The sequence below is a fragment of the Chenopodium album genome, chromosome 13 (genome assembly GCF_948465745.1).
Source record: "Chenopodium album chromosome 13, dcCheAlbu1.1, whole genome shotgun sequence".
NCBI classification, from domain to species: Eukaryota; Viridiplantae; Streptophyta; class Magnoliopsida; order Caryophyllales; family Amaranthaceae; genus Chenopodium; species Chenopodium album.
The window spans coordinates 14,543,432-14,615,520 of record NC_137846.1 but is presented as its reverse complement, the minus strand read 5'-3'; the positions used below and the strand labels follow the sequence as shown (position 1 = coordinate 14,615,520).

Genomic DNA, 72,089 nt, shown 5'->3' with positions numbered 1-72,089 from the left:
TGTAGAAGGCCAGAAAAAGAGCCTAGTCCCCACCCGCTCTCCCGAAAAAAAAAAAAAAAAAAAAAAAAAAAAAAAGGAGAGTAAAGGGCCGAAATAGAAGTGTTGCACTCGTCAAAAAAAAAAAAAAAAAAAAAAAAAATAGAAGTGTTGCAAACTTGCAACTAAATACAGACGAAGGAAATAACTTCGTCTCATATAAATAAACTTAGTGCCAAGGATTTCTAATTAGGCACCGTGAAAGTAGTTCAACAACAAATATCGAGTTGCTACAGAATCATATTTGTCAATTTCCACAATCATGCATCATGAAGATTCTCAAATCTGTAGTTTCATGGTGCTTATGCACCAACCAAATCAGACTACCATGTTCCAGAAACCCAGCAACAGATACAGAGAATAAAAAGGGTTATGCACCAATCGCCAGACAAGGTCTATCAAGGACTCTCCTCTCCGGCAGTTTAGACGGATAAAGCAGAAAAACGAACACTGAAATGAATTTGAAACAACAGTTGTGGCACCTGCAGATTCCATCAAATTGAATCAAAGTCAGTCAAAGAGCTGAGGCAAAGGACAAAGGCAGGCAAGATTAAACATAACTGTCAAAGGAACAATTAATCCTGTTAATTTCAATGGCAGAATAAAAATTGCATATTGATTCTCAAAATTTTCCTACGAGTCACTCCATGAAAAAGGACATCAAATTGTTTTTACACTTCTATATGTTTCAGAATCTTGAAAAGGTATTCAGGTATTTATAAGTTTCTTAATTTTCATAGGAAGCATTGACTTACTGATAGCAATTTACGAATGCGTATTCAAAGGAATTAAGCCATGCATATGTTCCCTCTTTGGGACATTATTTGAGAATTAAAAGCTGAGATTGAGAACTTGAAATAAGTATACTCAAAAGTTCTAATTATCTGGATGCTGCTTCTAAGCATTAAGGATTTGCAGCAATCTTCGCCAATTAAAAGCCTAAACTATGCTTGAGGAAAGATTACATGTGTCATGCAGAGCAAGCAATTCAAAGGCTTGACCTATATAACCTATGCTAGGTAATAGTGTCAGACAGGATAACATGTCCAACCCTCAGGTTTGGCTACTTTATATTATATAAGGAAAAGAAAAAAAAAAAGAGAGAAAATCATGTTTTTGGTCACGGTTACTTGAGGTGAAATGAAGGATTTGAGTAAAGTAGCCTACAAAATTATGAAAACTATAACTTCTCTTGCAACTTGCAAGTCATCCAAGTCTAAGATTTTTGAAGATATAAACTCAGAAGTTCAGCTATATTTCTGAAGTTCAATCCATTCACTATAAGATATAAGACAAACTAGTTAACAGATCAGCCAAGTCATTCAAGTTTCGAAAGCAAAGTATCACAAGATCAGTAAATTCGACAGTAATATACTCAATATGCCTATGCCCATTATCTAAATGCCAGCTTCTGAATGAGAAAATCCCTGATATGAATCGCCAACAATCATCACCTCAAGATCAATAAATTCGAGTGCATTCACTATTAGCATGATTCATGAAGCATCACAAGGAAACTAAAAGTTTTGACACAGGCAAACCAGATACAACTTTTCAGATGTGCTTGATTCCATTTTGGGGGGTCACTATTTGTAGCCACCAAGTGAAACTACATGCAAAAAGTAACAAATACTTCGTATGTTTCAAAAAGAGACGGAACAAATCCAGCACTGCAGAAGTAATGCCTGCTTGCTTCAGGGAAGATAAAGAAAAATTTATCAACAAGAGAAAAGACACAAGTACACTGCCGTAATGCCTGTACACTGATACGGTGATACCTAGGCTCAGATATGGCATAAGGGTATCCAGCTCAGGAATCGATTCAAGAGTCTAACAGGTTAGAAAAATGAACACCTTTAAGAAGTAGTCAGAATTTCAGACAAGGGATCTGGACAAGTGGGAATGAAATTTAAAAGGGAAAAGGTACATTTCAGAAATCTTTTTAACTTATTGATTAGTATTTCTTTTTTTTTTTTTAACTCAAAATGGTGAAAAAAAAAAAAGGTTCAACCCAAAATGGTTTAAAAAAAAAAAAAACAAGCGAACAAAGGTTTTCATGGTGTAATTCGAACATGAAAACTCAAACTCCAGATTTAAAGTTTTCATGGTTGAATCTCACAATATAAACCTAGAGTTGATGAAATATCAAAGGTGTGTTGTTTTTTGTTTTATTCATATTTTTTATGACTTTCGAGTTTTTTTACCCTTTAGTTGGTTTAATTGGTTGTTTTATGGTGACAAATCAATTTTTTTTTGTTAGTATATAGGGTGGTTTTAGTGGTTTTTCTAGGGGTTTATTATTTCATTTTTTGCATTGGGTGGATGACAGTGGTGGGATACGTGCTTTTAGGGTTTTTATCTTTTTTTTTTTGGTGGTGGTGGACGATGGTGGTAGGTTAGGGGGCGTTAGTGAGGCAGATGACGGTTTGGGGTGTGACTGTGTGAGGGTTGGGGTAGTGGGTGGGGGTCAGTTTTTTTTTTTTTTTTTTTGGGGGGGGGGGGGGGGGTGGGGGTGGGTATACCAACGGACAAAGATCGTTGGTGGGTGGTTTTATATTGACGGTTTCTGTAGACGGTTAAAATTCTCCAACGACTTATAGCCGTCAGTGAGGGGTTTATCGTTTGGCACTAGTTGTGGCTATCGATGTTTTCCAAAGGCTTGTGGCGGTAAAAAACCGTCGAAAATTAGACACCAATAACCGAACTGTTATAACAGGCGAAATTGCCGACAATTTGTGCACCGATAGCGGGTGACCGCCATGTTCTAACCACTAGCCCTATTGCTCTCTCGCTCTCTTCCTCATTTCTAAAACCTTTTTTTTTTTTTATTATTTTCACCGACAATTTCACGTTTTCTTTGGCTGTTTTCTTGTTGGGTTTTTTTATTCCTCTTTTGCCCTCTCGCTATCTTACTCATTCTCTCTCCTCCTGGCACCCTGCCCAACACCCACTATAGCCCCACACAAACCCGCGACACCACACTCTCTCTCTTTTTGCACTATACAATACTTCCTCCGTTTTTTTTTTTAGTTGACACGTTTCTTTAAGCACGATTGTCAATACACTTATTCAATCATTAACATCTATAATTATCGATAAGAAAAAATTATGAAAAGTTGATATTTTGAAAGTATATAACGTGACGAATTTAACAAGATCCCACATGACTACATTTTTCATTACGTATAAAGCACAAAAAATGGTCAAAGGAAGGTATGTGAATAGTGCTTAAAGTCAAAACGTGTCAACTAAAAAAAACGGAGGTAGTATATTTTAAAATTAAACTTGGTTTAAATATCAAAATTTGATTTTATGCATGATGTTGAGGAGGATGGTAAAGGAATAGTAGTGGAATGGTTGTGCAATGGTGGAGATGGTGGTCAAGAAGCTAGGTTGCTCAAACTCGACTACGGGTGTTGGAGTCAATGTAGATCCAAGTGTCACACTCGGAAAATAATAAAATCAAGAATCCGTGGATACATTTTTAAAGAGTCCAAACTTTGGACTCAGGGACATGACAATTTTAAAATTTTTTAAAAAAAAAAAAAAAAAAAAAAAAAAAAAAAGAAGTTTAAGGTATGTAGGAAAAGTCAATAAAAAAAAATATTCATTGTTCAGATTTTAAATAAAGATTAAAAAAATAGTAAAGAAAATCATGTGAGTCCACAAACTTACCCCACCCACATATCGACTATTTACCCTACCTACCCCCAACCCACGTTAAATAAAAAAAAAAAATTAAAAAAAAAAAAAAAAAAAAAAAATTGAACAGCTGAAAATGCCGAAGAAGTTGTTTGATAAGAAAATCGGCAACTTCTTAGTATCGGTCTGCTCACCATTGTCTTCTGATCAAAAACCCCTAAGGTTTTGGTGAATCCGCCCTTCTATTTTAGAACTAGAATTCATGACTGACGAGTCCACTTTCTCTTTCCCAAGGGTCCGACCCCTGTATCTGTACCCAGGTCACGTCGTATTGTACAGAGGGGTGGTGGGCCGAGTCCAAGCGTCACAGTTGGGAAGGACCAAGGGAGAAAATCAAGGCCTTTGATTAAGCACAATAGTCAATGCCGAAAAGTGACATTGAACGGCTGGAATCAGCTAGACTAAGGTTATGGGCAACAAAAAAGGGTTTACTATCTTGAAGTGCCACATTTTTTTTCAGAAAAAAAAGAGCCTTTCTTCTTTCTGACAAATTTTCCATACAAATTGAAAAAGAATAAAACATAGGAAAATTTGTTATTATTAATTCTAACTTTGGGCCATTTACTTTCATTAATCCCAACTATCGATTATTTTTGAATAATCCCAACTTTGGGGAGTATTTTCTTTTATCAGGACATTGACCGGTGACCTGTTTAAAAGGTAACTTTTTTATTTTTCTTTCTTACACGCCACATGTCGCAATTTCATTAGTTAATTTTTTTTAAAAGAAAAAAAAAAACCAAAAAAAATTAAAAAACCAAACCCATCCACCTTCATCCCACCACAGCCCCACCACCTCCTTCCCTAGCACCACCGAAAACCACCATCTCTCTCCCCAACCCCACTAAAAACCACCGCAACCTCACTCCCTTCCCCCCAAAACCACTAGCAGCCCCCCCCCCCCGGTCGCTGAAAACAACCCCCAAAGCCACCATTTTCACCCCTCGTCACCGAAAACGACCCCCAAAGCACCGCAACTCCATTTCCCCTTCCTCACTCACGAAAACACCGATCTCCCTCCCCCACTCACCAAAACCACCAATCTCCCTCCCCCACTCACGAAAACCATCGAAAACCCTAACGGCATGGTGGGGAAGGGGCGTTTGGTGGTTTTCGTGAGTGGGGGAGGGAGTCGGGGTGGTTTTTCGCAACGCAAGGATTGGCTCCTAGGGCTGGGTGGAGGGGGCGATGCTAGAGGTGGGGGTGGGACGGTGGGCCAACGAGGGAGGGGATGAGACTATGAGACTGGGCGGTGAGGGTGGTGGGTTAGGGTGGCCCGGTGAACGTGAGGAGAGGATGAAGTTTTTGTTTTTTTTTAAATTTTTTCAATTTTTTCAATTTTTGTAATTTTTAAATTTTTTTTATTTTTTGGACCAATCAGGGCTTTGACACGTGTCAAGTTACCTCTAACAACAAGTCATTGACTTTTATTGACCGGTCATGACCTGATAGAAGTAAATGCCCCCCAAAGTTGGAATTATTCAATAATAATGGAAAGTTAGGATTAATGAAAGTAAATGACCCAAAGTTGGGATTAATGATAACAAATTTTCCTAAAACATAATACTAAGCCCTAATTTTTTTACTTTAGTCCCACACAATAAATTTTACATTTTAAAATATTGTCATTCTTCACATTTCTAGCACCTTCTACTTCTTTATATTTCTTCGTCAAAAAGCTCAATCTAAATATAGCCCCTCTATGATCGAAGGCGGGCTACAAGAATATAAACCAATGTTGCCTCAATGCAAGGATCAAAAGCCTTGAAGCCTCACACTTTGCTAGGGATTAGTGGCTCCCTTACGGGGCCTAAGTTATAAGACGTAAATTTTAGATAGAAAAGGGAACTTTTATGACTTAATCTACCAGAAGATCTATATTATCCACTTACAGGTACATAGATTAGGAGGTGCTAGTTGCACTTTTCATATTCACATGACTATAATGGGCCAAGTCAGGTCGAAATGAGTAGGGGCAAGACAAAGTGGAGAGCTCATGCATCATACCCTATTTAAGAGGATACCGGCCTGGCAAGGTAAAGGTATAGGCCTTGGGGAGAAGTGGAGTACACAGATCTCAGAGAGAAAGGACGCAGAAAGGCTAATTTTAGTTGGCCTTTAATCCAAAGCAGATGAGTGCAAATTGACAACAAGAGAGAATGTGCTTTAATCCAACCACATTTGAGAATCAGTAATACACCTACCAAATACAGAAAACTTCTTGATAAGCAATGAACACCACAAAAAGATGTATATCTACAAGAAAAACATATTTGCAAAATGTAACATCCTAATTTTTGAACACTTATCCACATTAAAATGACCCACTCTGCCGTCACAATCTCATACATACACAAAGGAGGCAGACGTAAATGACTCAAATTTATAAGTATATCATAAATGCCAATAATTTTGGCATTATCAACAAATATCCTAACCTGACAGCCTGGGGCCTAATATACGCTTCTATAGTTCTATACTATGCAGAATGCATTATCAAAGGATTACAAACTCAATATCCAATCATTAACAAAGAATAAAATGGAGATGTCCACTGGCAAACAAGCAGGCAAAAAAATAAAGCAAAAGGATCAACAGATACATCACATATATGTCTAAGGAGACCAAGAGAAAGAAAGAAAGGGAGGGAAAAAAAAAAAACTCCTAACCTGAAAGTTCACAATTACTTGATGGAAAGGATGTAGCCTAACAATCAAAGTGGAAGGCATGAACACCGCAGGTTCCACGATAAAGTGCCACCTGTCCATAGAGTCTTAATTGTATAAGTTACAAACAAAGAACTACAACGGAATGGCAAAAAATGGGAAGGAAATAGCAAAAAAGATTAAGATAGCCTACCTAACACTTTTGCGGGATTTAAGTGCCAATCTGAATCATTTAGAATGATAAATGCACTTTCGAAGACACAGCTATAAGATATGATAAAAGAAAAGTGCGCCGTCAAGGCGTCAATACATTTTTGTTCCCTTATGGTTTCAACATGTTTTGCATCACAGTCAACCACCTTCATCGCTTAATAGATCATAAGTAAAATTTGCCACTAGAATGCCACAACAATATACACAAGCTTATTTCAATCCACTTATCAACATGTTGACCAGTTACTCTGAACTAAAAAAAACCCCGTCGTAACCTTTGCAACATGTAGGGCACATGCAGAATAAAATTAACATGTGAAACCAATTTCTTCCCAAATTCAAAAGGCACATGGATGACCCGCATCAAAGCACAGGCACAGATTCTCTTATCCAAGGTGCAAACTAAACTCAAGGCTGCTAAAAGCCTTTAACCAAAAGCAGGAGCCAGGAATTTCTTTTTAGTCACTGGATCCTCATGCAAAAGCACAACATCTGTCAGCTTCTCGAACAATTCCTCCAGCTCATTTACCCCAAACTTTCGGCAGTCTAAAGGCTTCTTGTACCTTTGCTGGTATATATTTTCAAAATAACTCAAAAATATCCCGCATGAATAACTCACTAATATCTCCTCCAGCTCATGCTTAAACTGTAACAAGTTCTGGTCTTCTAGTGCAAATAGCGCTGCTGAACTCAAAGTTGAATTGTCTGCAGCACATGTTCGCTCTTGGTCTTCTACAACCACTCTTTCATCGTCAGAGAACTCATCAGATGAGCCACAAATAGCATTAGCTTCCATATTCTCTTCCTGAACTTCTTTCCCTTTCTTATTACTCTTTGGTGCAAGTGAAGGAGCACAAAGGCCTGCCCTCGCACTCTGAAGGTACACAAACTTCTTCTGACCCTTCCCCTCTACAGTAATCACATCTGACATTTTCTTGAGGAGATTCACAAGCTTGCAAGCTCCATACTCTGCAATGTAAAGAGGCCGACCAAACACCTTTTGGTATTCTGCAGGAATACGAACCAGGGGTATACATCCACCAGAAAATTCAAGCAGTTTTACTAATTGTGCCTTCAAAGTGTTTACATCGCCAGGTTGTACTTGTACCCAACGATTTGAACTATTTTGGTCAATTACAGCAATAGAACCTGTTGTAGGGCCTGAAACATCATTCAAACCAGAAGACAGAGAATTGGCTCTTAGTGACGTGGTAAAGGCAGGCAAACCAGCTGAAGTGCAAGTGTTATACTCAGATAAAGACTGAGAAACTATTGTAAAATCCCTTGAGTTGTAATAGCTTTGTGAAAGTCCTCGATAGACAATTGCTTCCTCGTCATTTCCATCAATATTCTCACTAATATGGAAACCTGTCAAAAACCCAGCATTATCATATCCCCCACGAGGGTCCAAATTCGGAGGCACATAACCCTCTCCACGTGCAACACTAGGCCAATCCCAGACAAACCTACCAGCATTACACAAGGCAGATGAAACACCCACTCCTGAAGGAATAACAAGGATCACAGTATAACCACGCTGACCAAGAATGTGCAGAGCAGGAGCAAAGTCCACATCCCCCGAGATCAGCATGATGGAAGAAGGTGGGGAATTGTCAAGGGCAAAAAGAAACATGTCAACCAAAATAGCCTTATCAGCGGCATCTTTTCTCCCATTCGGAACATCCACAAGTTTAACTCCTGTCCTCTGGCACCCTTCTCTAACTCTCCTGGGAAATGCATTAAAGTCCCCATACGCAGAAAACAATGTAACAGCACCTTGAATTACAGGATGGACCCGTAATGCCATTCTGATGTTCCCAGCAACATCTTCAGGACGGACATCACTAGGGACAGGGCAGTTCTCTATATCCCACAAAATAGCGACGGGACCTGGGGAGGAAATTCGGCTTGGGGGGCTGCCAGATGGTTGTGCCACATTACTATTAGAGTTGGGCACATTTGCAGCACTTCTCTCCAAGCTATCTGAAGATACTCCCCATGATGTCATGTTTGAACTGGCAAGCATGGTTCCTATGAGAGGAAATCTGCAATAAACTAGAAAATTTATCTTATAACAACGTCAAAAATAGATGGAAAACACTCTATGTGCAAGATTTAAAGAGAAGTTCATGAAAAGAAAACTAAAAAGCTTTAGACTTTTCCAGCAAATTTGAACCATGTGATTGAGAATGAATGCAGGTACGTTACTCCTTTCGTCTGTAAAAGTTGTCCTGTCTAGACGGTGATTGCCTCACATACTAAAAAATAAAGTCTAAACGAAAAGAACTTTTAAAAACAGAGAGTATTAGATAAAAGAAGAAACAATGTCTATAGATTTAAACACCCCTCCCTTGAAAACCTTGAATATTCATGTTTAAAAAAGTGGAGGGGGGTGCCAAGATTTATGGCTTATGAGTAAGAGTAAAACCCAACAATCCATAGCAAGGTTCAAGAACAAACATGAACTCGCTAGAATTAAAAACGCACAACAAATCACATCCTTGGCAACTCTATTTGGTCACACAACTTCACTCAAAGTCCCATTTCTATAAATTCACTAGTTATTTCCTTAACAGGGGTAAACTGCCTACAGCAAGGCGGCTACAAATATCGGCAATTAACGGAATATTCAACAGCATACAAGGCTTTAATATTCTTCAAATGTCATTTTACTAGCTACAGCAATCTAGGGAAGCCTCAACCCAATCAAATTCAAAAAACACAAAACTACTACTCCTTAATTTTCACTATAAACTACTTGTAGCTTTAATTCCAGCATCATCAACTTACGAGTATTCGATATCAATCCAAATCAATACGCATTAAGATCATAATACAATCAATACAGATATACAATACTCCGTATAAATTACTATTAACTAGTACATAATTAGAAATAATAAAGTAAATATCTTCAAATAATTTGCTACAAAAGTTACCTACACAATCAAACACTACTCATGAATTAAGCAATCAAAGTCGAAAAAATCATGATAAAATTATACAAGTAGAATCAAACCAATAACCAAACAAAATAAAGGAATCAAAGAAAAATAAAATAATACGATCTACCCAATTGAATAAAAAAAATCCCAATTCAAAAATAATAACAAGATCCATTTGATAAAACAGAAAACAAAAGTTTGTAAACACAATTAAATCAGTCAAGAATTGAGTACAAAATCAGAAGTAAAATTAATTAATAAGAATAAAAGTTGGAAGAAAAAAGAAAAAAAAAAAAAAAAAAAAAAAAGGAGCTGAGAAGAAAAGAGAGAGGTACCAGGAGGAGGAGAGAGAAAGAAGTGACTTGTGGAAGAAGGAAGTATTTCTTCAGAGCGACGGCGAGAAAGAAAGAAAAGATAGTGGTGGGAAGTTTGGAGAGAGAGAGAGAGAGGGGGTGATGATGATGACCAAGACGAAGACGACTAATAAGTTACAAGGATCACACCGTATAACAGTAACTCGCTACCGACCCGTTAGTATTATACGGTGTGACCAGCCACCATCGGGTTACTTCGTTAGTGTTATAATTTATAAATGTTTTTTTTAGGTCCTGGATTAGATTATTTTCAGTTCAGTTTTATTCAGATCTAATAAGTCCAGTTTAGTTCAGCTTTTAATTTCATTCTCTCATAAAATATTCATTTCATTTCAGTTCAGTTTAGCTCCCATAAGTTCAGTTCAATTCAGCTCAGTTCAGTCAATGAGAACAGGCCCTTAATGTTAGCATGGTTTTTTTTTTAGTGTAGCAGGGGTTATTTAGTGGTTTAGAGGTTACTGAGTCAGTATTACAGAGTTTACTTTGTTCTTTTATAAGCGACTGCATGGAGTGACCAATTGTACACAAAATGCGCTGAAAATTCGGGTCCGTTCGACCTTAACAACATATATCGTGCCTAAATTCGCAAAAAGTAATGGGATTGTCAAGCTAAAGCTAGCTTTTTGGGCTTTCTTCGTGTCGGATTAGGATTTATAACTAAACAATTGTGTTTTAGTATTGCTCAAACTCGCCTATTTTCGAGTGCAGGTTGTAGTTGATCACCTCTACATGAAACTACTCTCTCCTAGTATCCATTAAAGTGGTTATCAATTTTTTGGTTTTTAAATTTTAGAGCTGATCTAAGATAGTTTAGCCCGTCCCGATCCTAATTTGGGCAAGTTTTGGGTAGCACTTTTTGGCTAGCCCGTCCCACACCGAATTTGGGCAAGTTTTGGGCAACATTTTAAGGTCGGGCCCGACCTGATTTTTAAAAAGTTTTATTGGGTGGGCTTGGGAGTGCATGTTTATGCTATTTTAGTTCATTTTATTGGTTCGGCTCAAACTTGACCCGAAAAGCCCGCACGGCCCCTCCATTTTGAGCGGGTTTAGGCATGAAATTTTTTGCCCGGAGCCAAGCTCGACTCGAGAAATGAGTAGAATTTTTATGCCTCGGCCCAACCCGCCCATTGATTAGGTTTATTTGATTTAAAAGCCATACATCTTTCGCGTTATCTTAAGTGTTACACTTTAATCGCTGAATAGCTTTAGGCAATTTGGTTGACTTAAATAAAATAAGTGATAAGTGAGGTAGGGTAGTTAGAGTATTAAAAAAATGTAAAAGAAAGAGAGTGTGATTAATAATTTATTTTAAAATGAAAAAAAAAAAAAAAAGTAATTAAAAAGTAAGAGTATTACCTCCATTTTATAATAATCGCAATAGTTTGACTTATGCATTATTCATATACTTACTTTGACTATACTTATACCAATATATGAAAAAACATATGTTACCATGTACTCGTAAAATATTGTTGGATCAGTCTTTATGTATATTTCAAACTATACTTCTTACTGATATAAGGTTCAAACATTAATGGTCAAAGTTATGCATTTGCATGTGTGCCAGCAAAATGTGGTTGGTGATTGTTATGAAACGGAGGGAATAAAAAAAATTAGTCAACTTATTAGAATCATCAATATAATTTTTTAAACTGACAACAAAAAGGTCCAAACCACTTTTCATAATTTTATTTCCTTTTAAGAAACATAATATAAACAAGACACGGTCACGAACAAGCCCTAAAGTTAAAGTTGTTTCCACTTTTTTATGCTAGTTTTAAAAATTATCGTGATATTAATAAATTTGACCAGATTTTAATTTATTAAATGACATATATCACATGATTTTAAAAAAAAACAAATGAAAACTAGATCGAGCCATAGAACATCAAACAAAGACTAACGAGCCCTCGATTTTTTATTCTAATTAAAAGCATTCTTTAGCAATTTTTTTTTTTAAAAAAAACATGTTTTCTCTAATATTTTATTTTTATTATAGTTCTCTTCAAATGCTTCTTATTCTTACCTCTTTTTTTTTTCTTTTTTTTTTTTTTGAGAAATTCTTATTAGTAACTCTATACTTTTACTAAAAAAAATACATTAGAACAATAGTTCTCCCTTATCTATAATACAAAATGACTCAAATTAAAAATAAATTTTGGCAAATCAATAACTATATACTAAAAGGCATACCATTAATGACACGTGTCATCTCCTGATGCGTTTTTAAGTTAATTTTTTTAATTAAAAGAATCTAATTATAATTAAGTAAACAAATTATTTACAAAAATAATATTTTTTTATACATTTTTTGAGGGAAAAAATTTATTAAAAAAAATGTATAAAAAAATCTTAATGTGGTAATTATTATATTAAAATCTTTCTAAAAAAAATTGGACAACTATAAACCAAATATTATATTCTTAAAATATTTTGTGACCTGTTTTACAACAAGAAAAAAGAATGCTTAGATTTTTTACCTACTTTTATTTTTAGTTGTGTATTAGAAGCTACAATTAAAAAAATTCAAATACCAAATTAAACTATCACATACTTTTATGATTATAATACTTTTCAATTAATAATCTATAACATGCACGGTATCTAATCTAGTAACTATAAAAAATAAAAAATTTGCTACAGTCTGGATTCGAACCTGGTTCTTTGTACTATAAGATTTAGCCAATGTGCTACTATAGCTTTAGTGATATTCAGTTACAGAAAAAAACAATTTATATAAATATTAATATAAGAAGCGATAAATTTAAAAAAACTAAAAATTTGCTGCAGCCAGGGGTCGAACCTGGATCTTTGTTCTATAAGATTTAGCCAATGTGCTACTATAGCTTTAGTGATATTCAGTTACAGAAAAAAACAATTTATATAAATATTAATATAAGAAGCGATAAATTTAAAAAAACTAAAAATTTGCTGCAGCCAGGGGTCGAACCTGGATCTTTGTTCTATAAGATTTAGCCAATGTGCTACTGCAACTTTTTGTATTCTGTTATTACTATCAAATATATTTATAGCAATCAAATTAACACATTGGAATTGAGGAGGGGGATTTCATATTTTCACGAGTAATTAAACATTTCCAGAAAATTGATTTCAAGACTTTGTCGCTCTCACTCAGGTAATTCAATGTTTATCTTAATTTCATTCAAATTTACATTGACTTTTTCAATTTTTACAAGTTTTTCCCAGATTTTGGGGTTTAGTAGCCTTGAATTTAAGCTGAATTTAATGTAATAGTAATTCAATTAGTCAAATTCTGTAAAAATTCTCAAATTTTTTTTTATTTAGTTCAAAAACTTTTTTTTTTAAGTAGTTCAAACTAGTATAGTACCAATCTAAACTATTGGCTATCATAGTATATAATAGCGAAATGTTTTAGTGTACAATTAATTGATTATTCATTATTTTGTAACAATTTTAATCACAATAATGTGTTGCACATCTAATCATCAACCACAACATTCCATATCATGTTTTCAATTCGATGTTCAATACTGTAAAAAAAAATTTAGAAATAGCTATATGATAAATGTTTAAGTTATGCCCTTCAAATATATTGGTCATGTTTAATCTTTTTAGATCATAATGAGTTATGCACAATCACATAAATTATATTTTTTTTAGTTGCAACTTTGGGCTTTTATTTGAGAGGTATAAAATATTCCAAAGTTGCAACTTAAAAAAATCAGAGATAGTATATTTCTTTTCATGTGCTCTTTTTTTTAATCAATAAAACATACTCTCTATCTACATCCCATGATATAGCCACAAACTTTTTTTTTAAATAAAAAAAAATACAGTGTACAATAAAATATTATATATTGGTTAAAATAGTCTCCCGGCCCTAAATTGATGAATCAAAAGTCACCCGAGATAAATCAAAGCTACCTCAATATAAATAAAAGTTTAGCGCGTATTCTGAGTGGCTGGGCACACTGTGTGACTGACTACACACACCAAAACACTGGTCGGGTAACCCCTAACCAATCGAGTAACCCCTAACCGAGTAACCCTTGACCGATTAAGTAACCCCTGATCGACAGAATAACCCCTAACAAATTGAGTAACCCTTAACCAAATAACCCCCGTCACACGATGTGGTCATCCAGCTTATTTTCAGTGTGGTTGGCCCATCGAATGACACACACCAAAACATTGAACGAGTTACCCCCGATTGAGTAACTCTTGATTAAGTAACCTCTGACCAATCAGGTAACCCCTGATTGAGTAACTCTTGATCAAGTAACCTCTGACCAATCAAGTAACCCCTGATTGAGTAACTCTTGATCAAGTAACCTCTGACCGATCAAGTAACCCTTAACCACGTAACCCCTAATTGAGTACCCTGATCCATTGCATAACCCTTGACTAAGTAACTTTAGCTACACAATATTGCTAGCCAAATATGAAACTTTGTGATAAAATTTAATATATGCTTTATTGATAAAGATACTCTATTTAAATTATTTAAAATTATAAGATTTGAGTAAAAAAAAAAAAAAAAAAAAAATCCTATATTACACTTATAAAACTTGTTATCTTATTTTCTACAAACAAAATCATATGGGGTTTTGTTAGATTCATATCAACTATACTTAAAGCTTTCAAATATCAAATTCTATTAACTTTTGCTAATATATAATTAAATATATTTACAACTAAAAGTATGAGTTGGCAACCATGCATGCATAAATGAGACGTGTCATTTAATATGAAACAAGTGAAATATATAGTAAACAGAAGGATTATTGATTATTTTAGGGTTATTATTTTTATGTTTTGTTTACCCTATTGGACATGGGGTTGCATGCCAATAACGGTTGTTTTCGTTAATGGGAACTTAAGGGTTCGTTTGACATTGCTGTGATTTTCTGTTTTTTGGTTTTTTGTTGTATAAAAGTATATGATATATGTCACATAATGAATGAGAAATTATTTAAACTTATTGAAATCATAATAAAAATTTTGAAAACTGATAACAAAAAAGTGGAAACACCTTTTTCTTGTTTCCTGTTTTTTGTTTTAAAAAAAAACACAGGAAAGTGAAAATAAAAAATGATGCCAAACAAGTCCCAAATTATGTATTGAGTTTATGAAATTGTGAGTTAGTGAATGAGTCAATATATTGATTTCTAATCGTTGATTTTTTATTATTTGAGTGGAAAAGATCAAAAATTTATAGCAATAAAATATTTAAATAAAGCAATAAAGTAGTACTAAAAATTAAAAAAATAGCTGCAGCCAGGATTTGAACCTGGATCTTTGCTCTGTAAGATTTAGCCGATGTGCTACTGCAGCTTCAGTGATAACAATCTATAAAAAAATAAAATTTTATATAAATATTAATATAAGAAGCGATAAATTAAAAAAACTAAAAATTTGCTGCAGCCAGGGTTCGAACCTGGATCAATCTGAGTATGATTTAGCCAATGTGCTACTGCAGCTTTTACTAATCTATTTTAACAATCAAATATACTTATAGCAATCAAATATACACATTGGAAGGAAGGGATTTCATATTCTCAGGAGTAATTAAACATTTCCAGAAAATGATTTCAGGACTTTCTCGCTCAGGTAAATCAATGTTTATCTTAATTTCATTCAAATTTACATTAATTTTTTTCAATTTTTACAAGTTTTTCTTCAGATTTTGGGGTTCAGTAGCCTTGAATTTAATCTGAATATAGTGTAATGGCTATTCAATTAGTCAAATTCATGTTAAAATTCTCAAATTCTGCTTCATTTAGTTCAAATTCAACAATAAGAACAAGTTGAGAAGTATATGGATCATTACAAGAAGCTAGTTAAAGTAATTGCTATTCAAGACTTAATCTTGGCAAACCCTAACAAAAACCCACCTTCAGTTTCAGTTGATTTCTTGTCTAGGTTGTCCCAAAGATTTTCTATGATCATAAAGTGGTTGAGATTGCTAAATTGGAGGCGGGTGCGATTAATGAGTCTTTGCCGTTGGTTGTGGAACGATTGGTTCAAGTGTTGTTGATGTCGGTGTCTAGGTCAGTGCCGTTGAGGGAGTTGGTCTTCCTGATGATTTTAAGGAGTCTGTTATTGCAAAGAATCCTCAGTTGTTCTTGCTTTGTGACGGGAATGAGCCTAATACCCATGTTTTGAAGCTAGTTGGTAGTTACCCTAGTGATCATTTTACTGCCGCGGTGGAGGATTGGCGGGTTTTGGAGTGTTGTAAGGAGGATTCGAAGGTTGATAGGACGGAGATGCAATATAGTTTTAAGCAAGGGTTTCCACCTGGAATGAAGTTGAAGAAGACTTTTTGGACAAAGGTTAGGAAATGGCAAAAGTTGCCATATGTTGGGCCATATGAGGTTGTAGGAGAGAAGAAGAGAGCAAAGATTGGTTTAAAGGGTTTGGAGAAACGAGTGGTTGCCATTGTTCATGAATTCATGAGTTTGACTGTTGAGAAGACGGTGGAGGTGGAGAAGATCAGTCATTTCAGGAAGTGGTTTGGGATTGATTTGAATATGAGGGATTTATTTTTGGATCACCCTGGGATATTTTATTTGTCTAGCAAAGGGAAGATGCATACAGTTTTCTTGAGAGAAGCTTATGAAAGAGGACGATTGATTAACTCAAATCCTGTTTATGAGGCCAGGATGAAGCTTCTTTATCTTATTATGATGGAACGCCGTGGAATGTTAACTATGACTCAAGAGTCAGTCAATGAGAAAGATGATGTGCGAGACAAAGATAATAGACAGATTTCTGCCTCTTCAGTTTGAGACAATACTGATAGAGACCAATGTTATCGTAATTAAGATGGTGGGTACATGCTCATCTTTTTCCATCTTTCTGATCATTTTAATCCAAAACAACTATTGTTGATTTGAATTTGATCTCAATCTGATATATTTACTACTATCTCTTTATGTTAAAATGCTTCACTGGCTGATATTGGTATGGAGAGATCACTTTATCTATTGCATATTACATTTTGTCAAAAACCATATTGTTATACTTCGTATTATCCAATATTGACTTTGTATATACTTGCTGAAATCTGTAACAATTCCAGCTTTCTACCTTCTGAGATTTATGCAATCTGTGATGCATATTATAACTTTGTGTGTTTTTGATTCATTTATTACGGCATCAATTTCACATGTATCATCAAATCAAATTGGTTACTTAAGTAATGTGTTGTTTTTACGTAGTAGTATTTTATATAGAGAAATGTATGATTGATTTTGGTAAGAACATAGAAGGATGATTAGAACTGGTTAATTAATGTATTGCCCACAGATAGTTTGTTTGTTTGTTTGTTTTTTTTTTTTTTTTTTTTTTTGGTTTTTTAATATTATTATTTGATGTCCTTATACCCCTTTTTTTTTTTTTTTTGTTGGGGGTGGGGGAGAGTAAAATATCATACTTCTGTTACTCAAGCTTCCATATACGTAGTATATGATATATAATAAACTAGAAGGGCATACATCTGTTACTCAAGCTTCCATTTGTGTTACTTTCTAAACTGTTTTGTTTAACTGTTTATGTATGCTGCTGCAGATCAAAATGTTGGATTACTGAAAAGTGAAAACTAAAGGTTGGCAATGAAGCCTATTCAATTTACTGCTACAGCTCCTACTGAAAATTCCATCACTTAGGAGTTTCAGTGAGTGATTTACAGGGGAGCTTTTGAAGAGTAGAAGTCAATATTTGTGGCCTAACAATCCAGAACTCCAGAAGTATATCAAGACTTGCAGAAATTGGATACTGACCTATCACACCTCTTGCGCTTATATATGACAATCTTGATAGGTGAGCAGAAGAATGATCGTGTTTGTGAATTTGTACCTGCAGTTTGTTTCATGTTTTAGTATTGATTGTCAGCTGCATAAAGATACAATGTGATCATTTTACTCTTATGTAGATTTATTCTGTCTCGCTTTGTTCTTTTAGAATTGATCTTGTCTTCTACATGTTTCATTTTGATCATGGTTTACCATAGATAGGTCATGAATTTCTAAGCATTTAGCTGCATAATGTTATTAGCTTATCTGCCTCACAAACTTAGGTTTGATGCTGATCAATTTTCAGGGAAAGCAGTCAATAAAATACGGTGCTGTGTCATCATTTTGTTACCTGTACTTCTGGGAATGGATTTTTAGAGATCTTAACATTTGGGATCTGAACTTTAAAGCTTATTGTTTGGGACCTAAAGTTGGATGTATGCCTTTTCTCTCTCTTCTTTTTAAGCTTTCTAATCCCAATGGATAGGTTGATGGTGAGGAGAGAGATCGTTGTAAAAGAGGAATGTTTAGCTGAGAGAAGTCAGAGAAGAGGTTTTGATTGGTAAAATCTGGTCAGATTGCAAATAAAGTCATGTTAATTATTTATGGAATACTTCTTGCTGAAATATCTACTCTTTAGTCTCAAATCTCTCAAACTACTTGCTCCGTATGCAGTTGGCAGAGTTGGTATTATTATTCAATGAGTGAAAAAATAGAGGGGAAAGGGCCTAACTTCACTGACATTTTAGGGGAAAAGTTTACCATAAAAGGATGGGGCAAGTATTTGAGTTACCCTGAAAAGGATAATTGGGTGAGCATTTTTTTAACTATAAAGCCCTGAATACCAATTGCCTTTGCTGAAATTCTCTGCATGTATTGTACCTTCATGTTTAATACATACTTCATATGATTTGGTTGTGCTATGTTTTCTTATTGATGACGGTTCAAATATTAATGTTCAGCCCCTAGTTTTATTGATTCAGGATTGATCGCAGTATTTGGATATGACAAGTAACTGAAGTTTTATTAAGATCTCGAAAAATTTAAAATTTTACCCAGTGCAGCATCTTCTTTCTGGAGATTTTGGTCTAAATAAAGCCCCAAACGATTGAGCTTTTTAACTTTGCTCCGTGTTTTTATTTTTTTTATTTTTTATTTTTTTTAAAGGATACATTCAGTAAATATGTTTCTGGTTGATCCAATTTCCCCTGTTGTTTAAGTGCAGCAGCCAACTCTGTCTGTTACTCATGTGAAACTGTGAAGTAGCTGGTGTGGTTTGTGCGAGCAAGAAGCCAATCATATCTCTTCCCAAAGCCAATCATATCTCTTCCGAAGGAATTAATCCTGCGTCTAGCCAGTGATTTCTCGTGGATGTCCCTGCCATTGCCCATGCATCAGTTCTTCCTCAATACAGTCTACAAGACAAGGACCATCAATGAATAAGTTCATCCTAGAAAACCATATTGTGATCCACAGGATGGTAGTGCTTAGATTTGTAGCTCAGTCATGCCCCAAGGCTATCTAAATTACACATTGACTTGGTATGTGTTCTCCATTTGGACACTTTGTTATGGTTGCACTTACAGCTTTATCTACAGTTGTTTGAATCACCTCAAGGCTATATGTATTTTGCTTTTTTTTTTTTTAATTATTTATTTATTTATTTTATCTACTATAGTATACCGTGCTAATGCACAATATAGATCATATTAGAAACTTACATTGGGGGGTTCACTGTGTGGAAGTTATTTTACAGACATTTTATTGCCAATTCATGATCATGAGATCACAGTTAACACTAAAACCTTAAGCATTGAACCTAGGAGGTCAGCTAGACTTCACAATCCACCGGCTTTATGGTTTGAAACAAGCAAGCAAACAATGGTTTGCCAAATTAATTTAATACTTAAATATGCGGGACTATGATTAATCCTAGGATGACAATTCCTTACTTGAAAAGAGAATGTCACCTTTAATGCAGTATATGTAGATTATGTAGTCCTAACTCCTAAGAAGACTAATATAGCTGAAATTCAGAAGCTCAAGGCTCATCTGCAAAATGCATTCAGCATTGAAGCCTTTGGAAATTGGGATACTTAAACAGTTAAACCATCTTCTAGGGATGTCTAGTTTAATTATGTGGTAGATTGGTACGGATTATACACTTAGGGTAAGTTTACTAAGAAAATTCTTAAAGATAGTGGGATCAATATTTAAAGCAATGGCTACAGTGCTACGCCTGTACCTTAGAGCAAGTTATATACAGAATAATGTGACTTGTTCAGGATCAACCCTTGTATAGGAACCTAATTTGGAAGTTGAATTTCCTCAAATATATTGGCCTGATCTTGCTTATAGGTTTCAATTCATATATACCCCGAAGTCAGTATATGCATCAACTAAAGAAACTGCATTATAACCATAGTGCATGTTCTCAATAATGTAGCAACAGCAGCATGAAAAGGCATCAACTGATGGTGACTGATCTACTCAGATTATTTGCCTTCTCAAGTCCTGATAGAAATCATCTTCTAATTTCAAGTTCTTCTTGGCTTGAATCAGCTGAAAATCAAACAAGTCATGATTTCCTTGTTTTTTTAGAAGTCGAGTGCAGAGCAATGGCAGTTGCAGCATATGTGAACAATTGAACTTACATAGGTGGTGCACTTATTAGAAGAGATAGGGCTCGCAAATTTCTATTCAGCCCAGATTCGCCCCGTGTTCAATAGCATAAAAATTAAATACATAGATATTGACTGTCATTTTACACGAGACAAGGTACTTGAAAGTCACTTATCTACCTATAGGTTCTCACCTGGCTGATGTATAACAAAGATACTTCCATCACCTCAGTTCAATGTGCTTAAGAACAAGGTTGGCATTTGACACAAGCCTTAGCTTTATGCTTTTGTTGGACTACGCAATCAGCCTAAGAATGCAACAAGTCCAAGTCGGCAAGTCCAACAAGCTCGCATGCTGATGATCTAGTGATATTCTGTGGAATAGGTGAATAGAAACCAGTGGATCATAAAGTCATCGGTGGGAGTTTAGTTTGATGGGTTTATTGTTACTGGTGCAATGTTAACATAGTTTGTTAGATGATTGTTATGGCATTTAGTAATAAGACTTATATACATTTATATACTGAGAGCTGTGTCTCACTCGAGACTTTATTCAATCTGTTTCATTACATGGTACCAAAACTATAATAAAAAATCATTGAAATGTCTCACACTAGAATTTTTTCAATTTGTTTCATTACATTGCATAAGAACTGTAATGGCTGAAATCTCTCTGCGCTTACAGTAATGAAGTTAGAGTTATAGAGTTTGAGTTGCAAGAAGAAAGCAATGATGCTACTTTGATGTGGATTCTAACCCCTTGTTTAGTCAAGTTTTTAGAAAACCCACAATCTTGAAGTAAAGATCCAACCTTGAAGGATTTCTTTAAGATTGAATACAAGCGAACCGATATTTCTCCTCACAAGATCAATCCTGAAACTTATGATTCGAATCCCCAAATTAATTAACCCACTCCTGGACGCTAATTATTTTGAGATTAAACTCTTAGCCTATTCCTAGACACTAAGTGTTTAATGTTCTAATCTTCAACCAACTCCTTGAATTGAAAACTAGCAAAAACATTTAAGCAAAAAGCTAAACAATGAATTTTAATTCAACTGAATTTTTTGTGTATTTGTTGTGTTGTTTTACAAAGCCACAAAAATCCCCTATTTATAGACTAAAAACTAACTAATCCTAAGTCTAATAGGACTAGGACAAACCCCTAGCCTTTAGCTCCAAGTAACCTAAATAGAATAGGAAAACTAGTTCTACTTAGATTAGGAAACTAGTAGTAAGACTAGTTTAACTTAGCCTATAATTCCTAAAATAAATCCTAATCAACTAAGGAAACTTATTAAACTAAAATAACAAAATTAAAAGGAATCCTAAGTGCTTAAACCAAGAAAAATCCTTTCAAGTGAAAGGTAAAAACTTGCAAGCAAAACTCTAGAAAAAAAACTAAGTATGGAAAATATTCCATTTCAAGTCGGAGCCGAAGCTCGTTGCACGCGCCACCAAGGAGGGGCACGCGCCTGACCACCATCAAGGTGGGTCCAAGCCGGAGCTAGGGAGCCGCCGCGTGGCGGCCGGAGTAGTCGTCGGAAGTTAAAAGTGTCATTTCTTCTTCCTTGCAAATCATGCTTTCTTCTTTCCCATTTAAACTATTGAACCTTTTCTTGTTTATTTCCTTTTTTGGGCAGCCTATAATGGAGTTTTTTAAACCTTCTAACCCTTCAAAAAAATTAGCCTCTTGATCCACATCATTACTTAACGAGACTCCAAGAGTTTTCTGCTTCATACATGTGGAGGTAGAAATACTCAGAGTAGTATATTAGCATAACATAGTGGTGAAAGTTCGGTTTGCGGTTTGGATTATAGCCAAAACCGAATCCAATTCGAATTAAGTCGGTTTCGGAAATCTTAATCCGAATCCAAACCAAATTAAAATTCGATCCAATCCAAACCAAACCGAATTAATTCGGTTTTTCAAATTAAAATCCAATCCAAATTTGTTCCCTTCTTTTGCAACATTCAAACCCGAAACCCAAATTTCACCCAAAAAAAATCCTACAATCACTAAACCTTTTCTTGTTAACTACATTCTTTCTGAGAGAGTGAGATATTGAAAAAGGAGAATGGAGAATTAGGGTTTTTCTTTTTTATTTTATATATGAAAGGGGAAATTGGTTGGAAACTTTGAAAAAGAAAATTGGGCTTAAAGTAATGGGTCGAAATTCGGTTTGTAATTCGGTTTTTGGTTTTTTTAAACCCCAAAATGAATCCAATCCGTAATCCATATTTTAAAATTTTTCCAAACCAATCCAATCAGAATTAAAAAAAAAAAAAAATCCAAACTGAATTACTAATTCGGTTTGGTTTTAATCCGAATTACTTTCTCCCCTACAATAACAGATGCTTAAAATTAATAAAATAGTCAAATGTGTCAATTATTTTGAAATCAACGGAGTATATACTCCTTCCGTCCCTAAAAGAATGATCCTTTTAGTCAAATTTTAGTCCCAAAATATTAATCTCATTACATTTACCTCTTATTTACAATAATATTTGTGCAAAATTAGCTTTCCCATGAAAAATTTGTTTTTTTTTTCCATGTATTTTTATTATTTTCTCTCTCTATTTTTTTTTTGTTTTTTTTTCCAAATTCCTACTCCCTCCATCCCCAAAAGTTCGACCCTTTTGGCATAATTAAAGTCCCAAAATGATCGACCCATTTGCATTAAAATACCTACCAATTTACAACAATATTTATGCAAAAATTAACTTCCCAATATAAAATTTTGTTTTTTCGTGTACTTTTAATACTTTCTCTCTTTACTTTTTTACAAACCCCATGTAAATTTATCTTTCCAATATACATTTACTTCTTTTTATTTAACTTTCTTAATACCCGTGAAATCAACCCAAAAGGGTCGTTCTTTCGGGGACGGAGGGAGTAGTAGATTTACCTTTTCAATGTACATTTATTAGTTTTCCATACACTTGTATTTCCCATTTAAATTTCTTAATATCTGTGAAAACTCCTCGAAAAAATTGTTCTTTTAGGGACGGAGGGAGTAGTAAAAACTTGGATCAACACTCTGATTACGTACTAGTACTAGTACTAGTACAAAGTAGACCTGGCAATTCTGACCCAGACCCGATTACCCGACCTGAATGACCCGACCCATGACCAGAAATCGACCCGAAAATAGTGACCCGAAATTGACCCAAAACCCGAATCAACTCGACCCGACCCGTACCCGACCCGATGTGGAATTGACCCGACCTTAACCTGAAACCCGAAATGACCCGACCCAACGACTCCACCCGAGATGACCCAACCCGAAGTTGACCCGAGACCCGAAATTACCCGACCTAAAGTGACCCGAGACCCGAAGTTGACCCGATACCCAAAGTGACCCGACCTTTAACTTGAATTAATTGACCCAAATAAACTCGATACCCAAAGTGACCCGAACCAGAATTATCTTATACCTTAAATGACCAGAATGTATTTAAGCTAAAGACTTGACCTGAGCAAACCGAAATAGAAAATAACCGCAATCAAACTGACTTAATAATTTTATTAATTTGTAATGTGTAATAGTGTAAGTAATTTACATATTTTGAGCATTACTTTTCTCGATTTCTTCGATCTTTTATCTCTATAAGTTATTAAAAAATTGTAATAAGAATGAAATTTAACGACTATTCTACGGAGTTTGTCCATAAGATTAAAAAAATTAACTAAAGCTCGAAATAAAAGTCACAATTGTTTAGGGTAAAAATACCCCATATACGTGGTCCAATCCCGTAGCGACACGTGGCCCAGTCAAAGGGCGACACGTGTCCCTATGGAAAGATGACGCGTGTCCAAGGCCCAAAAGAGCACCTGAAATCAGCATAAAAAGGCCTTATTGCATCATAGCCCAAATCCCGAGAGATATTCTTGAAAGCCGCAAAGCGGCGCCCCCGTATTACACGTGGCACCTCCTGATTGCGCAGCTAATCATGTCACGGAATTTAGGGTACAAATCCTAAAGGGGCACAAACTCTCACCCCTACAAATACCCCAATCATTTATGAAGGGAGAGGTGGATTACGACATTACGTAAAAAGAGCATTAAATAGCTCCAACTTCTCTCTACTTTCTCTCTCTAACCTTTCCGTTTCAGATCTCTAACTTAATCGTCGGAGGCGAATATTCCGTTACCGGAATATTCGTTCATTTTGCAGGTGTCAGAGTCTCATCGCCTGAAGAGCGCGACCAGTATCCGAGGAAATCCAAAAAACACCCGAAACATTTGGCGCCGTCTGTGGGGATACTCGTCCGTTATGGCAATAGATGGTCAGACACTTAATACCGGCCCTCGTCCAGGCGAGGACGGTCATGTAGAGGATATAGTCCCTACAATTCATTCAAGTAATCCTTTGACCGCCTCATTTCAAGAGGCCGATGATCCTCAAGTTACTGCTGCTTCCTTGCAGACCGCACTCAACAAACTTCAGAAGGAGTTTGAGAGCAATCGAGCTTCTACCTCTAGGCAGCCGCCCAGAAAAGAGGGAGAAAGAGCTCCAAAGAAGACTCAGAACAGAGCAACCAATGCAACAGATGCTGGGAACACCCCATTTCGCCGGCCGAATGGAAGGTTTCCTAGGGTGCCACGGACGAATTTGTCTAGTCTATTGGCGAAAACCCAGTCGGTCGGGGGGAGGGGCAGACAGCCTCGAAGAGAGGAGACAGAGCCGTCTCGACGCTGGAAGGACGCGAGAGACTACCTTCGGCATAAACAGCGGAACGTGCCGCTTACTCAGACACGGCCTCCACTCCCACAATGCCGAATGAATTTTCTAACCACTCTTTTTCCCAACATAGCAACTCGGCCATCTCCAGCAGGAGCCAGGCTGTTCGTACTCTAACCCCCATTCCAGTACAACCGCTTCAGTATCAGTCCCCCCAGGGTTTCAACGGCATTCTGCAGCCGAGTCCCCAAGTCTTCGGACAATATGGGCCATTTGGCCAGACGTTCGACCAGACTACCTATTTGGCCGGACAGTCCATGCAACCCCAGCCAATTGATTGGCAGATGCGTTTGCTGACTCTTGGAGATAAGCCGCCTCTGTTTTCGCAAGAAATTTTAAACGCTCCTCAGTCGCCGAAGGTGAAGAGTGTACTTGTGGGCACCTATGATGGTACAGTTAACCCTGAGGAACACATCACTTCGTACAGAAACCTGATGTAGTTACAAAGCGTAAATGACGCTACCTGGTGCAAATGCTTCCCGGCCACTTTGAAGGGTGTGGCGCAGGATTGGTTCAATAGCCTTCCGGCCGGGTGTATCAATTGCTTTGCTTTACCACACTCAGTTTGTTGTTCATGGGGAATTTCTCTTACAACATACCACCTCGAAAGACAAGTCTCAATTTGGCAACAATTGTGCAAGGAAAAAATGAGGGCCTACGTTCGTACGTCCAAAGATTTAACCAAGAAAAAGCCCAGATTCATAATCTGCCGGATGAAATGGCTTACTCTGAATTTCTCCGGGGATTAAGGCATAATGGTTTTAAGTTTGATTTGGTAAGAAAAAAGGTTCGGACATATGCAAGCGTTCTGCGGGAAGCCGAGGCCTATATTGAAGCAGCCGACTTTTGTTCGCTTACAAAAGCAGAGGCGCCGCCCAAGGGGATTGAGAAGAAACAATCTACTCAGCAAGACTCGGCCGGTAAAAAGAAGGAAGGAAGCAAAAGGAAAGAAGTTTGGGTGGCCGACGGCCAACAACCAAAATAAAAAAAATTCAAGACTAAGTTCAACAAGGATTGTTACTCTATCTTGATGGAAATCAAGGATAAGTTCGAGTTTGAAAAGCCCTAGCCGTTAAGAGGCTCGGCCCAGTACAGGAACAAAAACAAGTACTGCCACTACCACAAAGATGTAGGGCATGACACAAATGATTATATCAATCTGAAGAGACTGTTGGACAAGCTAGCCGAGAAGGGCATACTGAACTCTTATGTGATGAAGTCCAAATTCACTTATACACGGACAGACAATACGTCCGAAAAGAAAAAGAAAAATGACAAGGAAGATGATGGGAATAGTACCGATTCAGGCTTTGTGGCTGTAATATCGGGGGGATTCGCCTTAGGCGGCCCCACCATGAAGGGAATCAAGCAGAACGCCTGGAACTTGGGAAAGGTGATGCAGGCGGACACGGTGAAGATCGAACCCTTCCCCAAAGTAACCGTTAGTGAGGCCGACCAGGAGGAGGTCAAAGCCCTGCACAACGATCCTATGGTGTTCATCATGAAGATAGCCAACTTGAAAGTGGGCCGGATACTGATAGATACGGGAAGCTCGTCCGATATTATCAGCCTAGCCGCCCTGAAGAATTTAAAGTTCCCAGAAGATGCTCTGAAAGCCATCACTCATCCCTTAGTGGGGTTTGGAGGAAGCATCATTCACCCAGTCGGACAGATAGATTTGCCAGTCCGATTTGGGCAGAAAGGGGAAGGAAGGGATATGGTCGTCCGATTCTTAGTGGTGAAAGAATTGACTAGCTATAATGTCATACTCGGCCGTCCCACCCTAAATGCTGCAAAGGCTGTGATCGTCCCCCATTTGATGCTGTTGGAGTTTGAGCGATCGGACAGAAAAAATTGGTTCGATTCAAGAAAGTCAGAAGATGGCAAAAGAATGTAATCAGCTAGCTGTTAAGCCAACGATTCGTGGACATGGAACACCTTCCGAGTCAAAAGGGGAAGAACCCCCACTCCAAGCATACCAGGTCAGCCAAAAGCGAAAGCAGGCCATGGGCGACCAGGCATAGCAGTTAATGACCGTTGGTCGGCCTGAAGAGCTGAGACCCCAACCGGCCGGCGATCACCAAGATGTAGTGCTCGACCCCGATCAACCAGGTCGGACGGTCAGTGTAGGCACTATAGCTATGGGACTGCTTGGAGATGAGTTAGTTCAGCTGTTGAGAGAATTTAAAGATGTGTTTGCGTTCGAAGTTAATGAAATGCCAGGCATAAGCCCTAACCTGGCCGTGCACAAGTTGGCTGTGAACCCAGTCATTGAACCTGTCCGCCAGAAGAAAAGAAATCATGGAGAAGAGAGGAATTAAGCAGCTGAAGTGAAAAAGCTGCTGGACACTGGTTTAATTCGGCAATGCTACTACCCAGATTGGGTAGCTAACGTAGTTCTTGTGAAAAAGCCGAATGAGACTTGGAGGATGTGCGTGGACTATACAAATTTGAATTAGGCATGCCCAAAGGATAACTTTCCCTTGCCTAAAATCGACCGCCTAGTTGATTCCACGGCCGGGCATGCCCTAATGAGCTTCATGGATGCATACTTCGGATTCCATCAAATTCCTCTATAGGAAGAAGATCAAGAGAAGACTGCATTTGTGACTGAGAAGGGGTTGTACTGTTAAAGAGTTATGCCATTCGGCCTTAAGAATGTCCCTGCTACATTTCAGCGGCTGGTCAATACAGTCTTTAGAGATCAACTCGGCCGGAATGTGGAGGCGTACATTGATGACATGATTGTCAAGTCAAAGGAGTCAGCCGACCATCTAAATGATGTTCGAGAAACATTTACCGAACTCAGGCGGCATAAGGTGATGTTAAACCCGAAGAAATGTGTCTTTGGCGTTGAGTCTGGTAAATTTCTCGCATTTTTAATTGATCAACGTGGAATCGAGGCTAACCCTGAAAAAATTCAAGCCGTCTTGGACATGAAGTCTCCAAGAACAATTAAAGAGGTGCAAAGATTGACCGGCTGTTTAGCAGCACTCGGTCAATTTCTGTCAAGATCAGGGGACAAATGCCGATGCTTTTTTCAAACTATCAATAAGAAATCCATGTTTGAGTGGACGGAAGAAGCTGAGGAAGCATTCGTACAGTTAAAAAGTCATTTGCATACATTGCCTCGGCTCGTCAGTCCACTCAAGAATGAGAAGTTGTACATTTATCTCGCCATCTCAAAACACTCTTTAAGTGTCGTCCTGCTTGCTGAAAGGGACGGCCACCAGATCCCAATCTATTTTATCAGTCATGTGCTACACAACGCCGAGCTTAGGTATCCCCCTGTTGAAAAGTTTGGTCTAGCATTGTACATGGCATTAAAGAAGCTGCGGCCGTACTTCCTGGCACATTCAATCGTGGTCTACACAGATCAACCACTCAAGAAGCCGTTTGCAACTTTGGAAGCTAGTAGCCGCATGCTTAAATGGGCTTTAGAGCTGAGAGGTTTTGACATCACGTTCGAGCCCAGGAAAGCTATAAAGGGGCAGGCCTTTGCTGATTTTTTGGCTGAGATGACACGACCAGACTTACAACCGGCTGGAGACCAGATCTGGAAAGTATATGTAGATGGTAGTGCAACGGCGGCTGGGTGCGGCGTTGGGATTATCTGTCAATCTCCAGAGGGAGATAAGTTTGAATATGCAATGAGATTTCAGTTCCAAGCCTCCAATAATGAGGCCGAGTATGAAGCGTTGCTGGCCGGCCTTAGAATGTGTAAGGCGGCTGTAGGGAATATTTCAAGCATTACGATAACCCCAAACTTGAACCCCACTGTGATCATACACTAAAGTACGGTGGCGTTCCAAAGGGAAAGACAAAGAGCAAAAAGAGTCGCCAACAAGTTTTAGGAACTTGTAAACCCAAAAGACAATCCAAAAGGACCATCAACTACTCCATAAGGTCTAGAACCAAACAGGGTCCGGGGATGAAGGTACGAATCCAATCTACAAAAGAAAGGACCCGCCCTATAAAATAGGCCTCTACTTTGTTCTACTCGTATTCATGTGCGCTTTTCGAATAACATACAAACATTATATTAAACCTACCCTGTTTATCTATGTTGGTTGAATATTAATGCACAAATAAAACTATTATTGGCGATCACTTGAGTTAAAATCACATTAGCCTAAACCAAATTATTAATTATCTTATTAAGCGTGATTCCAAGTACAAATTCCCTTTAAACCTGCATAAAAGGCGTGATCAAGCAATAACAAAATATAAAATCAAGCAACATAAATAATAAAGCAATAACAACGATGATAATAGCATGATAAGGCATAATAAAGCTTAAATATAATAGCAAGATCCTAAGCATGATACTAACAAGATTAATGACAAATCCTAGCATGTCACTAAACAATAAAGATCGAAGCTTTAAACCTAACATGGTACTAACATGATATTAGAAAGCAATAAAAGCATCCTAACATGGTACTAGAAAGCATAAAACATCCTAATATGATACTAGAAAGCATAAAACAATAATAAACATGCTTTCTACATTGAAAGAGAGTAATAAGATTACATACTTTGAAGCCTCGTACCTCTTTCTAATAACAAAATACACGAGTTAGTAACTTCAATGAAAATAATAAAGAATAATTAAAGAATTAAAGAATTAAAGAATTAAATAAAGTTAAATAAAGTTTAGACTAGTTTTGGACCAAACCCTCAGAAAATATCAAACCTTGCACGTCTAGGGCGAAGGCAACTTCGAACTTGGCTAAGAGACTCTAAATCTTGTGAATGCGGAATATTGTATTTGAAAAAAGGAGAGAAAGAAAAGAATTAAGAATAAGAGAAAGAGAGAAAGAGCTGATGAGAAAGAATTGATGATTGTTGATTGTAGATTCTTTCTGAAAACAGGGATTCGGACGCTATTTATAATGAAAATAATCCGAAAAAACATAGAATTTGATAAGGAATAAAACTCCACGCTGTCGCCAGGAATTAACTCTGTCGCGACGCGACAGGGTCTGTCGCGCGGCGACAGACTTGTCGTTTGGCGACAGCCTGTATTAGCGCGTTTTTCTTCACGCGGAATCCGATCTTTAATCAACTCGATCTACGGAATCCGTACAGAAGATAAAATATATTTTTAAGATAATAAAACCATATTTTATTCCAAATAAAAATCTTTTAAAAATAATTAATTATTAAATCTAACAATATTAGAATTAAAAGGAATTTTCTAGAAACTTCTAGAAAACTATAATTAATCCTAATAATTCTAGGAATAATAATTAATATCGGGCCCTCCTCTAGATCATTGGGCCGTATTAAAATAAATAACCGGGCCCAGTTTAGTATTTTGGCCATAACTTCCTCAATATTCATCGGAATCGGGCTTATAATATATCGTTGGAAAGGTCTCTTCGAGCCCCATCCATCTACACCATTATTGGACCCTTATCATGGACCAAAATAAACTGAAATGGACGTTTTCAAATAAAATAGAGTCATTTTCAAAAACAGAGAGAAAAGAATTTAATTAAAACTAAACCGCAACACTTGACTTTCAAACCACTTTCACCTAATTCGATAATAACACAACGTGCAAGGCATTCATCACTGGGTTTGGTTTTGGGGAGACACAAATGGGTGTCTACAGAAGCCCCCACTTTGACTGAGTTTGAAGAAACTTACGTTTCGAAAAACGAGAGTCAAAGTATCGATAGGGACGGAGAATGATTCAAAATGTTTTGCAATTCCAAATCATTCTTATAACGCCGATACCTGCAAAACTAATCATTAGTTAAAACAGATAAAATAGTTAAGAAACGCGTATCTTGCACGTCGAGCACACGTCTCTGAACGTAACTATTTTGCTGTTGCATTTTTTGTTTGTGACAACCTCCACAGTGCCTTGTGAACGCCATCCTTGAAGATAACCGTATGTCGTCGTCTTCAATATTCTTGGTAACAATCCTCCACAGTATTTCGGGAACATCGTCGAAAATAACTGTATGTCGTCATTTCCTGGGTGTGGCAATATGTCGCCACAGCAGTATGTCGCCGCTATAGACAATCTCTTCTTTACCTTGAGGGACCGCCAATGGTGGCCTTGCTTCGCCATCTCCACCATTTGTGACACTACCTCGTCACGACCGTACTTCGCCGCTAAACAATTTCCCTTTATGTCGAGACATTGCCAAAGAATCACTTTACCTATTGACCCTTAATATCATCACTTATCACTGTTTTTTATATTTGTGCCGGTGCTTTGGTGCTTTTGCCTTCGTGAACCATTACTTTGGTGCCTCTATTGAACCATTATTTCGGTGCCTTATTTGTTGAACCAATATTTCGGTGCCTTGAACCATTACTTCGGTGCCTTGAATCATTACTTCGGTGCTTTGAACCATTATCTCGGTGCCTTATTATGAGCCAATACTTAGGCGCTTTAAGCTAAAGTGAGACGATCTTTCATCAAGTCGATCACTCAGTGCATTTTGATCAAGCTGACTAAATCATGTCAATTTGCTTAAAGGGGCTAACTGGCGTACCAAGGAACCCAAATTACTAAAATGGACCCATAAAACCATAAGGAAGAGCCCAGCACTCTGTCGCCGCTCCTGCGCTGACCAGAAACACCTGTCGCGAGCTTCTGCATCTGTCGCCGCGCGACAGAGTCTGCCGCCTCGCGACAATTCTGTCGTTTGGCGACAGAATCGGGGTTTTAAACCCGTCTTCTTCCTCTTTCTCATTTCGCTGCTCTGCTTCACAAACTTCGCGAAAAACTTCAAATTGCTCGTTCTTGCTCATTTCTCAACCAAATTCGCTCAAACTTGTTGCAAATCGAAGCTTTTCTCATCTATTTTCCTGATCTATGTAAGTTTTGCTCAAACTCTACTCGGTTTTTGACGAATTACACGTTCTAATTCGCGAATTTTCGAAAAATTCGAAACTTATTTTGCTTAATTTGCTTTGCTCGTGAATTTTATGCCTTGAATTTGTTTAATTATGCTTGTATATTACTTTGGGAGTATTTTGAGACTTGTTTGACTCGATTTGGTGAAGAAATAAGCAATTCACCATTGTAGGACCTCTTAAGGTCGTGAAGAACAATGTGAGTCGTTCTTTGCATTTTGACTGCTTTTACTTGTACAATTTGTCACAATATTCATCATATGTTTGCAAGAAATTGTTTATTTGCTCAAAGAACACACTTCCATGCTTGTTTGAAATTTTGCTCTGTTTTAGTACTACGTACTCTGTTTTTTTTTTTTTGAACATAGTATCATGCGGCTTAGGCGAACTTTAGATACTGTAGAGCCTTAAACTTAATTACTTTTACATACTTTAGCATGGCTAGACGACGTGGTTCCGGTTCTCGGTCGAGGGACACACATCGAGAGGACGAGCCCACCAGCGAGGGCGAGGACGTGCCTTCTACTTCCGGGCTGGATGTCATGCCTGATTGGGACGAGCGCACTCTATTTCACGCGCCAGTTCATCATCTGTCAGAGAGAATCTGACGAGGTCTAGCGAGTGGGAGGACCCGTAGCCATGGCTCCGGTAACTCCACCATCATCTCCCTGTACGACAACTTTATCTGCCGCGATGAGGGACTTCGTCGTCTTTGGGAGTCATGTGGATTGATTTCTCTGCTGCAGGCCACTCGGGCCATGTTTTCATACGATGGGGGTAACCTCGTCGTCCGAGCTTTGGTGGAGTTCTTTTGGGACACCACTAACACTTTTCACTTTCCCTGGGGTGAGATGACAGTCACTCCAGCTGACTTTAGTCTCATTACGGGGCTAGAGTTCTAGTCTAATCCTCTACCGTTCGATGCTGGCGTTACTGTTTACTCGCCGGAGGTTTTGGAGTTATTGGGGCCGATCGTTATTCGGGCCCAGGCTGAGGCTCAGTCGGGACAGCTGAGTTCCCGATGTATCCGTCGCGGCACGCTGGCTGCGGCTTTCGAGGATGATGCGACTACCCGAGAGCAGCGGGTGCGCATCTTTGTGCTGATTCTGCTATCAGGGATATTTTCCCCTGATCGAGGTAGTAGGGTACTTCTATACTACCTGTCCGTCGTTCGCGACCTCTAGTTGGTCGGGACATATGACTGGGCCAGCATGGCCTATGCTGATTTTTTACTGGTCTTGCGGCGCTCCTGTCGTCACAAGGCCTTGTCTGGAGAGATAGCCCTTTCCAGTTTCTGGAAGGTCGTAGAGGTATATCTCCTTTTCCCTATTTAGATTTTAACTCTAGGTCTAGAAGCACCATTTTTTACTGATTCTCACTTTCCGTATAGATTTGGTTCTACGAGTACTTCCCTTCTCTTGCGCCTGCGAGGCCTTCTCCTCGCGTGCTCCCCATTGCTGCTAGTTGGGGAGGCCGCAGAGGTCCGCCGGAGGTATTACGCCTTCGAGAGATGATCCTCACGGTAGGTTTTTCTTTAAATTCTTACTTTCTCTTTTATCACCTTTTAGCGTAAATATCTTACTTAGTGATGTTTCAGGAGCCTAGCCCGGTATATCGACCTTGGGCTGCTTTTCCTATCCCTGCGCTGGCGGCGCAGTATACAGCTGAGCGTCGTTACTTCCTGGGGACATATGGTGCGGTGGTCTACCTAGGGGAGAGGGTGGCCATTCAACACTCCTCGGATACTTTCGTTGTTCCTGCTCCTCCACCTCGGCATATGTTCCACGATGCCTTGCAGCGGGATCGTGCTGGTGGGCCTTCGCGAGGTACTCCCTGGAGGTCACACGTTCTCCTTGAGCAAAGCTATGAGGAGGACCTGCTACCGTTGCTAGCGCCGGCTCCTGTCCCTTCAGAGGAGGCAGCGGTATGCTTTTATTTGTTTAGTTTATCTTTCTTAGGTAGCCCCCAAGTATCTTTCTAACTTTTACTTTTAGCAGGCTGGTCCTAGGGAGTTCATCCCTCCGAGGATGTCTATACGCTACCAGGGTACGTATGGACCGATCGAGGAGCTTATTCCGCCAGCTCCAGCGGGAGAGCAGTTTGTGGAGCGGTCTATTCCTCGTCACCAGACTCGAGTAAGTAGTTTTTCTTGTTATATACCATCCTTATGTTGGGCTTTATAATTGTTATTGACTTTGGCTATTTTGGCAGTTCTCTCGTGAGGTGGTGACGGCTATGGCCAGGTGCATTGACGCCTTTCGCAGCCAGCTTGTGAGGTTGCGGAACCGTGCTACCTGTCGTAGCAACGACGCTGAGGAGGTATTACTTTTACTTTTACTACCTTTGGCTTTATTTTCGCTGCATCTGCTAACCTTGATTTACTTTTGCAGGGGCAGCCTATTCCTTCTCCACGCACTCGATCGAGGCCTGAGCCTAGGAGGGAGACTACTAGGTCCGACTCGAGGCGTCGCCGGACTACTTCTGGTGGTCGAGGTGGTCGTTCTGAGGCCGCCGCTGTAGAGGATTCGGCGTCATCACCTGAGGACACTCCGACCGGGCCGACCGTTCGAGGTGGGATGGGTGGTGGGACATACGAGTTCGGCTCGTCGTCGCAGCAGCCTTTGCAGCCCCAGCCTCTTTCTGTCGGGTTTCAGGGTGAGGTTAGATGGCCTGGTCCTGAGCTGTAGTTCGCGCCGCCTAGTGGTTCAGGGGGCGATGATGGACATACTCCACGGAGTAGGACATTTTTCGATACATTCGGCATCCCTCGCGACTTGCGACCTCCAGCGCCATAGTTGTACCTGTGTTTGTTTTATGTTTGACTTTTGTAGGACTTTGTCTATTGTATTTATATGACTTATGTACCAGACACTTGTATATATATATGCATTTTATTATTTATTAACATTTTATTTGCCTGATTTATTATTGTATGACAAATGTGTCGTGCATGTGAGTATGTGAGAAAGTGTAATTTTTGCGCAAAATTTTTCCGTCATTTTTAATATTAATGGAGGGTACCGACTCTCTCCCCCAAAAAAAGAAAGAAGAAAATGAAGGAAAGTGTAAAAATAAATTTTAATGTAATAATAATAATAATAATAATAATAATAATAATAATAATAATAATAATAATAAGAGTAATAATAATAATAATAAGAGTAAAAATAATAATAAAAATAAAAAATAAAAATAATAAAAAAACATAATATTTAGGGTATGAGAAGAGGAATAGAACAATAAACCAAGTCAAAGTCGAAACCAAATACGTAAAAACACGGTTTCCTACGCGCAATAGGTGACGCTGCAAAGGAAACAACTGGCGCCGCGTAATCCATCCTGTCGCCACGCGACAATTTTGTCGCCTGGCGACAGACGCGCTTTCCTGTTTCCTACAGGAATTGAAGTCTGTCGTGCAGAAAAAGTTATAAATAGCCCCCGAATCATCCGTTTACTGCATAATTTAACCAGCTTATTAAATAGTTAATTAACTAGTAATCATGCCTTTAGCTAAAAGAACCTTTTGTGGGTACAAAGATGAATGGTGTCGTCACTTGACTGCTAAAGATAAAAAAGCATTAGATCTTTCTCATATGGGGGGTATGTTTGGAGTCAAGGGGGTGAACCTTGATATTGACTTTATTTATTCTGCCGTAGACTATTGGAATATTGATACTCATTGTTTTAGATTTTTTCATGATGAAATATGTCCTTTACCGGAAGAGTTTGGGGCCATCATAGGTTATTATTCCACAGACCTTGCGGTAATGCCTAGAATCAATGAATATTACTATAAAGATTTCGAACACTTTTTTTATTTGAGAGGGACGGCTTTGAAACACATAGTGCATGGTAACATAGTTAATTTGACAGAATTTGCACATTATTTTTATGATAATCCCAATCCCGATTTCCGTGTCTATAAAAGAAGGGCTTTCCTTTATTGTTTATTTAACCAATTGCTCTTAGTGAGTGGCAAAGATAATGAAGGGCAATCGATAATTATATCTGTTATAGAACAAGTTGAATCTGGGAGAAATCCAATGCCATTAATTGTTGGAGAGACTATGCTGTGGTTAGATGCACTAAGAAAGGATTCAAGGGCACCTTTAAGAGGTTCTCCAATTTTATTACAGGTATAAAATAATATTATTATTAATTTATCAAGAACTAAAGAATATCATTTTTACACTGTAATGTTAATTTAAATACATGTTTGCAGATATGGCTTATGGAGAGGTTGAAGCTTATTAATCCTCCCGATAATATCCACACATATGTTCCAAATTGCATAGTCCTCCGAAAGAAACGATTTTTGAAAATCGATCGCCATGAGTGGAGCAAGGTGTTCGCTGCCGGTGACTTTACCATAAACTAGATTGTTCCTTGGTGGAAGATTGAGGCAATGATTGGTTGTAGTAACCAAGCATATTTTCGTCTCCCGAGCTTGTCGAGACTAACCTTTTACTTTCCTTGTAGAGTCATGAGACAATATGGTCTCGCACAAACCATCCCTACAGGAGATCTTCGCCGTCCTTATGAATTTCCTGTGTCACAAGAGATTGAGCGTTTTGATGGATACTGGAGTGGTAGACCCTTATGGGAGGTGATTACCCATAAGGAACCACCTTGCTTGTCAAATAAAGTGAAGCAATGGCTTGATGGAAGATTCCAAAAACCTCAAGTTACAATTGAAAGGACCAATGTGAAGTATCGTCTAGGTGACAAGAAGATCCCTGCTAAGGAACGCCTAGGGGAAAGAATTGAGTTCAAGACTCCTATTATGCCTAGAAAGAAGAGTGCCAAGAAGAATCAAGGAAAAAGAAAAGTCGACTCTACTAAGAAGGAAGCTTGGGTAGAGAAGAAACATGGAGTCCTAGCGGAAGGAGAAACTATCTATACTAAAATAGAGTGTAGATCTTCTAACGGTTGTCTCCTAGCGAAGGTTATGGATCAAGAGGAAGAGAATGAAGACACAAATTGGAAAAGAATGAAGAAGGAGAAGAAAGATTAAAACATTGCTTTTCTTTTGATTTATTAGACAAAGTTAATTTGTTTTAGTTAATTTTTCAGCTTTTATTTTATCAATAATTTCCTTTCTTTATTAATCAATAAAATTTCAGCTTTTATTTTAATTAACTTTTAATTAGAGCAATGAAAACAATTTTAACATTTATTTTTCGGAGATTTAAATTCGAGTACGAAAGTCGAATAAATTTCCAGAACATGCGAAACTGGTCTAGACACTCGCAGAAGACTGGCGCTGCTATCTGATGCACTGTCGCTGACGATTGGGCTCTGTCGCCTGGCGACAAAATTGTCGTCTGGCGACAGAGACTATTGTCTGGCGCCAGTTTTGAAATTTTGCGGACGTGCATTTTTTACTTCGGGGATACAGAATATGAAGAGATTAAAGCGGCCGCACCCTGTCTGGGTTGCCTACGTATCCTTTGCTTAAGGAATCAGGCCAAACATAGCTCTCTTGAGTATTTTACTCAAGTACTTATGGGTAGTATTTCTTAAGTTGGTCAAGGTTTGTCATGTTTGAAAATTCATTGCCATCCATATCAGTTAATTTAGCCGCGCCTCCTGACAGGATTGTTTTGACAATATATGGTCCAGACCAATTAGGCCGGAATTTGCCTCTCGGATCTAAAACATTTTTCCTTAATGCTTTTAATACCAAATCCCCAATCTTGATATTTCTGGTTTTGACCTTTTTGTTGAAATGTCTAGCCATGCGGGTTTGATAACATTGAGTATGATGTAGAGCTTCTAATCGTTTTTCATCGAGTAGGATTAGTTCTTCATATCGTGCTCTAGTCCACTCAACTTCATCGAGTTTACTTTCTAACGCAATGCGTAAAGAAGGTATTTCTAACTCTACAGGTTGTACGGCATCCATTCCATATACCAAGTTGAATGGCGTATTTCCTGTTGATGTTCGGATTGACGTGCGATAACCCCACAATGCGAAGTGAAGTTTGTCAGGCCAATCTTTATAATTTTCAGTCGTTTTCTCAATGATCGTTTTCAAATTCTTATTAGCGGCCTCAACTGCTCCATTTGCTTGAGGTCTATACGGGGAAGAATGGTGATGTTGAATACCATACTTTTGTAGCAATTCTTCACATTCTGCTTAAAAGTGAGTTCCATTGTCACTTATCATTTCATGTGGGACTCCGTATCGACAAATTATGTTTCTTTCGATAAAGAGTGCTACATGCTTGGCGGTGAGTTTAGCATATGATTGTGCTTCCACCCACTTTGTGAAGTAATCTATTGCAACCAAGATGTATTCATGGCCTCCTGTTCCAGGAGGTGTAATCTTTCCAATTATATCTATTCCCCATGTAGAGAAAGGCCATGGTGAAGTGTAGGTGTAGAGGAGAGATGGTGGGATATGTTGCAAATTTGCATAAATTTGACATTTTGGGCATCTTTTTACATATTGATGACAATCTTTATTCATGGTAGTCTAGTAATATCCTTCTCGCATTATCTTTTGGACTAGCATTTTGCCGTTAACATGTGTTCCGCATATACCTTCATGGATTAATCTCATAGCCCTTTGAGCATCTTTTTTGTCTACACATAATAGAGCTCGTCCCTTAGGTACCCTTTTGTGTAGTTCATTTCCTATGAGTACAAACTGGGAAGCTAAGAGTCTTAATGCTCTTTTCGCTCTTTTGTCAGCATGTGGAGGATATTCTCCTTTGGTGACATAATTCAATATATCTACGAACCATGGTTCCTCCTCTGGTTCTTCTTCTTGAATTACTTTGTCGTCTTCTATGGCCTGAATGTATGCTGGCTTATGCCTTTTTTCTATGGTTAAAGGCATTTGCTCAATTTCTTTAGGTATTTTGACCATTGAGGCTAGCCTCGTCAAGGCGTCGGCGAATTGGTTTTCCTCTCTAGGTAGGTAAGTGTATTCCACTTTTTCCAATTGATCGGTGAGGGTTTCCAGATATGTTTGGTAAGGAGCTAAACTTTCACTCCTAACCTTCCATCTTTTGGAGATTTGATTAATAATTAGGGATGAATCTCCGAATATCCGGAGTTTCTTTACACCTAAGGCTAAAGCAGTTTCGAGGCCTACCACGCATGCTTCATATTCAGCTGCGTTGTTGGTGACATCGAAATCTAATTTGATGGATATAGGGACATGTTCTTCCTTAGGTGATACTAATAAGACTCCTACGCCGCACCCCTTTTGGTTTGAGGCTCCATCAAAATATAGAGTCCATGTATCATCCTCTGTCATCATTAAATTTTCGTCTGGGAATTCATTCTCTTCTAAGGGTGTTGAATCTTCTATTGGGAAATCTGCTAGAAAATCCGAGACCACTGATCCTTTAATTGCTTTTTGAGGCATAAATCTTATGTCGAATTGGGCCAAGTTTACTATCCATCTTGAGATTCGTCCATTAAGTGTAGATCTTTCGAATAGGTATTTTAGGGGATCCATTCGTGAGACTACGTAAATGGTATGCACGAGCATGTAATGTCTCAATTTAGTTGTGGCCCACACCAACGCGAGGCACAGCTTTTCCAATGGGGTGTAGCGTGTTTCATATTCGAGAATTTTTTTTACTTAAGTAGTAAATAGCATTTTCTTTGCTTTCTACCTCTTGTGCGAGCATAGCTCCCATTGTTTCTTTTGTGACGGTTAAGTATAGTCTTAAGGGTATTCCGGGGAGTGCTGGGGCTAATACGGGAGGATTCGCAAGATAGGCTTTGATCTTCTCAAAGGCTTTTTGACACTCGTCGTCCCATATGATTGGTACATTTTTCTTAAGCTTTTTGAATATTGGTTCGCATATCGTGGTTAACTTGGATATGAACCTACTTATGTATTGCAACCGGCCAATAAATCCTCGAATTTGCTTTTCGGTTTTGGGCGGTGGCATGGACATGATTGCTTTAATTTTGGTGGGATCTATCTCTATTCCTCTAGAGCTTATGACATAACCCAAGAGTTTCCCTGAGGTAACTCCAAAAGCACATTTAGAGGGGTTTAACCTCATGTTGTATTTTCTTAGTCTTTCAAAGAATTTCTTTAAGGCTGTTGGATGTCCTTGGCGGTCTTTTGACTTTACAATCATGTCATCCACAAAGACCTCCACTTCTTTATGCATCATATCATGAAGTAAGGCAGTTGCTGCTCGTTGGTAAGTAGCACCCGCGTTTTTTAACCCGAATGGCATTACCGTATAGCAATAAGTACCCCAAGGTGTTATAAACGTTGTTTTCTCCATATCTTCTTCGGCCATGAGGATTTGATTGTATCCTGCGTATCCATCCATAAATGAGAGAAGTGCATGGTTTGCTGTGTTATCTACCAAAATATCGATGTGTGGCAAAGGGAAGTCGTCCTTTGGACTTGCCTTATTTAAATCTCGATAGTTGACACACATTCGAACTCTACCATCTTTTTTCGGAACCGGGACAACATTGGCGACCCATTCGGGGTATTTGGATACCCGGATGAAACCTGCAGTTATTTGTTTTTGTACTTCTTCTTTTATTTTAAGGGCCACGTCGGGTTTCATTCGACGTAACTTTTGTTTTACAGGTTTCATTCCTGGAATTAATGGTATAGTGTGTTGAGCTATTTCTTTATTAATGCCGGGCATATCTTCGTATGACCAAGCAAATACATCGATAAATTCTTTAAGTAGATTAATTAAATCGGTTCTTTCTTCTTTGTTTAGCGTCAGTCCGATTTTAACTTCTCTTTTAATGGTTGAATCTTTTGAGATATCAACTGTTTCTGTATTCTCAATTATTGGTGTCTTATTTTCAAGTGTTTCCATTGCTTTAATTATTTCTTTGTCATTTTCATCATTAGTTAAGCAATGCTCGTCATCTTTAGATAAAGAAAAACAAGAGGAATAAGGGGAAGAAGACATATTATTAAACTCAGAAATCATTACATCAAATAAAGAGATGTCCGTGGGGACTTGATTGCTAACTATCCTAGGAGTAGAAAGAGAAGGTGAGGATGCTACAACTAAAGACTTAGAAGACTCGACGAGGGAAGACTCTAACTCAGACTCTGACTCAGACGACTCTTCGAATATTGGTCCTTGCCCTGTAGTTATTGAAATCTTCTTTCCATTTATAGTAACTATCTTCACTGTCTTACGCCATCCACGCTCTTGATCTTCTATTGGAGTGATAAGTTCGGAGGGATCGAAATTTTCGCTTTGGAGAACTGCTTGGATGAGTGAAGAATCATCTTCCGCATATCTTGATTCGTTCTTTTCCCTTCCAAAGAGGAGTCCCATGACATTAAAGTCGAAACAAGGGGGTGCTTTGTCCTTATGTGTTGGGGCTGGGATCTCGTCTAGGAAACAACAATCCAAAAAGATTTCGAATCCAGGCTGCCTTATACCATTTACAACAAAAGGTTCAGGAAATTCGTGACAAGGGTAATCCTCTCCTTCTCTTATAAATTGCCCGTTTAAAGTGAGAGGATATTGATCCATGGGTATTTCCTTTTTTTGTATACGGGCATTTCTTCGTGCTTTTGATTTTTCCCGGGCTCGTTTAAGATCTTCGAGGGTTGGTTCAAAACCAAGTCCGAAAGTATCCAATTTAGGGAGGCCAGGTAAGCCCATGTGTTTAGCTACTTCTTTCTTCTTTCCTAGAGTCATTCCAGGAAAGTGTCCTTGTTTTCTTAGGATAGCATTTGTTATCATGTTTGAGTGGAGGTCATAATGAAGAGGGGTCCTTTCATCTTCCTCTATTAAGGAGACCTCTTCGCTAAAGCCCCACAAATCTTCATCGTTTTCGTCGTGTTCCACATTAATTAGTGGATTTTCTACTGTTTTAATCCTCATAGATGAAGCATCAATGGTTATTGGAACGCCTCCAACTATAGCCTTTACTTGTTGATGGAGAGACGAAGGGACGGCCTTTAAATCATGAAGCCAAGGGCGTCCTAATAGCAAGTTAAAAGATGCCTTGATATCTACTACTTGAAATGTAGTAGTATGTTCAATTGCGCCTGCAGTTACATTCATAGTGATCGTCCCTAATGCTTGACGACGTGAATTATCATAGGCTCTTATTCCTTGGGTTGACGGGGATAAATCCTCATCTCTTATTCCTAACATTCTTGCGGTTCTAAGTGGGCACACATTAATTGCTGAACCGTTATCCACAAGAGTCATAGGGACATTCATTCTTTTGCATATGACTGTGAGGTTTAGAGCTTTATTGTGTTTGTCACCTTCCGGTGGTAGATCTTTATCCGAAAAAGTGACCAAATTAATTGGACTTGGGAGATCGCTCGTGAGGAAGTTTGCAAGTCCCTCAGGAGTGGTGTCCGAAGCTATGCCTACCTTGGCCAGTGCATCCATGACTGCGACTCTATGTTCTCGAGATGTGGCTAAAAGTTTCCATACATTCATTTCTACTTTAGTCTTTTTTAGCTGTTTGACAATATCGTTGTCTTCTATAATAGGCATGGGAATTTGCTGAATAGAAGGTATGGGTTGTGTTGAGATGGGAGGTTGTATTCTTCCGGACCTAGTGAGGACATCTATGGGTGAATCCTCCTCGTCCCAAATGTCACTTACTGGGTATATTGTTGATAGAGGAGTTTCTTCAATGTCTTTGAGGTACACATCCTCATCGTCACTGTCCCATACTCCATTAATCATGGCATCCTGTGGAAGTCGAACTAACTTTTTCTCATCAATCAAACGTTGAACCAAGTCCTTAAACTTGAAGCATTGCTCTATTGTATGTCCTCCTGATTGATGATATGCACAATAATATTTGTCTGTCCTTTTCAGTGATTCAAATGGTCTTGGTTCAAGAGGTTGAACTTTTCCGTTCTCGAAGAGCATTTTGAACATGTTTGTGTATGATGTCCCAATTGGAGTATATTTCCTACTGTTCTTTTTGGGAGTGTCAATTACTTGGAAAGGAAATGGTTTCTTTGGCTTAAGAGGAGGTTTATTTTTAAGCAACTCATTTTTCTCTTTTATGGCCTCGAAGGTTTGTGAGATTAATTCTTTTAATTCCGAAAGTATTAATGTCAATGCCAATACTTCTTGCTTAGTTGCGGGTTCCTGACCGGAGAATTCGAGAGCATCTTCAAAGATTTCTTCGTCAATGGTCTCGTTAGGCTCTATGAGGCTAGATGGATCCTCTTGGTTTTCTTCGTCGGAAATAGCCAAAGAATCCGATAGCGGTGCAGTATTGATACTTGGCTTCTTACTATCAATCAAATCTTGAATGGCTTCCTTTAATCTCCAACAGTTCTCTGTAGGATGACCCCTACCTTGGTGATATTTGCAATGTTCATTTGGGTTCCAGCTAGCCGTTCTCCTTTCGACAGGTGGGTCTCCAAATGGTCCAATAGGAGTTATAAGACCTTTTGCATGTAAACGATCAAATGCGGTGTCATAACTCATACCAATAGGAGTATAATTCTTCCTAAATGGTTTCTTTTGTCCTTGATTATTATTCATTGCCAATACTTCATTAAGAGGAAAAGTGCTAACATTATTTGAGTGGGTAGATTTGGATGAAGAAGGATTGTCGTTCTTCTTATTTTTCCAGCCACTACTTGAGTTGTTATTAGCAGTTTTCTGCTTAGCAAGGTCATCTTCAATGTTAATTCCAATGTCATATACCGCTTTGAAAGTATTTAAGTTGCTTTGATATTTGAGATGCTTAGAATATTTCTCTTGGAGGTTTTTAATGAACATCCTGACGGATTCCTTTTCACTAGGCACTTCAACCATTTTCGCAGTGGTTTCCCTCCATTTATTAAAGAAGGAGGTAAAACCCTCGTTTTCTTTTTGTTTCAGCATTTCTAATTCTCTATGATCGGTTTCAACTTGTATATTGCATTTATATCTTTCAATGAAAGCGCTCACAATAGATTCCCAACTAGAAGTCTTTTCTTTATCAAGTGAAAAGTACCACTGTTGACATACAACTTCTAAAGATAGTGAAAATACAGAATGAAATGCCTTTCTATCTATCCCTTAATACTCATTACAGTTTCAAAAGCTCTTAAATGAAAATAGGGGTTATCCATGGCCTTGAACTTAGGGATGTCATTGGGATTGAACTTTTGTGGAAGAAGGTCCTTATCCACCGAGACCCCTTGGGAGCTAATCTCTTGAAATCTAAAGTCGCTAGACGATTTGCCTAAGCTTTCCTGGATTAGGTCCATTTGTTTTTGTTTTTCAGGATTACTTATTTGCAGTGATAGGTTTTGCAGCATTTCAGCCAAGTTGGCTACCTGTCCCTTGACTTCATTAAGTTCTTCTTGACTAGCCATTGCCTTCTTAGCTTTCCTTTTCCTACCGACTGGTTTGTCGAAAAGTAAAACTTGAACAAAAGTGTTGTCTTTGATTAAGCGCCCTTCCTTTCTTGACCACGCGCTGTAATTTAAACCATATTTGTTTTAATATTTGACTCTAATTGACTTGACTTTATGTTTAAAAGACTTAAGAGAAAAAAGTGAAAAAAAAAGAAAAGTGGGGTATATATTTTAAGGGAATTTAAAAATTGGAGGATTAATATCCGACTTACCCCCCCTAAAAAAAAATGACGGAAAATACGCATTCAAGACTCTCTAGACATGGTCATAATGTGACAAACATGTTATGTGTGTGCTTTATGTGTATGTGAGTGACATGTTTTGACTACTAGTGTATGACCATGGGACTTTAAGTGCCTAAACTCAATTAAAGACTTAAACATGGTTTGAACCATTAACAAACTGATTAATCCGATTAGTAGACTGTTAATTAAACTCGTCGTGATGACTCGAGCAAAAGAACTGGACTGTTGCTAAAAACAACAGGACTGTCGCCACAGTTTAGAGTCTGTCGCCAGGCGACAGACACTAGACTGCAGCGCCACAGTCCAAATTCCTGCGCCATTGCTGGAACATTAATCTGGACTGTTTCCAGCAATTTTACTCTAAATGGACATGCCTAAAGTCGTACTAAGTCGAATTGATTAAATTATTAGCCTTTAATTAATTCAAAATTAATTAATTAATTAGACAAAGTCCTTTTAGTCATTAGTTAATTTATTTGGTCTTTAACACAAGTCAAACAAACAGTTAGCACATATAATAAATACAAGCAAGGGTGCACAAGTAGTTCACATAGTCACAAGATGAGTTTGCAACCTAACCATGGCTCTAGTTCTCTAAAGTTCGAGGATATGGGTTAAGTCAAAAAGGTCCATGGTTAAGAATCCATATGCATTGCACACAAGCCTACCGGGAGGGTTGGAGCGAATGGACAGGATTCCGCGAGTGCGAGATGAGCTCGGACTCGACTCCTATGCTTTGGTGGATTCACAAACATTACACGTACCCAAATCTGAACTTTGCACATGATCGTGGGATATTCCATTGGGTAGGTGAAGCAGGAACCCCCAGAGGGTTATTTCCATATGTAGAACACATATGGGTTCAGAAAAGTGAGAAAATGACTCAATCAATAAGCAAAATCGAGCCAACAACACTAGAAATGGTCAAAGCAAGAAGACAGACCCCTGGCTCGGTATTGGAAGAACTTGGCGCCAGACTACAGGGACTGTCGCCGCAAAAAAGCTTCTGTCGCCAGGCGACAAAAACTTTTTACGGGCGACAAGCCCTGTTTTCTAGACGCTAGTTCCTACATGCCTTGGCAACTTTCTGTGTCCTTCGAATTTTCCAGATTTCGCATCATCTTTTCGATTCTAGTCATGAAAGATATTTCCCAAATTTCCTACGTGTAAAATTCCTATGGATTGACTCATGGGGTACTCCCATGAGGACCTTTTAATGCATATGACAATAATGTTAATCAAATTACGCACATGAAATACTTAGAATTTTTCAAGTCTCATCCGCTCATTCTAAATAATTGCTAAAATTTAAATAAATTTCAGGAATATAAATAGAAATCCTCCCCAGTGGAGTCGCCAAAAACTGTAGGGAATATTTCAAGCATTACGATAACCCCAAACTTGAACCCCACTGTGATCATACACTAAAGTACGGTGGCGTTCCAAAGGGAAAGACAAAGAGCAAAAAGAGTCGCCAACAAGTTTTAGGAACTTGTAAACCCAAAAGACAATCCAAAAGGACCATCAACTACTCCATAAGGTCTAGAACCAAACAGGGTCCGGGGATGAAGGTACGAATCCAATCTACAAAAGAAAGGACCCGCCCTATAAAATAGGCCTCTACTTTGTTCTACTCGTATTCATGTGCGCTTTTCGAATAACATACAAACATTATATTAAACCTACCCTGTTTATCTATGTTGGTTGAATATTAATGCACAAATAAAACTATTATTGGCGATCACTTGAGTTAAAATCACATTAGCCTAAACCAAATTATTAATTATCTTATTAAGCGTGATTCCAAGTACAAATTCCCTTTAAACCTGCATAAAAGGCGTGATCAAGCAATAACAAAATATAAAATCAAGCAACATAAATAATAAAGCAATAACAACGATGATAATAGCATGATAAGGCATAATAAAGCTTAAATATAATAGCAAGATCCTAAGCATGATACTAACAAGATTAATGACAAATCCTAGCATGTCACTAAACAATAAAGATCGAAACTTTAAACCTAACATGGTACTAACATGATATTAGAAAGCAATAAAAGCATCCTAATATGATACTAGAAAGCATAAAACATCCTAATATGATACTAGAAAGCATAAAACAATAATAAACATGCTTTCTACATTGAAAGAGAGTAATAAGATTGAAAGGAATGGTGTCCTTCGAACAAGTGTACTATTCCGTTAGCGGGTTCAGAATTATTAGAAAGCTAATATATTCAGTAAGGTCAAGTGATCGGAATGCCTGGGTGGAGGCCGCTTCCGATCAGTAATATTAATGGATAATTAATGTTACAGCTTAATCTTGACTGAACCCTTCGGGTCACACCCAAGCATTCAACAAACCGAAACGACGAATTAATTCGGAAGGAATTAATGAGTCGACCGAGTAATATTTATTTAGACGTCGGAAATTCGAGCTTAGAGCGTCGAAACCGAGCGTCGGAAGTTGAGTCGAAAAATAGAGAAAGACGAGACGAGAAATAGTAATAAATCAACAAAAGACCAAAATACCCCTAGCATCGGAATGCCCTAGCAAACCGAGTGCTAAGGGCGTATGGCCTAGCATGGTGGCTAGCATGCGCACCAAGCCGAGCCTAGGCTGGCTGGTGCGTGCTAGCGCACTCATGCTAGCATCGCAAGGCTAGGCGCTGCCTAGTGCGTGCTAGCATGCTAGGCGCAGCCTTGTGCGCGCAATGGCTAGCAAGCCATGCCGCAACAAGCTGCTGGAGCTAGCACGCTAGGCGCGCCAGCCCGCAACAGCTAGCAGCAGCATGGCTAGGCCATTGCTTGCTGCCTAGCAGCGCTGGCCAAGGCACAAGGCCAGTAGCAGCAGCCCGCACAAGCATGCTGGGCGTGCTGGCCAGCAGCAGCAGCAGCCCGCATGCAAGTGCTGGACTTGCTGGGCTTGCTGGGCGTGGCTGCCACGGACAGCAGCACATGGCAGCCCACCTTGGCTGCCTTGGTGCCCAAGGGTGGGTGCCATGTGGCTTGTGGTCCTTGAGTGTGTGGGGAGTGAGGTGGCCGGTTATGGGAGAGGGAGTGGGGAGCAAGTTTGGTCCCCCCCTTCTCCAAATGGTCCTCACCTAACCACTCACATGAGCTTGCCACTTGTTGATTTATTACTAGCTTGATTATTGATTTTATTTTAGCTTTAAAATAAAATGGAAAAATCATACTATCCCACATTGATGGGAGAGTAAATGATACTCCCATCATTTCCTATAAATACCCAAGTATGGGCATTGGGAAAGAGGCTTGGGTAAGAGTTGGAAAAGGCATCACAATTAGTGAAAACCTTTGAACTCAATATTATTACTCGGGTTTTGTTGGTCGGGTCTTGCTAACTCCAAGACATTGGACCTAGTCGGTTTTGTTGGTGCGGGTGGACTTCGTTGGAGGTCTCCGTGCGAGCGGGACTTGAAGCTTTCAAGTAAGAGCTCATTTGGAGCGAAGCACGCGTCAAGGGTAATTAGCTTATCTTAATCTTGTGATTAATTTAATTATGTTTATGGTTTTATTTATTGCGAGTGCGGTCTTGGTTTTGGGTTTGTTTCCGCGGTGAGTCGGACTCACCAAACCCCAACAGCGGTATCGGAGCCTCGCTCGTTTATTTTAAAATCATAATATTTTCAAGGTGTCATTATGGCTTATTTTTTTCTGGTTTTAAGTTGCTAATTATATTAGTAACTCGTTTTTCAAATTTTACCTCGTTTTAGAGCTATCTTCAGCCCCGAACCCAGATTTCGACCCAAAAATAGTGAATTTTGGGTGGAAAAGGTGTTCTGGAAATGGTTTTACCCTTTTAGGGCTCGGTTTTTAGCCAGAAAACGACCAGAAATGCATTTTTCGAGGGATTTTTCGTTTTGACGAAAAATTTTAAGTCTTTCTAACCTTGAAAATTGATTGCATATTTATGGTGGTTATGTAAATGGTTCTTTCCTTATTTTATATGCAATTTTTAGACCACTTTAAGCATGATTACTTGGTAGTAATTGGTGCTTGAAAGTTTGGTTTTATTTTTCACATAATTGCAAATTAATTGCATTGAGTGTGAAATAGTTGTTCTTTGATGCTTCCAAGTATTAAAGATTCAATCTTTACTTATGATAAGTGATTGAAACTTTGAGTTACTAAATTCCATGAATTTTGGTTAAACTTTGTTGATTTAATCATTTTTTAGTTGATTGGAATCATAAAGTTTAAAACTTGTGATAGAAATTGGTTTATCTTCATATTGGAAGATATAATTTTTCATGAAGTCACAAGTATTAAAGTTGGAGTCTTTATTGAACTTATGTTCATTTTTCCAACTCCCTTTTATTTTGTCAAAATCTCAAGATTAATTTAAAGTGATTAAATTAATAGTGAGAAATGCCCTAATTTATTTTGTTACACCAAGTTAAACCAATTTTATTAAAGAATGATTCTTGGTAATAAATTTGGTTAGTTGCTTTGGATGAATTATTTAAGTTGGACTTGTTATTTTTCATTTTTCCTCAAAATTGATTCTAAAATTAATTTAGAATTGATTTATAATGTCACACACAAAATTCGATAATTTTCGAAGCATTAGCACGCAACACGAGGCCTAAGAGCCCCGAGCTAGCTCTCGGCCAGCTGGGCTGCTCACGCAACCCATATGTGGCTGCCGAGGCTGCTGGGTGCTTCGTGCTTAGGTGCGTGGTGCTGTGCGACTGTGTGTGCGAGGAAGGGCGTGGGCTGCTGCTCGCTGCCAGCCACTTACCGCACCAGCCAGCAACAAAGCAGCAGCATGGCGCAGCAGCAGCATAGTGCTGTGCGCGCTGTGCGTGCTGCTACGCTTGGCTTGGCTGGGCGTGGCGTGTGCGAGCACAAGCAGCCCATGGGCATGCTTGGTGTTGCGGGGGTGCGAATGGGTATGTTACGAGCTTGTTGTACGGTACGTACGATCCCATAATTGGCACAATAACCCCGGGTTATTAAGTCGATGCTATTTTAAGTTAATTTTAGCATTGCTTAATATGTAAATAAGGGTAATTTTGGGTTCCAAGTCTTAGTGCAAGGCACTTAGACATTATGGAATACGTAATTTTGCTTAGATTGTCGTTTTAATTATTTTAATTATTTTGTTTATTTTAATTAAAATTTTGGAGGCTAGGCCTCGGGTTTATGAGCGACATTTGCAAAATTAATTTTGACAAATATTTGGGTTCACCGACTTAATTAATTGGATTAGTTAAGATTGGATGCGGAATTTAGTGGGAGCGTCTCTTAGTTATTACCATAACCGGTTAAAACAACTTTGACTAGTTTAATTAGGCGTGTTAATTGAATTAACCACCTAGATTAATTACTAGTTCCCGCGCGGTTTTATGCATTGTTACTTGTTTGATCGTTGTAAAATGCATGGGCCATTCACAGATAGTGAATGGATGAATGGAATGTAAAATTCTCTCACAGGTTTTATGAAATGGCAACTAGTGGGGCCCGATTAGGATAGAAAATACGGACTGTGATCCGTGATGTATTTTTGTAAATCTAAATACGGTCTGCGAACCGTTGAGTATTTTTGTACCTTAATATTTAGATTAGTCCTAATCGTAGTAACTAGCAATTATATTATTTGGTCAAGTCTTGAAGACGGAGTTCTTAGAAGACGAAGCCATGAAGTTGCAAAAGAAGACCTTTTGAAGACTTGAAGATCTCAAGGGGTCATGCTAGTTGCCAAATGCATCTCTATTTATGTTTTCGATATATATTTATGTTTATATATTTGAATTATATGTTAGATGCATGGTTAAGATTTCGAATGTTGAGATGATTAATTAAGTTCACTTAAATCAACCAACATAGAAACCCTAGGTCCCTTAAAATTGAGTAAAACTTGCCATTCCAAAACACACTTACCAACCGAACGAGGGTAGTGATGGGCTACGCCAAAGCGAGGCATCACTACTTCTCCAAGGAACGTAAGGCATACTAGGTATGCAAGTGGTTTTGGTTATACTCAACGATATGAGTGATGGAGTCCTAACATGTCGTGGCAAAGTGAATAAATTGTTTAGAGAGCATTGGATGCGACGATTTATTCAACCAAGAGTGGCTTGGAGCCATTAGCAAAGCGTTGCTTACCTTAGGAGATTGAGTGTTAAGACAAGCCAAAGCATGCTTAACCACTCTTTGTTTCTTTGGATCTTGGAATCGACTTATTCTCACCAAAATTGGGGACAATCTTTAATGTGTGAATAAGACGTTTTAAATAAGTTTGATTAAAATGCATGATTTCAATCTTATTTAAGTATAATGAATGGTTTTTCATTTTAAATTCTTTCAATTGTAGAATCATGTCTTCAAATAACTCAAACAACCAATTCTCGTTACGCTCAATTCTCGACAAGGAGAAACTGAGTGGGCCAAATTTTCTTGATTGGCAAAGGAATTTGCGAATTGTTCTCATGCAAGAGCAAAAGGAATATGTCCTTGATGAGGAAATGCCCGAGACTCCCAATGAGGAGGTGACTCAAGCTGCCCTAAATCGATGGCAAAGTGCCAATCGAGATGTCAAATGTATCATGTTGGCCACAATGTCTCCTGAACTTCAAAAGACTTTCTTTGAAAAGGAGACGGCTTTTGAGATCATTTCTGAATTGCAGAATATGTTCCAAGAGCAGGCCCGAACTGAAAGGTTTGAAACCCACAGGCAGATCCTTGAGAGCAAGCTCAAGAAAGGAGAGCCAGTCAGCCCACATGTACTCAAAATGATTGGATTGTTTGAAAACATGGGAAGGCTTGATGCGGGGTATTCAACCGAGATGGCAATTGACATCATTCTCCACTCGCTGCACAAAGGCTATGATCAGTTCAAGATGAACTATAATATGCACAGCATGGAGAAAACCCTCACCGAGCTTCATGGTATGTTGAAGCAAGCTGAGCAAACGCTCAAGGATGAGGGAAAGCATGATATTCTCATGATTAAAAAGGGCAAGCCGTTCAAATTTTCGGGCAAGAAGAAGAAAGGCTTTAAGGGGAAAGGTAAGAAGAAAACTTTTCCGCCTAAGTCTAAAGCTACCAAGGATAAGAGGGTAGCGTCTTCTAAATCTGATTCCGAATGTTTCTACTGTAAGAAGAAGGGACATTGGAAGAGAGATTGCCTCAAGTTCAAGGAAGATAAGAAGAACGGAACCGTTGCTTCTGAATCAGGTATATTCGTTATAGACTTTAACTTCACTAGCTTAACATCATGGGTATTAGATACCGGATGTGGCTCACACCTTTGTTCCAATTCTCAGGGACTAAGGAACGCTAGAAGGCTAGAGAAGGGAGAGATTGAACTCCGGGTCGGCAATGGAGCCAGAATTGGTGCCGTATCCGTAGGAACTCTCAGTTTGTCTTTGCCCACCGGGCTAGTTTTGGAACTCGATAATGTTTATTATGTTCCTAACATTACCAAAAACATTATTTCAATTTCGGCGTTGGACGCCAAAGGTTTTGAATTTCGAGTAAAGAACAAAGAATGTTCATTTTATCTCGATAATGTTTTATATGGTATTGCACATTCTGAAAATGGTCTTTATGTGCTTTCTTTAGACAAACAAGTTTATAATGTGAATAATGATACCAAAAGAGCTAAGACCATGGAGTCAAATCAGACTTACTTGTGGCATTGTCGTCTTGGCCACATTAACATCAAACGCATCAAGAAACTTCTACAAGAAGGTGTTCTTGACTCTTTCGATTTAGAATCGTTTGAGAATTGCGAAGGATGTCTATTAGGCAAGATGATTAAACAGCCATTCTCCAAGTTGGGAGAAAGGGCAAGTGACTTATTGGGTCTTATACATACCGATGTATGTGGACCAATGAGCTCAACCACAAGAAATGGACATCGATATTTCATCACTTTCACAGACGACTATAGTAGATATGGCTATGTCTACCTCATGTCGCACAAATCTGAATCATTTGAAAAGTTCAAAGAATTTCAGAGTGAAGTTGAAAATCAGCTTGGCAAGAAAATCAAAGCCCTTCGATCGGATCGAGGTGGTGAATACTTGAGCCAAGATTTCGATGACCATCTGAAAGAAAAGGGTATACTTTCAGAATTGACACCTCCAGGAACTCCACAATGGAACGGAGTATCCGAAAGGAGAAATCGGACCTTGTTAGACATGGTACGATCAACAATGGGTCTTAGTGATCTTCCTATCTCTTTCTGGGGACACGCACTTCTAACTGCGGCACTAACACTGAACCGTGCTCCATCAAAAGCTGTAGAAAAGACTCCATATGAATTATGGACGAAGAAACCTCCTAGGTTATCTTTTCTAAAGATATGGGGATGCGAAGCATATGTCAAGAAATTGATCTCTGACAAACTTCATCCCAAATCTGACAAGGTTTACTTTGTGGGCTACCCAAAAGAAACCAAAGGGTATTACTTCTACAACAAATCGGAGAACAAAGTGTTTGTTGCTCGCGATGGTGTCTTTTTGGAGAAGGAGCACCTTTCCAAAATGACAAGTGGGAGGAAAATCGAACTCGACGAAGTTCGTGAGGATGAGCAACAAAATCATAATGACAGTTAGAGTGCTCAAACAGCATCTGTTGACGCAGGTCAAAATGATCAAAATGTGCAAAGTCGAACCGACAATGCAAATGCTCAATCCATTACCCTACGTAGGTCTCTGAGGCCGAGATCTCAACCTGATAGATATCTTGGTTTAGTATTAACCGAGAATCAGGACATCCTGATTATGGATGGAGATGAACCGGCAACCTACAAGCAAGCGATGGCAAGCACCGACTCTGCTAAATGGCAAGAGGCCATGAGATCTGAAATGGATTCCATGTTTGAAAATCAAGTCTGGGACTTGGTTGACTTACCCGAAGGTCATACACCGATCGGATGTAAGTGGATTTTCAAGTTGAAAACCGACAAAGATGGAAATGTATTCATTTACAAAGCTAGATTGGTGGCAAAAGGTTACAGACAAGTTCATGGTATTGATTACGATGAAACCTTTTCACCAGTTGCAATGCTTAAATCCGTTCGGATCCTCCTAGCGATTGCTGCATATTACGACTATGAAATATGGCAGATGGACGTCAAAACCGCCTTCCTTAATGGTTATTTGGAAGAAACTGTGTATATGACACAGCCTGAAGGTTTTGTCGACCAAAACAATGCTGGGAAGGTTTGTAAGCTTAAGAAGTCCATTTATGGATTAAAGCAAGCAAGCAGAAGTTGGAATCTGCGTTTCGATGAAGCCATCAGTAAGTTTGGTTTTATCAAGAATCCAGATGAATCTTGTGTTTACAAGAAAGTCAGTGGGAGTGACATCGCCTTCCTAGTCTTATATGTCGATGACATATTGCTCATTGGAAACAGCATTCCGTTGTTAGAGTCTGTAAAGGCCTGGCTTGGAAAGTGCTTCTCAATGAAAGACTTGGGAGAGGCTCAGTACATACTAGGCATCAAGATCTATAGGGATAGATCGAAAAGGATGATTGGATTGAGTCAAAGTACTTATATTGATAAGGTACTTGCTCGATTTGGCATGGAGGAGGCCAAAAGAGGTCACCTGCCAATGTCACATGGCATAACCCTAAGCAAGAAGCAGTGTCCACAGACACCTGATGAGCGGGTAAGAATGAATCAGATTCCATATGCTTCGCTTATTGGATCTATCATGTATGCCATGATATGTATTAGGCCAGATGTGTCGTATGCCTTGAGTGCTACGAGCCGTTACCAATCAGACCCAAGAGAGGCGCATTGGACTGCGGCCAAAAATATCCTAAAGTACCTGAAAAGGAACAAGGATAAATTCCTGGTGTTTGGTGGTACAAAGGTTTTGGTTGTGGAAGGTTATACCGACGCAAGCTTCCAGACAGACAGAGACGATTTGAAATCGCAATCTGGATATGTGTTCTGTCTAAATGGAGGGGCGTTTAGTTGGAAGAGCGCAAAGCAGAGTACAACTGCAGATTCTACAACTGAAGCCGAATACTTGGCAGCTGCTGAAGCAGCTAAGGAGGCTGTTTGGATTCGTAAGTTCGTTGGCGAACTTGATGTTGTACCCTCTATAAAGGGTCCAATAGCCCTCTATTGTGACAACAATGGAGCTATTGCTCAGGCCAGAGAGCCTAGAGAACATCAGAAGGTCAAACATGTCAAGCGGCGATTTCACATGATTCGAGAATGGAAATCAGAGGGTGAAATCAGAATTTGCAAAGTTGGAACGGATGACAATGTAGCCGATCCACTTACTAAACCTTTGCCTCAAGTGAAGCACAACAAGCACGTTGAGGCAATGGGAATCAAGCATGTAGGAGACTGGCTTTGATTTCCTTGTTTAGTGTTTTAGTTAATTTTGAGAAAAGTTAATGTAAGACACTAAGGAAAACCATTCATGTTTTGGAGTAATATAAAATTTCATGCAACATTTTATTACTCCGTTATGCTATTTAATTGTGGTTTAGGATTAAATAATGAGTCCATTCGATTCTGAGAATATTCAAAATAGGGTATCAAGACCAGTCTTGGTAAGGAAACACCTATTAAGTGAACATTGAATATTATAATCGAAAATTATCCCTAATCAAGGTCATTTAAACGATGGACGATTAATGACCAATTGAGATTAGTGTGTAGTCTGATTTATAGCACCGTTTCATGTGCTACGAGGACATGATTGTCATAAATCATTTGCACAGGTATTGGTTTAGAACCATACTGGATCGACCTATGAGAATACTTTAAGAAATTAAAAATTTGTCATAAGTATACTTCTCATTATGGCTATCGGAACCTATTTCCTCGACCATGAGTACTGTGAGTTCTCTTGTTTGAGTACTAGTTCGCTTTGATGTTGTCAAACGTCTGCCGTAATAGGGGATTATAACGGCAACACTCGGGCGGCTAGGTCCTCTCAGTAAGAGGAGCTACATTACAAGACTGGGAATGTCCCCCTAGTAAAATAGGGAAGATGTCTTTGTTGTATTCAAGGCCTCTCGTAGAGCGAGACTGTAAAATGCATGGCCGTGCTCGGATGGATTTTAGAAATCATCTGTTTATTGACAGTCGGACTCGGAATCGGGAAACACTTCTGGACGTAATAAGGATGACAAAATAAATCTTACCTTATAGTTCATGAAGAGACATTAAGCGACATAGGAAAGGGCTGTACACAAAATGAGCACTTGTCCGGAAGGACAAGTGGGAGATTGAAAGGAATGGTGTCCTTCGAACAAGTGTACTATTCCGTTAGCGGGTTCAGAATTATTAGAAAGCTAATATATTCAGTAAGGTCAAGTGATCGGAATGCCTGGGTGGAGGCCGCTTCCGATCAGTAATATTAATGGATAATTAATGTTACAGCTTAATCTTGACTGAACCCTTCGGGTCACACCCAAGCATTCAACAAACCGAAACGACGAATTAATTCGGAAGGAATTAATGAGTCGACCGAGTAATATTTATTTAGACGTCGGAAATTCGAGCTTAGAGCGTCGAAACCGAGCGTCGGAAGTCGAGTCGAAAAATAGAGAAAGACGAGACGAGAAATAGTAATAAATCAACAAAAGACCAAAATACCCCTAGCATCGGAATGCCCTAGCAAACCGAGTGCTAAGGGCGTATGGCCTAGCATGGTGGCTAGCATGCGCACCAAGCCGAGCCTAGGCTGGCTGGTGCGTGCTAGCGCACTCATGCTAGCATCGCAAGGCTAGGCGCTGCCTAGTGCGTGCTAGCATGCTAGGCGCAGCCTTGTGCGCGCAATGGCTAGCAAGCCATGCCGCAACAAGCTGCTGGAGCTAGCACGCTAGGCGCGCCAGCCCGCAACAGCTAGCAGCAGCATGGCTAGGCCATTGCTTGCTGCCTAGCAGCGCTGGCCAAGGCACAAGGCCAGCAGCAGCAACCCGCACAAGCATGCTGGGCGTGCTGGCCAGCAGCAGCAGCAGCCCGCATGCAAGTGCTGGGCTTGCTGGGCTTGCTGGGCGTGGCTGCCACGGACAGCAGCACATGGCAGCCCACCTTGGCTGCCTTGGTGCCCAAGGGTGGGTGCCATGTGGCTTGTGGTCCTTGAGTGTGTGGGGAGTGAGGTGGCCGGTTATGGGAGAGGGAGTGGGGAGCAAGTTTGGTCCCCCCCTTCTCCAAATGGTCCTCACCTAACCACTCACATGAGCTTGCCACTTGTTGATTTATTACTAGCTTGATTATTGATTTTATTTTAGCTTTAAAATAAAATGGAAAAATCATACTATCCCACATTGATGGGAGAGTAAATGATACTCCCATCATTTCCTATAAATACCCAAGTATGGGCATTGGGAAAGAGGCTTGGGTAAGAGTTGGAAAAGGCATCACAATTAGTGAAAACCTTTGAACTCAATATTATTACTCGGGTTTTGTTGGTCGGGTCTTGCTAACTCCAAGACATTGGACCTCGTCGGTTTTGTTGGTGCGGGTGGACTTCGTTGGAGGTCTCCGTGCGAGCGGGACTTGAAGCTTTCAAGTAAGAGCTCATTTGGAGCGAAGCACGCGTCAAGGGTAATTAGCTTATCTTAATCTTGTGATTAATTTAATTATGTTTATGGTTTTATTTATTGCGAGTGCGGTCTTGGTTTTGGGTTTGTTTCCGCGGTGAGTCGGACTCACCAAACCCCAACAAAGATTACATACTTTGAAGCCTCATACCTCTTTCTAATAACAAAATACACGAGTTAGTAACTTCAATGAAAATAATAAAGAATAATTAAAGAATTAAATAAAGTTTGTCGCGCGGGTCGCCTGATTTGTCGAAGAAGGGTTGCTGTGAGGTGGCAGGTCGGACGACTCATTAATGATAACCCTATTCCTAGGCCTGTCCGGCCTGCTATGTTGGAGATGGGATGGTGCAGGAAATGAGACGGACGTACCAGCAGTGGCCACCCGAGAAAGGGAAGGAGGCCTCTCACGAGATAGCAACTTGGCCTCTTGCATGGCCGAGTTAGCATGTTGTGAGGACCTGAGTTCCGGGGTTGGCCCGAACACCCCCACAGAAGAAGAGATGCCCTGTGCACGTTGGCGCTCTTCAAAAGAAGAAGTTACTTCCACGGCCGAGCAATTAGTACCCGTGGAAGCGGTTGTATGGGTAGTAGACCCGGTTTCTACATCCGTGCTATTTGGGTCATAAGGATTCCTAGGGTTGACCAGACTACCGTCTGGATTTCTGGCCGCATGAAGATCATGCGTTTGCATTGTCCTTGCCATGTCCGATTGCAGGGACAGAGAAGAATAGGTGGAGGTGAGTAGGTACGCACTAGAAATGGACCCACTCCATGAAGGAGACAACTCGTCTCCGTCCACTTTAGACTCCTCAGTCCCAGGCGAACGACCGGCCTCATGAGGAGAAACGGACGAACCTGAGTGTTGAGCCAGATTTGAAAAAATAAATAACAAAAGGAAAAATAATAATACAAGTAAAGGAGAAGGGAAAGAAAACAGGCGGCCTACCTCTGTCCATGTAGAAAACTCGAAAAGTTCTTGAGAAGTCTTGAAAGTTGACCGGAAAACTCAAAAATATGCCCGGAAAACTCAATCACACGGCGGAGCTCTTGAAGATTCAAAGGAAATCACTTTCCCTATCTAAAAAGCTCTGATCTCTCTCTAAAATTCGCAAAGTTCCAAAGTGCAAAAGTGAGGTCAAACCCTCTGCATATATAGGCAAAATTTATGGGGGCATATTAGTAAATTCATTTTTCCCGCCTTCAGAATTCGAACAACTATAATTTGAAAATGTAACCTAGAATTCAAAAGGGTGAAAAGATAGTCCTGTTAAGTTGGACAGAGAAAGAGACGGACGAGTAACAGCGCATCCAAATAGACGGTCAACTAAACGAAATTAAGGGATTCGTCCTAAAAATCCGGGCGTCTGAGCTCACCCCCGAGAATCCAGGTGGCATAGTTCGTCCGTCTAACTCCCGGACTCGGACGAGTAACAGCGCATCCAAATAGATGGTCAACTAAACGAAATTAAGGGATTCGTCCTAAAAATCCGGGCGTCTGAGCTCACCCCCGAGAATCCAGGTGGCATAGTTCGTCCGTCTAACTCCCGGACTCGAGCGTCCTCTAGAAAAGTTTTTAGGCGGACGAAGACAGTCAACCAGCCTAGGACGGCCAACTTTATTATGGCGGACAGATCTGCTCGCCTTCTCAGCAACATGCCCAGTCTCCATGTACTCGTATGCCTCAAGATAGGTGAAAGATCAGAGGAGGCGGCATGTAGCGTACGAGCCATCCCCTCTGAGGGGCAAATGTTTAGGGTAAAAATACCCCATATACGTGATCCAATCCTGTAGCGACACGTGGCCCAGTCAAAGGGCGACACGTGTCCCTATGGGAAGATGACGCATGTCTAAGGCCCAAAAGAGCACCTGAAATCAGCATAAAAAGGCCTTATTGCATCATAGCCCAAATCCCGAGAGATATTCTTGAAAGCCGCAAAACGTCGCCCCCGTATCACACGTGGCACCTCCTGATTGCGCAACCAATCATGTCACGGAATTTAGGGTACAAACCCTAAAGGGGCACAAACTCCCACCCCTATAAATACCCCAATCATTTATGAAGGGAGGGGTAGATTACGACATTACATAAAAAGAGCATTAAATAGCTCCAACTTCTCTCTACTTTCTCTCTCTAACCTTTCCGTTTCAGATCTCTAACTTAATCGTCGGAGGCAAATATTCCGTTACTGGAATATTCGTTCATTTTGTAGGTGTCCGAGTCTCATAGCCTGAAGAGCGCGACCAGTATCCAAGGAAATCCAAAAAAACACCCGAAACAACAATTCTCACAAGTCTAGAAAAAAAAATAGTACAATAATAATGCGTACATAACATAATGTTCAATATCAAATGAAATTACAAAATAATCTAAATTCAAACAATTACTTTATTCCATGAAAAATGTAGCCTTAATAAATATAGTGAGTTTCTCGTCAAAAAATGTATAAATATATACTATGTATAGAGTTGAATTTAACCAATGCATCGACCCGACCCGAAATTGACCCGAAAATTGGACACGAAGATTGACCCGACCCGAACTGACTCGACCCAAAAATTGACCCGACCCGAACTGACCTGACCCAAACTTGACTTGACCCGAACTCAACTCGAAATGTTGACCCGAAACCCGACCCGACCCGATTATCAGTTGACCCGAAATCAACCCCAAACCCGAAATGACCCGACCCGACCTTGACCCAATAACTTTTTGACCCGAACATAACCCAATCCGAAATGATCCGACCCGAATGACCCATTTGCCAGGTCTAGTACAAAGTACATAAATAGACCTCTAGGGACCTTTGTAAGTGAGTAAAAAACTAAAAACCAAACACATTTTAGCAGCACAACTTAACGAGAATCAAATACTTGTATAATTAATTCACAAATTAAAACAAATTTCAAATATTAAAATATTAAAATATTGGTAGTAAATCAAAAGTCATAAAGTAGTCACTCCTCCCAAAATGAAGCACAAAACTAAACCAAAATCAGAAACACAGCAACCTTATAAATGATGCTTCTATAATGCTATGTCACTACTCCCAAAATTCTCTTTCATTATAATAACCTCAATTAAATTAAGTTGTTGGCATAACAAATCACATTTATTAGCCCCTATCTTTTTCTTTTTCTTTTTCTTTTTTTTTTTAAAAAAAATTTTGAGAGGTCACTTAGATTCACCAAACCAAATTATTAACACCCCCATTACTTATTAAATCACCAAAAATAACACTTATTTATATTTTTAAAAAAATCAAATGTTTTTTTAATTAATTATTTTTATCAAAATTTGTTGGGTTTTTTTTTTTCGTAAGTCAGATTCACCAAACAAATTAAATAAATAATAACAATAATAATTTATTATTATAATTACATAATAATAATAATAATTATTATTATTTATATTATTATAATAATTTCCTCAAAAAAAAATTATAATAATAATAATAATAATTATTATTATTATTATTATTATTATCAAATAATGGCAATAATTTTTCCAAATTTTTTTTATTATAAATAAATTTTTTTCAACAAATTTTTTTTTTAAAAAATAAAATAAAATTTTGAAGTAGTCTCTCAAACGTATAGCCGGCCTTTCTCTTTCTCTTTCTGTTTCTCTCTCCTGAATTTCTTTCTTTCATTCTTACACAGTTACACTTTCCCATTTTCTTCCTGTATTGTCTTCTCTGTCTCGATTCTCCTTCTTTCTTCAAACTAAAAACAACACACTATTTCCTTCTTCTTCTTCATTATCATCCCAACAAAAATCCAACTAATTTCTCCAAAAATCCCACCTCAAAAACCATCCATTTTTAGTTCACTAATTAACTCACAAAACAAAACAAAAATTCAAATCAAACAATCAAAGAATGCTTAAATCTCCGACTACTCATTACTTGATATCATCATGACAACAGCCCAACAACACCAACAACAACACCACCAACAACAACAGCAACCGTTATCGAAAACAGCAAAACTTTCTCCGGTGCACAAAATGCAGGACACCCTTAAGCTGAAAACACTCAGAAGATCCTACAGTTTATGCTCACGCGCTTCAACAACAACAACAAAGTATTCCGAATCTACACAATCTTCCGACGAAGAAGCAGAGGAGGAGGAGGAGGAAGAGGAAGAAGAGGAGGAGATTTCATCTTCAGAAGAAGAGAAACCACCCCAGATTGTATTACCTCCGGCTGAGATGAGAAACCGATCTCCGGCGAGTCTCCGGCGAGTGTCGCCGGAGTTAGAGGTGCCGGAGGTGGTGGAGAGGAATCTGGCAAACGGGGATTATTACACAGGCACATTTGTGGGGAATGTACCTCATGGAAATGGGAAGTACTTGTGGTCAGATGGGTGTATGTACGAGGGGGAGTGGCGGCGAGGGAAGGCGACGGGGCAGGGGAGGTTTTCGTGGCCGTCGGGTGCGACGTATGAAGGCGAATTCAGGTCAGGGAGGATGGAGGGGTTAGGGACGTTTACAGGGACAGAAGGGGATACATATAGAGGAATGTGGGTGTGTGATAAGAAGAGTGGTAAAGGGGAGAAGTTGTATGCTAATGGTGATTTGTATGATGGTGAATGGAAGGAGAATGTGCAAAATGGAGAAGGAAAGTATGTTTGGAGTATTGGGAATGTTTATGTTGGGGAGTGGAGGAATGGGGTGATCTTTGGGAAAGGGGTATTGATATGGGCCAATGGTAATAGGTATCAAGGGCATTGGGAGAACGGTGTTCCGAAAGGGGCCGGGGTTTTTACTCGCCCCGATGGGAGCACCTATGCTGGGAACTGGGGTAATGGAAATGGGAGTGGGACTAATCATGAGGGTTTCGTTACGACGAATGCCAAGAGGGAGGATGGGGGGAGGATGAGTGTTTCGGATAGAGGGGTGAATTTTCCAAGGATATGTATATGGGAAGCGGATGAGGATGCAGGGGATATTACTTGTGATATTATTGATAATTCTGAGGCTTCTAAGTTGTATAGGGTTGCTAGTAGTTGTGCTAAGAAGAGTCCTAGGGGTGCTTTGAGTAGGAGTCAAAGTCCTAGGGATATGAATGTTGTTGTATGTAATCATAGTAATCAAAATGTGGGTTCAACGCCTTCAACGCCGTATTGGTATGGTGGTGGATGTGATGAGATTAAGAAGCCCGGACAACCCATTTCCAAAGGTCATAAGAATTATGAGCTTATGCTTAATTTGCAGTTAGGTATCAGGTAATGACATTATTAGCATTGGTTTTGTTTTGTTGGTTTATGATTGTTGTGTTTTGAGTTTGATTAGCATGAATGCATTGTTTTTAGGTAATTATGTTAATTTTGAATGGTGGGTTGAATTTTAAATTTGATAATGTATAGGCATTCTGTTGGGAAGCATGCCTCGAAAACTCGGGATCTTAAGGGTTCTGATTTTGAGCCTAAGGAGAAATTTTGGACTAGGTTCCCTCCTGAAGGATCAAAACATACACCACCACATCAATCAGCTGATTTCAGATGGAAAGACTATTGTCCCATGGTGTTCAGGTGAATGAATTGTACTAGTTTGATGTCATGATCGAACTTCAGTTTGCTTGTATAATCTGCTGATTTTGTTCATTGTTGCCATATGTGGCTGATATGGATGTCTAGACATTTGAGAGAACTATTTGGGATTGATCCAGCTGAGTATATGTTAGCTATTTGTGGAAGTGACGCGTTGAGAGAGTTTTCGTCCCCTGGAAAGAGTGGAAGTTGCTTCTACCTAACTCAAGATGATCGGTATATGATTAAAACTGTCAAGAAGGCTGAGGTTAAGGTCAGTTTGCACTTGTCTAATAGGTTTGTTATTTAAGACATTCATTCATGTAGTATATTAAAAATGAGCAAATACTACAACTCATAATGGTTGATTAATATGCTAGAATGAGAGTCATCATAATACTTCTGAAAATGGATTCTCATAATTGGTTATTGCGGGAATTTATGTCAGGTACTCATCAAAATGCTGCCTAAGTATTATGACCATGTTGCCAAATACAAGAATACGTTGGTAACAAAGTTCTTTGGTGTGCATTGTGTCAAACTCAAAGCAGTAGGTGGTCAGAAGGTACCATCTTGCCCTAAATCGAGTAAACTTACAAATTTGTTGGTGTGCTGAAAAACTAATTGTTACTCTCTTTTTTTGATGGCCGATAGACTCGCTTCATTGTTATGGGAAATTTGTTTCACTCTGAATACCGGATTCATAAAAGATTTGATCTAAAAGGTTCTTCCCATGGTCGGTCAATTGACAAACCTGAAGGTGAAATTGATGAGACTACCACCCTTAAGGACCTTGACCTAAAATTTGTGTTTCGCTTACAGCAATCTTGGTTCCAAGAGCTCATGAGGTCAGTTTCATTCAAAATTTGTTTGCACTGTTCAAAACTGCAGTTTCATTCAGTTTTGCATTTATTTAATAGTTTACATTTTCAAAAAGCAGTCAGGTTGATAGAGATTGCGAGTTCTTAGAGGCAGAGAAAATCATGGATTATAGTCTGTTGATCGGTCTTCATTTCCGTGAGGATTGTTCCAGTAACGAGCCAGGACTGTCTCCTACTGGTATACTATTGCCATTCTTACATGTTTTTGTATTTTCATTACTAATACTATTACCTCCGATATTTCTGTTTTGGCTGAGTTCACATGAGTAGCCTCTCTGAACAAGGGATATTTACTGAACTGTTTCTTTGGCTCATTCCAGGCAGAGGGGGTACTAATCATGATAAGAGTTCGCCTCTAGGGTACGAGATATTTACGCAGGACTCAAACTGCATAATGGAGGGAACGTAAGTCTTCTTACCATTGTTTTTTCATTCTCTCTTCAGTTCAAATATTGCAACCAGAATATCAAATTCCTTAAATCTGATTTGCTATGAATATAAGATACACTGGGATGGGAAATCATCTGATCCCGCGTATTTTCTTAAGCCTTGTGTGGCAGTGATTAAACATTATGGTGTAATGTTTAGTGTACTGGTCCAACATTCCTACCCTTGATTTGTCTACATTTCTGCCCTCAGTCGTCGACATTGCATTTACTGCTGTTTATGCTGTACTGTAAGACAGACCATTGGAATGTCTCTGTTTAATCTCATTTATTTTTTGCATTGATAGATTTTGGTCTCCTGACGTAGTAGTTTTCCATTAAGCCTTGAATGAATTGTCTTAAAATGAAAGGAACTGGTTTGTTTGTCATTTTCTTTGTTTATATATATGACCTGTAGGATATGGTCCAATTAAAAATGGACTGTCAAAATTTTTTGGAATGGTTCATAATTTGGTAGTTGACAGGCTGGAAATACTATATACTGCTTACTTAGCCCTTTGATTTGCTCAAATTGATTAATATATTGTTGGAACCTTTAAGTTGTGATGTGGCAGTAAATCGTTCTTACGAATCTGAATAATTCTAGCGGTCCTTGCAGTAATATGAGTAGTTTATGCTATTTATGCTTTTGGCCGGTGTAATAGCTGTTATTATCTTCAGTTATGTGTAGTAATCTCTAATAGGTGGAAGTTGGAGTTTGTCGAATACTTACAAAAAAAGAAAATCTAGTATGCTTACAATAATGTAGATGATTAGGACTTGTGTTAACAACCGCAGAACATGACTGGCATATCAAACGAACCAAATACTTGTGTAAATTATGTGGTGATAAGGTACAAGCTGGACTAAAATAATAAATAATGAGAATGAACGAATACGTCAAAAGTTTTACTGGTGATATAGTCAGATTGTGAGAGTTGCTGTCATGATCATCACGAGTCAAACTACGTGACTTATGTTTAATGTAGTAGTTAGTAGTAAGAAATTCGTTTGATGTTAATATTGATAATAAAATACAGTAATCATGTCTCTACCAGCATTATTCTAATCCGTGCTATTGTGATTTGTTAAATCACAGGAGACCTTTCATCCGGCTAGGAGCAAACATGCCTGCACGAGCAGAGCGAGTATCACGGACAGAATTCGAAGGGAATGGAACTCCACGAAGTGTAACTGGTGGAAATGGTGGTGGTGGGGAGGTATTCGAAGTAATTCTTTATTTTGGTATCATTGACATCCTCCAAGATTATGATATCATCAAAAAATTCGAACATGCTTACAAGTCCTTGCAAGTGGATCCCACCCTTATTTCAGCTGTGGATCCAAAGCTCTACTCCAAAAGGTTCCGGGATTTCATGCATCGCGTCTTTGTGGAAGATGAGTAAGCATAAGAACCAAGGACAATCACTCACTAAACCATATCATCAGATTACACCATTAACACATTGTTGATTGCTTCTGCGACCCTGGCCCTGGCCTCAAACCCCCTAGAAGCACAGCACTCGGGGCTCTTAAAACACGGCTTCAATGAGCTTCATCTAAACCATCAATGGCTCGTTGAATCATATCGTACTAAACTAATACAATTTTTATGGCGGCTGAATTTTTTGGGATCAGCCATTATACTGAAGAGAAAGAGATTAATCAAAGAGGGGTGAATACATTTTGTACATTGTAGGGAACAGTCATGCATTTGGGTTGGGGAGCATAATTTTTGTATTTATTTTTTGTATCTTTTTTTTTCTTCGTTTTTTGGAATTTTTTTAAATTTTATTTTTGTGTTTTCCCTTCCCTGGATTATTTTGCCAGGAAGTAAAAAGAAGGAAATAGGAAAATTCAAAATAACTGTACAGTTAAAAAAAGGAAAGGGAAAGTTTGGATAACATAGTGAAATTATTTTCATATTTTTTTTTGTAATTTTTTTTTTAATTGTAATGTAATGTAATGTATTGTAATATTTTAACATAGAAGTTTGATTTTGCTGACCAAAAAAAGCAACATTAATTCAAAAAAATGCGGTTGGTTTTGCTTTATGCAGTGAGGTTGGGTTATTAAAAGAAGAGCAAAAGCATAATATTAAAGAAGTGGGGATATTGGCCCCTCATTTTCTATTCTTGTCCCCTCTTAAATTTGAAAGAAACAATTCTACATTGCTGGAGCCTGGAGATCTTCATAAATTATTTGGATAATTTCTTTATTTCTAATTTGTTGAATTTTTGATAATCTATTTAATGATTTATTTGGATTTTTCACTAAGATGAGACATTAGGACATTTGTCTTTATGTTTAACCTAGTACTTGAATATTTTGACGTATTGAATAGATGTCAAGAGCTTGTGTCACTATTACAAGAACGTTTATTTGTGTTGGTTTATTTTAAAGATTATTTGTGTCGATTTTGGGGGTGATGTTAGAGAAAAGAAGAAACAATTGTAAAAACGGAGTAAGTAATATAGAATTAGCGTCCATGACATAGTGTCCATGAATTATTTGTTACTCTTTCTTAGAGCTGGACATCGTGCCGTGTCGTGCCAGGCCTGGGTGATGGCGGGTTGTGCCGTACCGGGCCACCAAATGGCACACCGCAGCCCACGGCACGGCATAGTCCAGGTGCCTGGCGGGTTGTGTCGGGCCGTAGACCAACCCATTATTTTTATTTTTAATTAATTAATTTTAATATTTATATTAATTTATTTTTATTATTTATAGTTCTTTATATTATTATGGCTCTTTTTATTATTTTAATTTTTATAATATTTATATTTATTGTTTTTATTTTTATTACATATAGTTTATTCAATTATTATTATTATGGGTCGGGTTGGCGAGCCGTGCTGGCGGGCCAAAAATTCGTGCTGCCCGCGGGCTCGTGCCGAATTTTTATTTTTTTGTTCACGGCACGGATCACCCCATGCCGTGCCGTGTCGGGCCGCTACCATACCGTGCCCTTGCGCTCGCAGACCGGCCCGGCCCATGCCCAGCTCTACTAGTCTTTCTCTTGTCATTTCGGCCTATCATTTTATGTTGCTTTCACTATGACTTTTTGAAAACTCCATCCACTTTATGCCGCTTTTACTCTATCTTTGTGAAATATTTGTAATACTCCCTTTGTATCTAATTAGTGCTTCACTTTTCATTTATGATTGTATTTTAATAAGTGTTTTATTTCTTGTAATAGAGGCTAAAGTTATAGAGATAATATTTCATTAGTCACTACTCATTGATTCACAACTTCATAAACTTAACTACTTTTTAACACCTCACTTATACAATTCCTAAAAAATAAAAAATAAAAAAATACGGAGTACTATAATGTTATGATTGTTCACATTTATCATGTATTTATTGTTTTATCATTAAATATACAGATGTAAATATTAATACTACATATTGGTACAATTTTTTTTACCATGAATGCTTTAATCAATAACAACCAATGAAACCAACTCATGATTGAATTATTTGGTAAATTAGTTATTCTACCCAACAAATAAACGACCTATGAGACACTTTTAAAAATGGAGGGAGTATTAAACAAAATTCCCTTCCTATGGGCTCGACTAGTTATTGTAGTGTATATTGATAACGAATTACTTAGCACAGCGGTTTGAAAACAACACCCTCAATCTAATGTTGTAGGTCGTTTTGACTTTTGAATTATGGTTTCCTGTTTGGGCCTATTCCAAATCCGTTTCGGGTAGCATAAAACGTTGTTAGGTCATTAACCTAGTCTAATTATTCCACAATAAGGTAAAATGAGATTAAATCAAAACTAATCTAAAATAACATAAGAGAACGTGACCTGAAAAGCAAGGGATCTAAAGCATGAAATGGTATAACTTGGTCTTTTCATAATCCAGTAGTATTGAAACTGTGATCACATGGCAGTGCAATTTTAAAAGATTTAGTTACTGCCATTACGATTTGCTTGGTGTCCTACTTTAAGTAGAATAATCATGCTCATTGCAAAAGACAATTACAATTCTCATGCTCTGTCTTATATGCTTTTTCTTCCTTTATATTTTTCAGTGATGTGATTATGATTAACTTTATACTTCATACAATCATACATGATTATCCTATTCTAGCTATTTTGACCTTGACCAATTTTCTTTTTTTATACTCATTTCATGATCACAATGTCGTAAATTTACTTGAATTTAAGAGGCTTTGATTCACTAAACTTATTTTGACCGATCCTTTTTTTTTTTTTGGGTTAATTTTTTTTTCCTTACTTATTTTTATTAGGTTAATTAGGAGACCATCCCAATATCTCAACATGAGAAATAAATTTGAATTTGTTCTCAAGAGTTCAAATTTGTAAAATTACAGGCAAAACCGCTATTTTAAATAGCGTATTTGTCGATAAAAAGTTAAATAATATATTTATTTACTACTTTGTCATTTGAGAAACATAGAAACATAGTTTGTTTTTCATGTTGTGAAAGTTTCTTGTTAATTAGACTCATTTATATTGAGATATAAAGTACATCCTCCATTTCTTAATTGATGCATTCTTCAGAGTTGGTACACGAACCAATAAAAAGGAGGGAGAGTGAAGATTTTACATAATTGCACACGCGTTAACTTTTAAGCATAGCATGTAAAGTAAAAGGTGGAGTTGGTCCGATCCTTACTTAAGTCAAGGGCAACATAATGATTTCACATACTCCATATAAAATTTTACTAATTAGAATAAGGATGCATCAATTATAAAAACCTAAAAAGAGAGAGATGCATCAGTTGAGAAACGGAAGAAGTAATATAAGTCAGACGAAAATTTAGCCTAAATTGTAATTAATTTTAATGTTAGTCAAACGAAAGTATTATGTTTTGCACAATTTTTATATGTGACCTGTTGTATTGTGTAACAGGGGTTATTTGAGTTTCTTGGTTAGGGGTTACTTGAGTTTCTCGGTCAAGAAATACTCGAGTTTTTCGGTCAAGGGTTACTCGAGTTGCTGGGGTTACTCAAGTCACAATTTTTTGTATGCAGCCTGATCGAGAAAGTCGAGTAACCCCTGACTGAGAAAGTCGAGTAACCCATGACTGAGTTACCCTAGTGAGCCCCTCGAGTAACCCCTGTCTGAACCCCTCAAGTAACCCCTGACCGAGTAATTCAAGTAAACCTTGACCGAGTAACTCAAGTAACCCCTGATCGAAAAACTCGAGTAACCCCTGACTAAAAAACTCAGGTAACCCCTAGCAAAAAAAACTCGGGTAACCCCTGCCGCAAGGTGTGGTCTGCTACACCAAAGAGTTGCTGTATATTTTGTGGATTCGATTTTTTTTTTTAACTAATTAGATTGTATGTTTTTATAAAAAGAATAATTTTTTTTTGTTTTTTTGAAATGTACATTTCCTGTGAAAAAAATCAAATGTATGTTACCGAGAGGTTGCCCAAGTTATTCAACATGATAAACAAAGTTTGTTTATCAAAGGGTCGGATTGACATATTTTAGGGCACCAATGGATAAAACCGCTAACATCATTAGTTAGCAGTTTTACCTATAAACAGTGAAATTTAGTCATTTATTTACAAGCTTGTCATTTGATAAACAAGTAGTCAAGTAATGCATGTTTAATTGTTTATCATGTTAAGTAACTTGGATTTCTCCGGTTGCTATTAATTGATTCAAAATATTTTTTTTCTGTGATTTACTTGCAACATACAATATGTTTATCATGTTGAGAAAATGGAGCAAGCAAATAAAAAACAAATGGAGTATACACTTACTAGTTACTACAATGATACTTCATATGAAAAGATGTTGATGCTTTAGACTTATATTTTTCAACATATGTAGGTAAAACAACAAATTTTAATGGAAATACTCTAATAAGGTATCTCCCAAAGTTTGTTGCATAACTTCTCCATTGAAAAAAGCTATAGCAGCCATTTCATCACTCATGATGGTTGTTACTTTGTTAGTACTTTCAAACATTACTAGATTTAAGACACCAATTACCAATACAATCAATTTGAAATTCTCAATCCATACCTCCTTGGTATGGGTTCCCGATCCGTTTCAATCAACTGATTTGAACCAAAGGCCCCCTCAATGTCACTAGACCAATGCTACATGATTAATGTCAATTATATTGAAAAAGCGAGTAAATATTTGACTCCAACATTCATAATTGCCTTATCTTATACGAAGTAGTTCGAAAAGGTACATGTATCACATCATATCAAATGCCTGCAAATCCATTACAGTGCAGTTAAAGATCAACAAGCTAATGTAGCCTATAGAAGATCTTCATGTCAAAATGGAAGAACTCACTTGGAGGGGAGGGAGGATCTTCGGGATCACTCTGAATATTTCAACGTCAAAGACAGTTGCATCATCCTTCGGGTTAGCAAGCTTGAAGAGTAGTACGTCAAATTCTTCCAAGGAATTCTCGAAGGCAAATTTTTTCCACCCACCAGAGAGTCCTCCCACACATCTTTTCCCATTATAATAAAACTTGGCGTGCCATATATTATTCTCCACTCGGAGAATGATGTCCTGGTTTTGGAGAGCAAGGTGCTTGTTCATCCAGTCTGCAGGAATGCTCTGGCAAAGAGAACAGCACAAAAGAAATTTTCACGGCTATGATGTTAGTATTCATTACTCCCTTTGTTACTAAATAGCAGTTGTTTTCATGATTGAACTATGGTTGTAGGTTTATAACAAGGTATATTATGAATGTAAATTTATATATGAAATACAGCAACATAATTTTATCAATACTCTCAAAGTTGAAGCTAGATACACTGCAGCAAAGCTTATATGAAGTTGTAACGGAAGGATTTATATGAACAGAATTGATAGATTTGGTAAGGAATCAATACCAAGTAAAACCTCCTGTAAACACTACTAGGTCGCATCACTACAGTGAAACTTTTTTCAGTTCGGTCTTGGTTAGCCCTTAGCAAAGCATCTGCTTTCTCCATCTCAGTCACCGCCCTTCTATTGGACACATACTCGGGGCATTCCTTTTCAGATGAAACTACTTCAGGGCAAAAAAAAAAAGCAGGTTAAGCCTACAACTATGCATCAACATCAGAAATTTCTTTTTTCTGGTGTCTAATAATCAAGACACAAATTTTTCACCAAAAATCGAGATCAACATTTACTTGTATATGTTTTACCTGGTACCATAATTTTTATTGAAGTAACATTGAGGTGACATAAGTTCATTAAATAAGAGATTTACCACTTCTGGACACCTGTTTCATTGATGACATAGGAACTGCCTGCTTCTTTGGTCTGCCTCTTTTCCTTCTATGACTGTGAGAATCATCTGCCGTTGGGGAACATTCTTCAAAATTTAGAACTATTGGCTTGCTACCCAAAAATTGACTTATTTTTTCTGATGTACCATTTTCACTTGGCTCCTTTCCTGCCAAATTTCGTGCATAATCAATAGTGATGTGGTAACTTTCTATTATCTATATTGTATAATAATACATCACGATGTTACCAGATATTGTTTTAGATTTGTGGTGATTATTCATCTCTAAGGAACCTTCTCTATACTCAGGGGTGCTCCAGTCTCTCCCTGAATTTGTACCTGGTTTTTGGGCAGCGTCATTTCTGCTAGGATTCTTGTCTGCTAAAAATATACAAAAAAAAAAAAAAAAGGATAAATTCATAACTTCTTATCTATGATACACACACACAAGTTTAATATACCCCTAGTTAAAAATTATAGGCCCAAAGATCATAAGCTATTAAGCATAGTTCTGATAATAGAATACTTCTGATAAAAATTATTAATTGCGACATAATATAGATTTAATTGTACCTACTTCTAGTTAAAATTCTTATCTCAAGTCCAATTTTGAATATGAATAACATGTATAAGGATTCCACACTCTCATTGGTTGTTGGAGTGCTGAGGGTCCAACACAGGTATTCAAGATAAATAAGAGCCAAGAAGCATAACTTCACATTATTACACAAAATAGATGCTCATTTCAGGGCAATATGATGTAACTATAATATGTACCAAATTGGTCCTTCAACTTGTTAGAATGATCTTTCCCGGGGGAACTTTCTCCGTTTTCAGGGGTGTTCAGGTCTTGTAGTGAAACCTGACTCACTTCATGGGTAGCTTCATTTATGCCGGGCTTTTCCTC

The 72,089-nt window shown here is 38.4% G+C and overlaps 3 protein-coding genes, 1 long non-coding RNA gene and 1 pseudogene across 8 annotated transcripts in view; 3 read left to right on the top strand and 2 right to left on the bottom strand.

Annotated features, from left to right (window-relative positions):
• Positions 1-177: 177 nt before the first annotated feature.
• LOC145576380 (uncharacterized) lies at positions 178-10,048 on the bottom strand. 2 transcript variants are annotated; one of them, XM_081634151.1, is made up of 4 exons: positions 9,898-10,048; positions 6,598-8,672; positions 6,408-6,498; positions 178-518 (listed from the first exon to the last, which is right to left on the bottom strand). In XM_081634151.1, the coding sequence occupies exon 2, from the start codon at positions 8,641-8,643 to the stop codon at positions 7,045-7,047; it is 1,599 nt and encodes a 532-aa protein (XP_081490277.1). In that variant the 5' UTR covers positions 8,644-8,672; positions 9,898-10,048; the 3' UTR covers positions 178-518; positions 6,408-6,498; positions 6,598-7,044. The 2 variants fall into 2 exon arrangements, with proteins under 2 accessions (XP_081490277.1, XP_081490276.1); XM_081634150.1 differs by having other exon boundaries at positions 6,598-8,662.
• Positions 10,049-15,518: 5,470 nt separating this feature from the next.
• On the top strand, positions 15,519-17,797 carry LOC145576379 (protein ROOT PRIMORDIUM DEFECTIVE 1-like; annotated as a pseudogene). The gene is made up of 2 exons (XR_014098371.1): positions 15,519-16,746; positions 17,488-17,797. The product of XR_014098371.1 is annotated as a protein ROOT PRIMORDIUM DEFECTIVE 1-like (transcript).
• A 16,023-nt stretch (positions 17,798-33,820) lies between these two features.
• LOC145577112 (uncharacterized) lies at positions 33,821-34,273 on the top strand. The gene is made up of 3 exons (XR_014098601.1): positions 33,821-33,881; positions 33,955-34,092; positions 34,169-34,273. It is a non-coding gene; the product is annotated as an uncharacterized LOC145577112 (long non-coding RNA).
• Positions 34,274-60,686: 26,413 nt separating this feature from the next.
• Positions 60,687-66,167, top strand: LOC145574621 (phosphatidylinositol 4-phosphate 5-kinase 1-like). The gene is made up of 8 exons (XM_081632451.1): positions 60,687-62,334; positions 62,476-62,640; positions 62,746-62,911; positions 63,086-63,202; positions 63,292-63,485; positions 63,578-63,696; positions 63,839-63,923; positions 65,043-66,167. Exons 1-8 carry the CDS (start codon positions 61,025-61,027, stop codon positions 65,347-65,349), a joined length of 2,463 nt encoding a protein of 820 aa, XP_081488577.1. The 5' UTR covers positions 60,687-61,024; the 3' UTR covers positions 65,350-66,167.
• A 3,858-nt stretch (positions 66,168-70,025) lies between these two features.
• LOC145576377 (uncharacterized) overlaps positions 70,026-72,089 on the bottom strand; it is a 4,315-nt gene continuing 2,251 nt past the window's right edge. The window contains exons 4-8 of one of the 3 annotated variants that reach the window (XM_081634149.1): positions 71,960-72,088; positions 71,432-71,560; positions 71,165-71,350; positions 70,800-70,960; positions 70,026-70,521 (exon numbers count right to left, since the gene is read on the bottom strand). In XM_081634149.1, the coding sequence (XP_081490275.1) occupies positions 70,225-70,521; positions 70,800-70,960; positions 71,165-71,350; positions 71,432-71,560; positions 71,960-72,088 (902 nt within the window). In that variant the 3' untranslated portion in view covers positions 70,026-70,224. Of the gene's footprint in view, positions 70,522-70,799; positions 70,961-71,164; positions 71,351-71,431; positions 71,564-71,959; position 72,089 lie in introns of all 3 variants that reach the window. The other 2 variants (XM_081634147.1, XM_081634148.1) reach the window with 2 other exon arrangements.

Bases quoted from the DNA above. Each gene is read 5' to 3' on its own strand.
- LOC145576380 (XM_081634151.1), bottom strand. From the start codon at position 8,643: ATGCTTGCCAGTTCAAACATGACATCATGGGGAGTATCTTCAGATAGC.
- LOC145574621 (XM_081632451.1), top strand. From the start codon at position 61,025: ATGACAACAGCCCAACAACACCAACAACAACACCACCAACAACAACAG. The intron at 63,203-63,291 runs GTACCATCTTGC...GATGGCCGATAG, and splicing joins AAGCAGTAGGTGGTCAGAAG to ACTCGCTTCATTGTTATGGG. The intron at 63,697-63,838 runs GTATACTATTGC...GGCTCATTCCAG, and splicing joins GCCAGGACTGTCTCCTACTG to GCAGAGGGGGTACTAATCAT.